Source organism: Balaenoptera musculus, chromosome 11 (assembly GCF_009873245.2).
Source record: "Balaenoptera musculus isolate JJ_BM4_2016_0621 chromosome 11, mBalMus1.pri.v3, whole genome shotgun sequence".
In the NCBI taxonomy this organism is placed as follows: Eukaryota; Metazoa; Chordata; class Mammalia; order Artiodactyla; family Balaenopteridae; genus Balaenoptera; species Balaenoptera musculus.
Window position 1 is genome coordinate 95909202 of NC_045795.1, and position 71666 is coordinate 95980867.

General features: G+C 50.0%; 1 protein-coding gene across 2 annotated transcripts; it reads right to left on the reverse strand.

The window, feature by feature from the left end:
- Positions 1 to 378: 378 nt before the first annotated feature.
- Positions 379 to 33098, reverse strand: SSUH2 (ssu-2 homolog). 2 transcript variants are annotated; one of them, XM_036869770.1, is made up of 12 exons: positions 33020 to 33098; positions 16566 to 16664; positions 16131 to 16212; positions 14460 to 14589; positions 13223 to 13283; positions 12039 to 12163; positions 10919 to 10981; positions 9236 to 9321; positions 7819 to 7911; positions 7321 to 7426; positions 5449 to 5556; positions 379 to 881 (listed from the first exon to the last, which is right to left on the reverse strand). In XM_036869770.1, exons 2-12 carry the CDS (start codon positions 16657 to 16659, stop codon positions 735 to 737), a joined length of 1095 nt encoding a protein of 364 aa, XP_036725665.1. In that variant the 5' UTR covers positions 16660 to 16664; positions 33020 to 33098; the 3' UTR covers positions 379 to 734. The 2 variants fall into 2 exon arrangements, with proteins under 2 accessions (XP_036725665.1, XP_036725664.1); XM_036869769.1 differs by lacking the exon at positions 33020 to 33098 and adding an exon at positions 24312 to 24366.
- Positions 33099 to 71666: the final 38568 nt, after the last annotated feature.

Consider the following 71666-nt stretch of genomic DNA (forward strand, 5'->3'; position numbering starts at 1 on the left):
TAATTGGGGCACACGTGTGGGGTGCTTACCCTGAGAGCCGCCATGCTGTGAGGAAGCCCACGCCACACAGGGAGGCCACATGTAGGTGTTCCAGCCGAAAGCCGCCATCGACCACCAGGTATCTGGGTGAACCGGCCTTCAGATGATCTCAGCGCCCCTGCCCTCGAGCCACCCCAGCCTTTGATACTTCCGGGTGAGGCACCAGACGTCGTGGAACAGGGATAAGCCATCCCGCCATGGCTATGTCTGAATTCCTGACCCACAGAATGAGGAGTGAAATTGTGTACGCTTTTTGCCTAAGTGCACTATTTGGTGTGCAGAAGAGGCAGCTAATTTCTGTCTTATCTTTCAACATTTCAGAATCACTCAGCTCCACAAAAGGCCCAAACTAGCAGAGACACACCAGAACTGAGACTGACCCAGGGAAAAGTAAAATCAACCCCACGCTCCATCAGGGCTTTAGTTCACAGGCCAGAGGCAAAGCCCCCACCGCTTAAGTTATTCCTCCTAAAGCAGTGGGTGTAGATGAATTTTTGTAGGTTAGACACAGGATAGATTCCGCCAGACGGGCTCCAGAAGGACTTGTAGCTTGACAGAGGAGCTGAAGTCTCTGGAAGGACACACCAGGGTTTGCATGCAATTGTCCAGAGGAGCCAACAGTGAGCCATCTCGGAGACCTCGGCCAATCTCCTGGGCAGATGTGAGTGGCGGGCTCTGGGGGCAGATGTGCAGTGTCAGATGATGGTGCAGCCACGGCAGTACCTCTCGGGGTAATCCACCACGTACACTTTGTGGTCGGTGCCGTAGATGTAGTAGACATAAGTCTTTCCTCGGTACCAGTAACGAACTTCCGTGAGGGGGATCAGCTCAATGGTCTGGCGCTGAGGAAACAATTGGCCAAGAAAAACCTCAGGGTTCTGTTCAAGTCACTCGCCTGCTCAAGAACCTTCAGTAGCTCCCTACTACCTGTGGAATGAAGTTCATGCTCTGGAGTTGGCGTTCTGGCTCCAACCTGCCTCCTAGATGTATCTCTTACTACGCTCCTTCACATACCCTAAGCTCTGGCCCAAACCGACTTCTCATCTTTAACCACCACCTCATTCTAAGTTTCATGAAGTGGGGGGGGGGGGGGGCGGGGGGGCAGCACAGGCAATCCCCAGGGGAGTTTCAGGATGTATGGAAATCCACCAGCCGAACAGGACATCTTCCAGAAGCGTTAATTTTTAGATGGGGGGGCGTGGATAGAGTGGAGTGGAGGATAAAGTCATTTTACACATTTTTATATTAAAACAACTATGGAGGTATTAGGGAATGTATTATGCAATTTGAATTAAATTTTAAGATAAAATGTTGACACCAAAGAAATTCCAAAGTTTGGTGGGCTGCTTCAGGCTATTTTCTCAGACCCTTCCCTCCCTGCACCAGGGTTTTGCATCGACCCTCCTTTGAGAAAAGTCTTTCTCAAGTTTTCCCCTCCTTTTACACATGGGGAAACTGAGGCCCATGGAATTTCAAGCTTGCAAGATCACCCAGGTCAAGCCCCACCTCCTGGCTGGACCTATTTCAGGCTCAAATCTCCTCCCTCGCATCCCTGTCTACTTGAGAGCCCGGGGCACTCACTGCCCCCTGCAGAGGGGTCCTAAATCCCACGTTCTCTGGCCCCTTCTCTGAGCAGTTACTCCACAATCTTCCAAAATCGCGGGGCAGTGAACAGAATGCCCTGCCGCCTCGGAGCCGACACTGACTCCTGCTGAGACACCCAGGTCTTTGGCTTTGGCGCTGATTTGTTACAGAAAACTACGGGTGTAACCCACAGAGCAAAGTGACTCCTCAGCCCCAGCAAAGCTTTCTCGGGACGTACCGTCAGCCAGGCTCTGTGCCCAAACCCTAAGTTCTTGTGCACAAGCTGCTCCCCTGTCCCAGACTCGGATGTGGGGTCCCCAACCCCAGAGGGAGGTGGTGTGGTTGGCCCAGGGTCAGACCCTCCTACTTGCAGGAAGATCCCCTCCTTGGGAAAAGAGCCCAAGTCCTCTCGCGGGAGGTGATGGTCCAGAGACCCCCGGGGAAAGTGGGGAACAGGCCGGGAGAGGATGTTGAGCAGCGGGCTCCCTACGCGGGGAGGCGCGGGTTGGAGGGGCGGCAGAGTGAGTGACACTGTAGCAGGAGGCGGGGGGGGGGGGACTCAGGGTCAGGGCGTGCACTTCCCATGAAGCTGTCTGCGTGACCTCCCACTTCCTCTCTCTGGGCCTCCGTTTCCTCATCTGTGAAATGGGTATAAAAACTTCTATGTCATGGAGTTGTTGAGAAAACCAAATGAGATCGTGAGACTGAGTTTTCTCCGTGTGCCGGAAAGCGGCCTCCAAGGGGGATAACTGTGGAAAGAAAAGGGAGACGATCCCTCTTGCCATGTTGGTACAGGAGACCCAAAATGGGAACCATGGGGCAAGAGGGGAGGGGAGCCAACATCTGCTCAGAAAGCCTGGGCCGCGGGTCAGACCACTCTTGTTTCCAAACTCTTCTACTATCCAACAGAGAGCAAAACCACAGCAGCCCCACCCCACGTGCCTCCATTTTGATTCTAAAGGTCTACAGGTTGGAGACCACAGGTTGGCCAGGACATCAACTGCCATCCAGCGGTCATCTCGTAATAGGACATGTATCTGCTGGTACACCTTGGTGGTGCCCCTGGGATGAACAGATTCCCGGTCTGAGAGGAGTGGCCGGGGCCCCGCGTGTGACAGCTGTCCCCTCACTGGATTCTACTCGCTAACTTCCCAACCCTGAACAAAATATCAGCATGAATCTTTGTCTATAGATCCTGGGCCAAAGGACAATTTAGGACAAAGAGTCACAGAAGTGGCCTCTTCTCCCTTTATGCTCCCTTTTAAAGGAACATGCATGTCTGCCCCTGGTGCACCCCTCCCTGCTCCAGGTCTGGTTCACAGCTGGCTTGTGTCACCTGAGACGGGGCTGTGCCATCAGGGAAAGCCCAGGAGCCCCAGGGTCTAGACGGAGGTCTGCCGCCAACACGCTGTGTGATCTTGGGCAGTCACTGCCCCTCTGCCAAATGAAGGGTCCAAAAAGGACTCAAAATTGTCAGCCTCAGCAGCAAAAACGTCCCAGGAGAAGCACCTGTGTCCGCAAGCTGCTGCAATCATGCCTCGTCCTCCTACCAGCCCTACAGTACACAGCTCACTACTGGGGGGTCTTCACTGTAATGCCCACCAGACTGTACCAGGGCTGCAGGAGCAAGGCCCCTTAGAGACCGGGCTGGGGTCCTCCATGGATGGGGCTGAAGAACAAACGTCAGCTCCAGGCGAACAGCCGCTGAGGTATGGCTGACACTCAGAGGGCCCCTACCTTCACCGCCCCCTTGTCTGACCCTCTTCCTGCTCCGGCTCCCCCACCCGTTTACCCATTTCCCCTGGGAGCCCTTTCTTAACAAATGTCTTGGGCTTCCCTGGTGGCGCAGTGGTTAGGAAGCCGCCTGCCAACGCAGGGGACACAGCTTCGAGCACTGGTCCAGGAAGATCCCACATACCGCGGAGCAACTAAGCCCGTGTGCCACAACTACTGAGCCTGCACTCTAGAGCCTGAGAGCCACAACTACTGAGCCCACATGCCACAACTACTGAAGCCCGCATACCTAGAGCCCATGCTCCACAACAAGAGAAGCCACCACAATGAGAAGCTCGCTCACCGCAAAGACCCAACGCAGCCAAAAATAAAACAAATTGATAAAAAACAAAACAAACAAACAAACAAAAAATGACTTGCACACGGATCCTCGTCTCAGAGCTGCTTCTGTGGAGCCCAACCTAAGGCAAGGTCCAACCGTGCCCATTTTACAGATGAGGACATCGAGGCCCATGAATGGAAGAGAAGGGCCAGGAGCCAAGACTATGTGCCAGAACTGGGAAGCAGACCCTAACCTGGGAAGTGACTCGCCCCTGCAGTGTCTGCCAGGCGAAAAGGGCGCTGCCTCCTCCGGCTGATAGCCCTGCAAACCTACGCTGGCTTTCAGAGTCGCTTGCGTGCCTTGAATGCGGCAGATAATAACATTTCCCTTGGAGTTGGGAAATCTGAGTTCTACTCCTGGGCTCTTCCACTGAGAAGCTCTGTGACCTTGCCTAAATTACTTCCACTGTCTGGGCTTCCTCTGACTTATTGGCAAAGTCATGGGTTTGGACTAGACCAGGGGTAGCCGAGGATGCCCACAGGCCAAAGCTGGCCCAGCAGTCCATACAGTGCTCTTAGCATTTTTAAAATTTTGTTTTCAATATTGAAAAACTGGAAGATTTCATGTAAAAATGTGGATTTCAGAAGGTCTGAAATCTCTGCCCCTGTGCTGCACAGAGCTGAGGGGAGGCGGGGCCCTTTGGATAAGGGGGCCTCCTACCCACAGCACCGCCCCCCCCCCGAGGCCTTTCAGTTTGCAGTGCCCCCATTTCATCCTCTCTGAGGTGCATTCCAGCTCCAAGACGGTCATTATTAATTTTAAATTAAATGCATCCTTTTCTCTCCTGCAAACAGGGTAAACGTGCAGAAAGAGAAGGGGAATACTCATTGCAAAGGGAACGGAAGGCACAGGGACATTTTGAGCACCGGGTTCCACGCACTTAAAGCAAATGATCTCATCCCTACCAAGCCCTCTGAGGCGGTAGTAATATCTCTTTTTCACGGGTGAGAAACTGAACTTCAAGAAGGCGTTTGTAGCTGGCCCGGGACCACTCTGGGACGTGGAAGAGCCAGGATCTGAGCCCAGTTTGTAAGACTCGGACCCCTGACAGAGCCCTCACGGAGCTCAGGCGCTGGGCTTTCCCTTGCCAACCCCCCATCTCCCATCCCCGTTTCCTTTACCCCCGTCCCCTGACGCACACGCCCCGCCTCCCGCGGCTCCTGGGGACGCGACGGGCACCACCGCCACCTAGTGGCCAGCAGGATAACAGCCGCACAGCAGCGCGCGCCTTCAGCCCTGCCCTTGGGGGCCTGGGATTTGGGAAGTGCCCCGGGGGGCCGGACGATGGTTTCCAAACCTGCCTTGGACCCTAGATCTCGAGCTTTCCCTCCCCTTCTCTGAATACCAGGGGGGTGAGAATCAAAACCACACTGAGCCACGTTCCTGCGTGAAACCCTGTAAGCTCCCTGTCGCTCGCAGGATAAATCAATCCAAACTTCTTCCCGTGGCCTTACGTCTGACCGGCCCTGCTCTCTGACCTCCGGCCACTCTGGCCCCAAGTCAGTCCCTAGTACCTCTGTGCTCCTCCGACTGGGGCCCCGCCCCTCCCCCCCTTCCTTCTGCCCTGCCACTCTCAAGAAGGAACCTCCCCACAAAGGGAGGGGCCCGCTCCCTCCTTTACGTCCGCGGGGACAGTGTCCTGGAGCCCCAGCAGACCCGGCACCTCACCTCCCACCAGCCCTGGTCCCCACCCCACCCCCTCAGCTCACCTGCTGCAGGACGCGAGCTCGGGAGGCCAGCGTAGCGCTGTGCTCGGCGATACCCCGCTGGGAGGCCAGAGAGATCTCCCGTAGTGGGAAGTCCACGATGGGGTACACCTGTGGGGAGACGCAAACCACCTGACCCGGAGCCTCAGCACCTGGAGCCCTGGAGGGCTGATGGGAGCACGAGCCCAGAAAGGGGCAGGCCCGGGCCAGGGGCGAGCGGGGTGGGTGGGGCTTGTTAAACCCACGCGGACCGTTGATCATCCACCTTATAGCGTTGTCGGGAACGCCAGCCAATAAACGAGGGCTGTAGACAGACTACACGCCCACCCGCGGGCCTTCGCTGCTGCCTAACTCAGGCTAGGATTGGGCGCAGGGCTTCCTAGAGGGGTGATGCCTGAAGTGAGCCTTTAGAAAGCCTAGTGATTGGGGCAAAGAGAGGAAGCTGAGGACTATTATGAAGCCATAAAGAAGGAATTCCTGCCATTTTCAACAACATGGATGGAAGAGGGCATTATGTTAAGTGAGATTAAGTCAGAGAAAGATACACACCCTATGATCTCACTTACATGTGGAATTAAAACAAACACAAACTCCTAGATACAGAGAACAGATTGGTGGTTTCCAGAGATGGGGATTGGAGGGGCGGGCAAAAGGGGTGAAAGGGGGTCAATTGGTACAAACTCCCAATTATGAGATAAATAAGTCTTGGGGGTGTGAAGTACAGAAAGGTAACTACAGTTGGTAATACTGGATTGGATTTGAAAGTTGCTGAGAGTAGCTCATAAAAAGGTCTCATCACAAGAAAAATCATTTTAACTGTGTGGTGACGGATGTGAACTGGATTTATTGTGATGATCATTTCACAGTAATATACAAATATCAAATCATGATATACACCTGAAGCTAATAAGCCAATCTGAAACAGCTACATAGTGTTAAAAAAATAAAAAGAAGAAGGAAGGAAGGAAGGGAGGGAGGGAGGGAGGAAGGGTGGGAAGAAGAAAAGGAAGGAAACAAAACCAAAATAAACTGAGGTTGTCCCATAAAGGCCAAATTCCCTTCCCAGGCCGACAGCAGGGAGCCACAAATCTTTTCTGTAAAGGGCCAGAGTAAATACTCAGGTTTGAAGGCCATGGGGTCTCTGTCTCGACTACTCAACTCTGCCCTCGAAGCACGATAGCAGCCACAGACAGTACATAAACAAGTGGGCTGTGCTCCAATAAAACCTTACTTATAAAAGCAGGCCAAGGGCCGGAATTTGCCAACTGCTGGTGTACAAGACCCTCCCCGATCTGGCTGCTGGCACCTGTCACGTCTTAGCTCCTTGCTCTGCCCAGCTCGCTGCCCTCCAGCCCCCTGCCCTCTGCTGCTCCTCAAGGCCTGTGTCGTGCTGCTTCCTCTGCTGGACACCCTGACTCCCGCACTGTCACACCATCCACTCCCCCACTGCACCGCTCTCCACCCCCGACACGCTGCCCCTTCCTGTCTCTCTACCTCGCTTGTGTATTTCTCAATGACCCTTTAGCACCAGCTGACAGTGTGGTGAAAATGCTATTATTACCCTCTCCCTCACCGACTGTGAGATCCGAGAGCAGAGATTCTGTTTTATGGTATCCCCATGGCCTAGAATGGTGCCTGGTATAGGAGGAGGGTCTCAAGATTTGTCCAAGGGAAGGAGGGAGAGAAAAGGAACAGGGGAAGAAAGGAGGGTTGAATATGTAAAATTCAAGACAGAAACGGCCCCATGGGGTCCCAGCAGCCTGTCCCCGCCCAGCCTCTCTGAATGAATGCATCGCCTGCAGAACCAGAAGACCTGGACTCACAGGGGGAGGAGGGACCCAGCTCCCTTTAGGGCGGTAGCAAAGCCCTCCTTACCATCGTGTTTTCATCCTTAAAGAGGGTCTCTCCTCTGGCTTTAGCAAGCAGCTCCCCAGGGCAGTCCAGCTGGTGCTCAGACACAAACTCAAACAGGCTGTTCTTCCTGGAAGTGAAGAGGATGAGGGACAGAGCCCGGGGGTCGGGTTAAGAACCTGGGTTTGAAATCAGGCAGATCGGGGCTGGAGGGCTTGCCATGCTACCGGTGGGACCTTGGGAAAGTGCTTTAGCCTCTCTGGGCCTCAGCATCCTCACGGGTAAGATGGAAAACTAGTAAAGTACGGACAGTTCTGTTCTAGCAAGGTACCCGATAGGAGAAACCCTTAATGCGTGGGAGCTTCCCTGACGTGGGGCCTTAGGACCCTGGGACTCCTCCTCTCCCAGCAGGTCCCTGCACTGTGAAAGCCCCAACCAAGTGGAGCTTCTCTGCAGAAACCAATCCAGGCCATGTCCCCCCGGCCACCCCGCCAGGCCATGGCATTGAGAGGTGCCACGTACCACACGATGACCAGCTGGAGGAAGTGCAGCAGTTTCTTCTCGCCCTTGCAGGTGGCACAGGTCTTGTTCCCCCTCCCTGAGCATGTGCTGCATCTGAGAGGGGCCCCATGAGTACCACTCAGATGGTCGTGGTGTCCCAGTGGCTCCAGAGGCCCCTGCCTCACGTCCTTCCTCACAGAGGTGGGCTGTAGTGGGCACGGATTGCTTCCACGTGCCCACCACCTAGACCTCCTGCTTCTCGTAGCAGTGCCCCAATCTCCCTCTGGAGACCACCCTTCTCCCCACCAGCCCACATGGTTTGTGGGCTTGCCCCCATCCCTTCTACGACCAGCTTGGGACCTCAGCCTGGCCAATCAGCTCATTCCATCTCTCTGGCCATAGTGGCTGATACAGAGATTGACACATGACCCAGGTGAGTGCATTGAGATCCACCCCAGGACTTTTGCTGGAACTATCAGGAAAGGGCCATCCTTTTCCACTGAGGTCACCAAGCTTGGAGCTGCTGGTGGCCTCCTCTGCCACCACAGGAGACAGCCTGCCTGAGGATGAAGCCAACATGAAGGAAAGCAGAGTGAGGGACAGAGACAGATTCCTGGTGACACTGTTTAAGCACCTGGATCCAGCTGTACCTGAAGTCATCCCAGAAATCTATTCCTCGACTTTTGCATTACATGGGCCTATAAATCTACTCTTTTGCTAAAGCCAGTTTGAACTGGAGTTCTTTTACTTGTAAGTGAAAGAAATCTAAGTTTCTTTCCAAATCAGAGAGCTCCATTACCAACCACAGGTGGCAGGTCCACCAAAGCTTCGCCATCTGGCTTGTTAGAAGGATGGCCTGGGCCTGGATGAGCCACAGGTATCATGAACCCAACACAACTTTGAAGAGTTTCACTCCTCATGGTTTCTTGTTTCCCTTTAAAGATTTATAAATACATGAAAGGACATCAAGTCCAAAAGGCAGCAACCCACTGTTTGCAAAGCCCTGTGAACAGGCACTTTGTTTAGTCAATCAACCAACCTTCCTTCACTCTTCCTCCATTTAGTCCCTGCAATGGGTTATAAATAAGGGTTTGCCCAGGCCCAGATCCTCAGAGAGATAAGAATCTCACCTTGGGTGCGTTTCTGTATTCACTCCCCTCCACGTGAGCAGGAAGAGGTCTCCTCTCTTAACCCACGGCCTCCCTTCCTCCCTGCAGACTCTCGTACCTCCCACCGCCCCCAACCCACAGATTGCTTGATGGGCTCCACTTGGTCTCGAGAAACACTCACCGAGGTGACAGGGCACCTACAATGCACAGAGGTCTGGGGACACAGGGGTGACAAGACAGCGCGCCCGCTTGCCTTCCCGAGGGCAGGCAGTGAAAAGCAAGAACGCCAGTGAGAGCACTCAGCTCGGGGCCGGGGAGCCCCATCTTACCTCTGCCTGCCGGACCCCGAGCACATCTGACACCGCCGGGCGGGCCTGGCTTTGCGCTTGGCCCCGCTGCACGAGGGGCACCGCACCTGCGGACACACGTGGCCTCAGCCCTCACCCGCCTCCCGGGGAGCAGGCAAAGGGCATCCTGAGACCTGGCTCCAAGCCAGCCTGTGACCTTCCCCAAGCTGTCACTTCCCTACTTGCTCTCCCTGGGCCTCGCCCCTTGTCTGTAAAATGCAGTGTATCTTCGGACCCCTCCAGTTGTAGCTTCAGAGACTCTGCATCTTCACATCTCTGTTTCTCCTGAGACCTCAGCCTCTCCTGCTCTTCTCTGATCCCCAGGACCCTTGGGACCGTCCCCTGACCAAACAGCCATGGCCGGGGCGGGGGGAGAGGGGCAGGCTGGCCCTCTCTGGTGCTGGAAAAGCCCCCAGAGATGGACCAGGCTGTGCCCTCACAGTGGGCTTGGGGTGCGCTCCAGAGACATTCCAGGGAAAGCCTGAGGGACAAGGGGGGAGGAGGAGGAGGAGGAGCAGGGGAGGGAGGAGGGAGCAGCAAAGGCCACCGCTGAGCCCCACGGCGGGTGCGGAGCGGGTAGAGGGACGAGCACGCAGCAGGCGGAAGGCGGGTGGAAGGGCACGTGGGCAGGCAGAGGACGGAGGAGGCCCGCTTTAGAGCAGCAAGTGGTCGGTGTGTGTCCAAGGGATTAGGCACAAACGGGGCGGTGCGGAGAGCTGAGAACACGCGAGGGGCGTGGACTTACTGCTGGGAAGGCTAGTAGCCTAGAGGATTGTGCAAAGAACGCTGAGGCCACGAGGGCCTGGCTGGTGCTGAGGGGCCCGCGCGGGGCTGAAGAGTATACGTGGTCGTCCCCGCCCGGATTTACATCTACCAGAACCTCAGAATGTGACCTTATTTGGAAATCATCTTTGCAGATGTAATTAGTAAGGGTGAGGTCATACTGCGGAAGGGTGGGCCCTACATCCAATGACTCGTGTCCCTATGGGAAGCCCGTGAGGAGACAGAGACACACACAGAGAAGCCAGGAAGCAACACGGAGGCAGAGATGGGGGTGAGGCAGCTATAAGCCAAGGACTGCGAGACGCTGCCAGAAGCCGGGAGGAAGGCATGAGACGGCTCTTAACCCTGCCGACACCTTGATATTGGACATCCAGCCTCCAGAACTCCTAAGGGAATAAATTTGTTGCTTTAAGCCACCCAGTTTGTGGTCATTTATTACGGCAGCCCCAGGAAGCTAATCCAAGGCCCGAGTCTCTTGTGTCCCTCAAAGGCCCTGAACTTCACTTCTCGGCCGGCACTTGCCCCTGCACTACAAGTGCTGGTCACTTGCCAGTCTGCCCCTCGGACAGAGGGTCCCTGTGAGAAGGACCCCAGGTCTCAGTCCTCCTGCACCCAGCAGGTACTCAATAAATGTTTGTAGGTGGAGGAGAAAAGGAGAGAAGAATGAAAATCATAAACCATCAAAGTGAAATAAGGTCAATAGAGACCACCCACTCCAACATTCCCATTTTACAGGTAGGAAGATGGAGGCCCGGAAAGGGAGGATGACTTGTCAGAGGCCCCACTGTTGGCGCAGGGAGCCCCAGGCTGCCAGCCCAGCCCTCCATCCCCACACGGCCCTGCTCCACATCACGTACTCACCAACGGCCACATGTGACTCACCGTGCCGGCCCCGTGGCAGCTGCTGCACTTGTAGCGCCCATGCCCGTGGCATTTGTGGCATTCCTGAGAGTGAACGCTCTCCTTGATCTGGTTTTCCAAGTACCAGCAGCTCCTGATTTCACCAACCCCACCCCCATGATGTCAGCATCCCACGCGGAGGTATAACAGTTCAGGCCATGGTGGGAAGATGACCACTGGTGACTAGGCTTCCAAAGGGCCTTGAACACCAAGCCAAGGAGATCACGTTACCACCTCCTCGGAGCCTCAGCCCAGTCGGTCCTGGATGCTAAGACGGGGAGACCAGGTCTCCGACTCCCATGTCCTAACTCACACTCCCAGGCTAAACCACAAAAGCCAGTATCCTTAGCCCATTAGGTGGCTAAAGTGGTCTTTGGGAATAGAAGCCATAAAAAAACAGAGGGTGTTTTTGCAAAAGGCAGCAAACTAGCTACTGGAATTCAACGGCTGAATCAAAATAGCTTTTCCACCCTGGAGAACAGGATGAAACACTTTCTTGATCTCTCAAAGTCCTCTTCGTCTTATGATGCTATGAAAACTCAGAGGGTAAAATGACACGCTTGAATCAAGTTCTAAAGTGAAAACAAGGCAGGTAATTAGATGAGAACATAACATAAAACATCTCAGCTGGGGTTTTGTAACACAGTAGGTTACCCTCACTACCTGTCCTGATTATATTTCTGTAAAACAGAGTGGATGTCAAATTCTACTCCCCTAATGACTTCCATAAAAAAATCCCAGTGATGCTTTAATTTTATTTTATATGTTTCATTCAGCTGTTTCCCAACAGGTCAAAAAAATAAAAATAAAAAAGATAAAAACACTCAGATGGTCTAGGAATGTGAATGCTCACTATTTAAAGCTGGTGACAATTTCGTACCATCCTGTTGCTATGTGAACGCTCCCTAATTTTCGCGGAATTTCGTATGGGACTACAGCCCATACGCTGGGTTTTCTTAGAATTCTGCTTATTTGATGGGCAAGGAATAAACCACCAGCCTGGACTTTGGGTTTCCTTTTTAAAAGGATAAAGTTTGAAGAAACTATGGTGCCCGGAAAACCAGCTCCGAGAGAAGGGCAGAGACTCCAATAAACACATTACCTTGACCAATGATGAGTGAGGGACTTGGAACTTCCTGGTATCTTCCTGAAACATCGGGGGAACCTGGACCTTGATGTCCCAAAGCCTGGGGGAGGTCCCTCTTTGTGGCCCATCCACGGAGTGGTCTGACAGAGAAAGGGGCTGTTCAAAGAGCAGCAAACGGCTGCAAGGACCAGCTTTCATTTATTCACCAAATAGTACAGAGCCTTCACCTGGTGCCAGGCGTTAGGCTAGACCCTGGGGCCGAGGGACTGGTAGGTAAGGGTCCCCTTAGAGCCTGTGCTTCAGCAGCCAAGCATCGGAGTTGAACAGACCCGGCTGACTCCTGCCTCTTGTACTTCCTGGCTGCGGAACTCGAGACCATCTCCTCCACCTACCCCTCTGCCCTGCAATCCTCTCCTCTCTACCCAGGGATAACGGTGGCACCTACCATGGAGAACGGTAGTAAAACTGAACAGTAGAAGGCATACCAGTGCTTAGCCCAGGGCTGGTACAGGCCGAGGGATCAATACACAAGGATTGCCACCACTACTGTCACCAGCCCCACCATCTTCTTTCTCCTCCTCCTCCGTTCAAGGAGATGGACTACATCGCAATACAACAGAACATGACACGGTGAGTGCTTTGGACAAGAGCTGCAGAAGGCGTTCTGAGAACTCAGAAGACTGACTCATTCTGCTGGGGAGGGGACAGCAGGGGAGAAACCCTCAGAGGCTTCGTAAAAGAGGGGACCCTCCAGCTAAGTCTCGGAGGATGAACCAGAGAACAGGTAGGGCACAGAGCTTCCCAGAAAGAGAGCCTTAAGCCTCTAGGGGGTCGAGCAGAGGTGGCATAGCACACTGAACGGGGTGGGGATCCAGAGGCTCGGGGAGGCGCCGGGGGTGGCCCAGGAGGCAGGCAGACGCCCGAGCACACTGGCTGCCTTTGCAGTCTGGCCCCGTGCGGCAGCACCAGCCTGTGGCCAAACGCAAACACTAGACCTTTGCAGGACCTCCTGCAAACCACTTCCCTGGAAGGTCTCCCGGGGGAAAGGCCACCCTCCCTTTTTATGGGGGACGGGAAGCTGAGGCTGCGAGCAGCGGAGCATCTTCCTCGGGGTCAGTGGCTAAGCCAAGTCCTGACGTTCTCCACCAGCCCCTGCCGTCTTCGCTCCTCATTAAACTCATTTCAGACAACTCACTTACTGGTATAGGGCTGAAAAGTCCATTCACTTATCCTGGATTCACTGAAGGTTTCTAGTCGATACTACAAAGGAAAAATAGTGTGTTCACACTCGTGCCCTCAGGAAGACAGAGCCTTATGCAAAAGATGAAGCTCCCCAGCCCTGGGCTCAGCGGGGGGAACAGAAGTTCCCAAGCACGGCCAGCGCCCGAGGGCTGCTCAGAACAGGCTGGCAGCAGCGACTCGTGTCGCAGATGCCCTGGGACACATCTGCAGGGGGTCACTCAGCCCCAGGAAATCTCCCCTGACAGACACACCACTGGGCACCTGCAGTATAATGTGTATAATTTCTTTATACACAGAAATGGTCTATGAGGCAAGTTTTGAAGCAAAAACTGCCCTTTGACAGATGGAGGCTGCTGGAATCAGCCGCTCCGAGCGCCCCCTGGGGGAATTTATCTGCCTGAGGTCGAGATCCTCCTTCTTGATCCTCATCCACGGGATCCTGGACATCGCCTGGCTCCTCCTTTTCCATGTGAGGAAAGGGATGCTCAGAGAGGTCAGGTGACTTGCCCAAGGTCACACAGCTACACAGAGACCTTGTATCTCAAATCCCTGCTCTGACCACTCCCTGCGAGGCTGATTTCTGTGACTGTGTGCCCTCCAGGGGATGGCTATGCCGGTGACACTAGGAAACGTGAACTTAAACTTGTCCCTGTCAAGGCAGAAGGTGACAAAGGTGGGGTCACCTTGTGTGGTCTTGGTACCAAGCACAGAACCTCCCTGGAGCCTCAGGCCTGGGGGGTGATGAATAAATGAATACCCTTGGCACAGATGAAACTTGGGGGAGGCAGAGGGAGCTGGGATCAGGGGAGGAGACGGCCCTTTCTAGCCCACCCCTCCAGGAAGCAGGTAAGTTGTCTTTAAAAACAGGGCTTTGGTGCCAGCCAACCTGTGTTTGAATCCCAGCTCGATCACTTCTAGCTGCATGTTTGGGGGCAAGTAACTCCACCTCTCTAAATGTCCAATTCCTCCTAACTGGTGATGATACCTACCATGCAGGGTAGCTATGAGGATTCGCTAAGACATATAGGTAACGCGCTGTCCGTGATGCCTAGGGCATTCGAGCTGTTCGCTGGTGATTGACAACCACGATTCCTTGTATTATAACTCACTACAATGTCACCGCTATTCACACGCACTGTTCCCCCAGACTCCTTTCTCCCGGGCCTCGCCAGGCGCCCACCGGCCAGCCCTCACCCTGTGCAGGGCCTGCTGCTTCAGCTCCAGGATGACGAGGTCGCCGGCGGCCGCGCTGCCGTAGCAGCACTTGGAGTCCACGAAGCTGAGGAGGGCTTCCCGGGCCACCTCCTCTGTCACCACGGGGACTCTGGTGGGGACCGAGCAGAGGGGCGGTGGGTCTGGGGAGAGCCTGCAGGCTCACCCAGGCCAGTCAGCCCCCTCACTGTGCAGATGGAAACTAAGGCCCGGAGACAGGGGTCCCCCGGCCGTGTCCACAGCAGTGTAGAGCCCTCGGGCATCCAGCCGGTGAGGGCATCTCCGGCATCAGGAACTGTGTGAACAGATGCCCGGTGGGAAAGTGGCAGGTCCTTCGAGAGGACAGCAAAACCACTTTAGCTGAGGTGTGGAGTGGCGGAGAAGGGCTGATGGGATCTTAGAACTCAAATGAAAAAACAAAAACAGAAACAAAAAACTGAAAGATGAATTATGCCACTTTACAGATAAGGAAAACTGAGGTCCAGAGAAGATGTCACACAGCTAGAAGGAGGCAGAGTTAGGCTAGACGAGGTTCCTGCCCTCTGAGAACTTGACTTCAGCCAGAGGAGCTGTGAGTAACGCTCAGGGGAAGACCCCAGCCGAGAACCTTCTGACAGTGGTGCCCACAGAGACCCGCCGTGAGCCCGCTGGACGGCAGCAGTGCAGGCTGGGAGGGCAGACTACGAAGGACCCTTTTTCGGCCCCCTCTCGGGACACCTCTCCTCCTCCTGGAAGACTCCCCTGAGGCCCAACTGCCCTGTCCCTCCTCAGCAAAGCCCTCCCGCCACCGCCATGAGCAGAGGCCCCTTCCTCCTCCCCGCCCCCCATCTTCACATTCTTCTCCACGGCAGCCTGCCTCCAAATGCAAGCCCTCACCGACGCACGCTGTGTCGCCGACACCCCCGGCCCTGCACACAGAGGGCCCGCGTGCCCACAGACTGTGCACAGCAGGTGGAGAGCGTGGGGCAGCAGTGGCCGGGACGACTCCACGGAAGGAGGGGCGTCTGCATGCACGCAGGGCGGGCGGCCAGGGAGGAGAAGGGAGGTGGTCCAGGCAGCAGCGGGGCCAGGAGCACCAGGAAGACACCCTCGACGGCAGGACACGGCCACCCGGGACCCAGAATGGGCACGGCTCCTCCTCCCGTCCACACAAAGCTGGCTGGACAGCCGGAGCTCTGCCCCGAGTCCTCCAAGCAAGCAGACTTTCGGTAAAGGGCGAGATAGGAAATACTTTAGGCTTTGTGGGCCACGTGGCCTCTGTGTCACCACTCAGCTCCTCTGTCACAGTGTAAAAGCAGCCACAGACAGTAAGGAAACAAAAACACATGGCCGTGTGCCAATAAAACCTGATAGACAAAAGTAGGCAGTGAGCTGGATCTGGCCCGGGGGCCGTAGTTTGCAACCCGTGATCTAGACTAGAGTTTTCAACCCTGGCTTGGTAGCCAAACAACATGAAGAGCTTGGAAAAATACACACTCCCAGCCTCCATCCCTGGAGACTCTGATCCACTGGGTCTGGAGTCCTGATGCACTGTCTGGGTTGAAATCTGTGGCCCCTGAGATCCCCGAGGAGGGCTGTCGGAGGACAAAGGTGACCTGAGGATCATCACGCGTGATCCCGTGCGATGGCTCCATGGGGGTTGCCAGGGCTCACCTGTGTTCCAGGAACGAAGACCAGCACCTTTGTTCCTGGGGTCTCCCTGGGGCCTCCGAAGGTGGGAAGAATATCTGGCATCCTGGAGGAGAGCGAGGGAGTGAGGGCTCGACAGCCCGGCTCCAAGGCACAGGTATTTGTGGGACAAAAGGAGGAAAGATGGGCCGAATGTGAGAGAGAAAAGACGAAGAATGAGGGTTCCAAGACCAGCAGCATCCTGGTTATAAGTGGAGATGGACGTGGTCACGGAATGTCCATGGACACAGGGCCTACGCCCCGTCCTCCCGTTCCCTCCCAATGGCGACAAGGGGCTTCCCAGGGCCCCCAGGGGACAGGGGAGCTCTCCCAGCCCGGCCTGTTCCAGAGATGCCCGCACAACAGCATAAGCCCCGGGAAGAGGCTGCGGGACCCAAGCCCCCAGGGACACAGACTCACTGTCCCCTTGAAGAAGCCAGTCACAGCTGGGCAGCCTCTCCAGGAGTTCAGCCGGGGGCGCCAGAGGACTCTCGGCCTCGAAGCTGAGGTCCATCACACCTGGGGAAGAACGGGCAGTGCTGAGCCTCGGGAAGGAGGGGGTCGAAGGCGACTCCTGTCAGCTACCTGACAGGTGAGGGCAGGTGCATCGTCAAGAGGCTCACGGTTTCAGTCAGTCTCACTCTGGCCCCCTCGGAACACACAACATATTTGCAGGGCGGCCAGCAATGGGGTTGGGGGTATGACAGTAGCAGTGGTAATAATAATGATGAGACAAACATTCGGAAGGGCGGCTCCTATTTGCTGGGCACCTGCTCTGTGCCAGTCAGCAGGACAGGTGCTGTATACACAGTATCATATTCCCCAGCCCTAGGAGACAGACACTGAATAACAGATGGGCACACTTCTTTGCTGCTCCTCTCATCAACAGACAGGTCTCCGTTTCCTCCCCTTGAACCTGGGCAGGCTTGTGACCGCTTCACCAAGTGAACACAGCAAGCAAAGAAGAGACTGCAGCTCCTACTTCTGGCCTCCTGAAGCCGTCCCTCTTGATGCCTGAGCTGCCAGGTAAGAAATTAGACTATCCCACTGGAGAGGCCACGTGCAAGTGCCCTGAGACTACGTGGGGAGGGGCCCAGTGGAGCCTGGCCTTCCGGCCACCCTGCCAAGCCACCAGGAATATGAGCAAAGCCGTCTTGGACCCTCCAGTCCAGAGCAGCTGCCTGCTGAATACACTGAGGGACCCTTTTATGGACTGCATGTCTGCATCCCCCCAAATTCATATGTTGAAACCCACAGCCCCAGTAGAGCTGGGGTTTTTGGGTTTTTTTTAACACATTAAAAAAAATTATTTATTTATTTGTTTGTTTGTTTCTGGCTGTGTTGGGTCTTCGTTGCTGCACTTGGGCTTTCTCTAGTTGCGGCGAGTGGGGGGCTACTCTTTGTTGTGGTGCGCGGGCTTCTCATTGCGGTGGCTTGTCTTGTTGCAGAGCACAGGCTCTAGGTGCGTGGGTTTCAGTAGTTGTGGCACACGGGCTCAGTGGTTGTGGCTCGTGGGCTCTAGAGCGCAGGCTCAGTAGTTGTGGCGCACGGGCTTAGTTGCTCCACAGCATGTGGGATCTTCCCAGACCAGGGCTCGAACCCATGTCCCCTGCAATGGCAGGTGGATTCTTAACCACTGCACCATCAGGGAAGCCCTTGGGAGGCGATTAGGTTTAAATGAGGTCTTAAGGATGGAGCCCATGATGGGATCAAGGTCCTTATAAGAAGAGAAAGAGGCTAGGGCTCTCGCCCTCTCTATTACGTGAGCACCCAGTGAGAAGGAGGCTGTCTACAAGCCAGAAGCGGGCCCTCACCAGATGCCGGGTCTGCTGATGCCTTGACCTTGGACTTCCCAGCCTCCAGAACTGTAAGAAATAAATGCTTGTTGTTTAAGCCATCCAGTCTATGGTATTTTTGTTACAGAAGCTTGAACCAACACAGACCCTAATCAGTTACACATGGAGCACCCACCTGAGCCCTGCTGAAATTTCTGACCCACAAAATCATGAAACGTATTAAAGCGGTTGTTGTTTTAAGGCAACCTGGGATGTGGGACAGTAGGTCATGCAGCTTCCTCCATCAGGCAGTCTTTACTCTGAGGCTCTCCACAGACCCAGACAAGACCTTCTTGGAGCTGCACCAGGGTCTCAGGCTCCCCCTGCTGCCCTCTCTCCTCTCACAGGTGTCTGACCTGCACTGGGGTCCAAAGACGGTCCCTGCCTACGCCTGCCCCTTCTCCCCCTTTCCCTTCACAGGTCTCCAAGGGACATCTGGCATGTCTCAGGCCATCTTGGTGTCTGCTTCTTGGATGACCCAAACTGACACACCAGCACAACCACATTCTACCAATGAGGAGACTGAGGCTCACAGAGATTGTGAGTCGCCCAAGATCACCCAGCCAGTGAGTGACAGAGTTGGATTCAAACCAAGGTTCTTCTCTCTCCAAAGCTGGTATTCTTTTCCAAGTACTTTTTACAAGGCACACCCTATGGAAGAAGCACTGATTATAGAACTGTTTTTAAAACCTCATCTTGATCTGTTAGGCTGTGACATCTATACATAGGGACTGAGACCCCAAGGAGGAAAGCATAATACTAGAACTGGCTCCTGGAAACTCAGGACAACTCATGAAGCACCTCCCACACCTGATGCCTCACCCCACCATCCCACCTAGAGGTGTGGAAGGCAGGGCGTCTAACTCCGCTTGACACGAGGAGTCTGACCCTCAGAGAGGTTACTCCAGTACTCCTAGGGTGCACAGCGCTGGAGTTGGAGCAGGCCAGAGGCTCCTTGCTCCAGTTCCAGCCCAGTGGGCCACCTGTCAAACCTGTTCCGGGAAGTCCCCAGGCTGGAGGACAAGGATCCCTCAACTGTGTCTTTCTAGTGGCCAGTTGACCATAGGAAGTTGACTTTAAAGGGCGAGCTGATAAACGGTCAGTGGAAGCGGATTCTCTCTGCATTAAGTCACTGAAGGCCACTTGGGTCAAACCTCCAGCTGACCCACCTCATCTCCGAGATCTCCTCTTTTCTGCAGCTCTCTAAAACCTATAGCTCTTTATCACTACGAAAATAAAAATATTATGTCCTGTTTTTTAGAGTTTAATAAAAGCAGAGGCCAGAAGAATAAGTAGATCTTGTTCAAAACTGGAACAGCTTAGGTTATCTGGAAGTAGAGACAAGACGTCGGATGGTGAAGAAGCCTGAAATTCTGGCATTCATGGCCAAGAACAGTGAGGGAAGAGGCGGTGTCATTAAAACAAATAAACAACCCTGCTCTACCACCCCTCCCCCATTAGGGGTGCACTTGTCCTCTGATAATAAGCAATACATATGCGTCTCTAAGGTTCTGTCTCCTTGCAGGAAACTTCCAAAAGAAGCTGAAATAGAAGAACGTTTGTGGATATAGAGAGTACCTTTCTTAGCAGGAAAGCTTATCTTTGTAAGCAAATGATTCTGCCAAGAAGCAGGTGAGAGCCCTGGGACACATGCGGGTGCAATGTAAAGTGACATCATCCCAAAGCTGCTAACGCCTGCCAATGTGTCCTGAAATCCCCAGGATGAGATTTCCCCTGGAATTATTATTCTTCGAACCTTGGTTCTCAATATTGTTTCGCTTCTAATAAGGTTATTAGCATTCTCAGCTACTCCAGCCACCAGGGACCCAGGGATCAGCAAACATTTTCTACAAATAGCCAGGTGGTAAATAGTTCAGACTATGGGCTGTACAGTCTGTCTTAGTTACTCACCTCGGCCGTAGTGCCCTGAAAGCAGCTATAGACAACAGACAACTGAATAAGTGTGGCTGGTTCCAATGAAACTACAAAACAGGCGGTGGGTCAGCTTTGGTCCATGAGCCGTATTTTGCCCACCCTGACCTGACACCCACCTGTGCGGGGGGGTTCTGAGGGGGATCAGGAAGGTGGCGGCTGGAATTTGAACCTTTCTGGGGCAGTGTCCACGCAGTGTCTGTGGGCGCAGTTAAAAGAATTAAAGGTGAGGGGCAGGGTTGGACTGTAGCCAGGGTGGGGATGGGGGTGACCGCACTCAGAACCCCTGGGCACGGTGCTTAGGAACCCAGGCTCTGATACGCTGCCGTCTGAGCCAGGTAACACATGACACTGCGCCAGACACATCCTCCCAGCACTCAACTCCTCCAGCTGGGAGAGAGAGTGGGTGGTATTAGGGCCCACCTAACGAGACAATGCGTATACAGCTCTCAGCCCCGAGCCTGGCATGTAATAAATGCTTGGTCAGTGCCTTGGACCGAGGAGGGCGGGTCTTCCTCTTTCTTGGTGCTCCTTTAAGCCAGCACACAAGAGTGAAAATGTCAAGCGTGGAAAGAAAGGCAAGGCCATCACAGCCCCCTCCCCTGGGAGGGCCCCCGCCTGCCCGGAAGTCTTGGCTCCGCTGGGGCATCAGTACTCCCCCGGACAAGAAGACAAGGAAACGCCACGTGGCCGCTCTGTCCTGCTGGAAACCAAACAACAGGGCAGGAAGACGGGAAGAATGAGAGGTGGGGAACTCAGAGCTCCATCCATCAACTGGGAGCCACAATGACCTCTGGCAACTCGTCAGAGCTAAATTAACCTCCCCATTATGTTGTGGACGAAAATAAAGGCCTCCAGGCTGAAGCACGGGCAGACACGTCATTTCCTGGGCAGACCTCATCGGGCACAACAGGAATGCGGACGTCACGGGACATTGTGTGGCGCCCAGCGTGGGGTGCTCCGACGGGGGCCACCAGCCGCATCACCGTTTCCACGGTGTTGGGCTGAGTCCCAGGGTGGCCGTCCAGCTGGACCACCGCCCCCTGATTCACGCACTGCCTGGGTGAGGGACGCTCCATGATCTCGCTTGCCCCTCATGACAACCACTATTTTCCCCGTTTAGTACAAGGACGAGATGAGGCTCAGAGATGTGATTGGAGACAGCAAGCCCACAGGCTCGTGGCAGAGACAGAAACAGTACTTAGAACGCAGAGCCTGACTCCAAGCCCCAAGGCCTTTCTGCTCGGGTGAACACCCCAGTGCTCCAGGCACACACGTCAAGTGGTTGCCGAGAGAGCTTCGCAAAGTGCCACCCACGTCGTGTTTCTGCTCGCCAGACGCCAGCTATTTTTCTTTTGTATAGGAAGGAATTTTTCTGGTGGAGAAAGGCACAATTCGTGGATAACCCCCTTATCTTTCTCTTTTTAAAATGCCATTCCCTTGATTTCAGATGATCAAAGGAGTCCACGTCTCCTGCCCCTGATTAATCATTGTTAAAGCACTGAAATCTGACAGAGGTGGTGCTGAAAGTGACTTCCATGTGGATGCAACACCCAGAATGTCCCTATCCATGCCTACTTTGGTACCAACTTACGTCACCGGAGGAAAATATTCTCTCTCCGAAGCTTCCCCACATTGTAGACTCAAAAACTAAGGAGAGGACTTCCCTGGTGGCGCAGTGGTTAAGAATCTGCCTGCCAATGCAGGGGATACAGGTTCGAGCCCTGGTCCAGGAAGATCCCACATGCCGCGGAGCAACTAAGCCCGTGCGCCACAACTACTCAGCCTGTGCTCTAGAGCCTGCGAGCCACAACTACTGAGCCCACGTGCTGCAACTACTGAAGCCCGGGCTCCTAGAGCCCATGCTCCCCAACAAGAGAAGCCAGTGCAATGAGAAGCCCGCGCACCACAACGGAGAGTAGCCCCTGCTCACCACAACTAGAGAAAGCCCGCACACAGCAACGAAGACGCAACACAGCCAATAAATAAATAAATATAAATAGATAAATAAATTAAAAAAAAAAAAAACTAAGGAGACAACACTTTAGTGACTGGGAAGGGTAACTCAACTGGCTAAAGTGGAAAGCCAACTCTCACCTAAGAAGGGACATTTAAATTACAGAAGTCAGGCTTCCCTGGTGGCGCAGTGGTTAAGAATCCACTTACCAATTCAGGTGACACGGGTTCAAGCCCTGGTCCGGGAAGATCCCACATGCCGTGGAACAACAAAGCCCGTGCGCCACAACTACTGAGCCTGTGCCCTAGAGCCTGTGAGCCACAACTACCGACCCTTTGTGCCACAACTACTGAAGCCCGCACACCGCAACTACTGAAGCCCGTACGCCACAACTACCGAAGCCTGTGAGCCTAGAGCCCGAGCTCTACAACAGGAGAAGCCACCGCAATGAGAAGCCCGCTCACCGCAACGAAGAGTAACCCCTACTCACCGCAACTAGAGAAGGCCTGTGCACAGCAACGAAGACCCAAAGCAGCCAAAAATAAACAATAAATAAAATAAATTTATTTTAGAAAGAAAAGAAAGAAAAAGCTTTAAAAATAAATAAATAAATAAATAAATTACAGAAGTCCCATAGCAGGCTCCCTTTCTGAAACCAGGAGAAAACTTTACCTAGTTTCAGATTTCGTCAACCTTGTTTCTAAAAACTTTCTGGACAATCTCACACCTTGCAGTAGACCCTAAATGCCGGCCTGAGGTTTGATTATGTTGGAAACCAGCACATAGGGTGACCCTATGGCAGGATCAGAGTTTTTAGAATTTTAAGGGAACTAAAAAGAGTTCACCTTCCTCTCACCTTGCTCACCAAAAAGCTTGATGCCAAAACAGAAACACCACGGTGGTAATATTTTCCATTAATAGCAGCTTAATTTTAAAGCTCTCAGGGACATAATCTGATAATTCTCTAGAGTCAACATTTACTCCATGCCTACTCTGGGCTGAGTGATATATTAGGCACTTTACATCCAATTAATCTTTTACCAATTCTGCAAGATGACACCATCTCTATTTTTATTGGAGGAAATAAAGCTCAGAGAGGTCAAGTGACTTAGGCAAAGTCACCCAGCAATTAGGAGGCAGAGCTTGGATTTGAATCCAGATCTGACATAACCTATGTCTACTACAACAAACTCCAAGAATAAACTGAAAGAATGCTAATGAGCAGTATTTTTTAAGAGGAAAGATTGCATTCGACTGTTAGTAGAAGCTTCTTAGAATAAGACTATGGATACACAATTTCCAATATATCAGAGATCAGAGTCGCTCCTCCTCAAATACATGCTAAAATATCTAGGTACAGTCTCTCACTTCAATATGAAAAAGGACTCCAACAAAATTTAAACTGAGCTCTCTCAGATTAGCATGGGTTCATTTTATATCCCACTGCAGCTCTGAGGCTTAAAGCTCGGAGACACTAACACTAAAGGCAGGAAGGAGTGTTGGGCCTGCAAAGGACCTTCAGAGTCACCAAGTTCGGTAACTCTGAAAAAGTACTAGTGTCACAGGCCTCTCTGGGATTCCAGTGAAAGCTGTGGATGCCTACCCCTCCCGCTCCCCACACACACACACAAAGCCCATACACACAGTGTTTTGCCTTCACCTTCATGGTCCTCAAATTAAGAACTCCTGACCAATCTCCTTTTACAGATGGGGAAACTGAAGCTCAGAGAGGTTAAGTGGCTTGACCAACATCACAGAGCCAACTCACAGCAGGGCTAGGACTTGAACCCTAGCCTGCCAATTCCCAACCTGATACTCCCCATGTTGTCCGTTCCAAACTCACTATCCAACTTTCTTGTTTTAAAACATAGCACATTTCTTCTTAAAATACCACTTCCTTCTTCATCTCTTTAATTAGTTCTTAGATTCCGTTGTATTTCTGTCCCACTAATGACAAGATGGGGTCACCTGGACTATGTTTCCTGAGCAGTAATGAACAAGCGAGCTTTTTGCTAGAGGGAGATCGTGCGTAAAGACCTTTCACTGACATTGCTTTAAAATTAACCTCATCTAAGAACTGATGCACCTCCGACTGAAATGAGAATCCTGATATTCAGGCTCACATTTGGCTTGGGCGGGGGAGGGGAGACTATCAATCAGAGAAAGGAAGGATAGAGAATCTAAGATTTGGACAGTGTTACGCGGTTAGGGAGGAAAGTCCTCACCTTGGTTTTCTACCTTCCTTCTCCGCTGCCCCGAGGCACCTAATGGAAGAACAGCCCGCAGGCTGCACACGGGCTTTACGTGTGAAAGGGAGGAAGGAAGGAAGGGATGCTCTAGCCACACAGACGCAGAACCAAGACAGCGCTGAGGGCAGCGGGGAGACTTCAGCTCAGCGACCCACGGAGGCGGGCGCCCCTCGCCCTGACAGCCTGTACTTACTGTCATCGTCACTGAGATCCCTGTCCATCGTCGAGACGTCCAGCCAGGCAAGTGTCTGCCCTCCCAGTGGGCTCAGGCTGCTGGGATCTGAGGGACCACCCTAGGCCCCTCCCAGAACAGCGGGCCCATTGTTACCTGATCTGCATACAACAGAGGGAAACATCTGTGGGGAAGCACCGAGTCCATCAGGGCGGCTGCTCTGGACCCAGTCTAAGGGTTCTTGGGGTTCCTCCTCACAAGACCCTCTACTTGCCGGGCTCGTGCTGGTGCTCCTGACCACCTGCATCCTCACGCAGCCCTACGAGATGGGCACCTTCATGGAACCCATTTTCCTGAGCTGGGATTCAGACTCTCGTCTGCTTGACTCTCAGGTCAGAGCTCTTGACCCCTGTGCCACATGGCTCATCTATAGGGAGGCAGGTTTCTGAGCGCTGGGCAGGCAGGGTGGAGGAGGCGGGTAGAGAACAATGTAAAATGTAATAACCGCAAGGAGGTTACCTCCCCAACGGCAACGGGAGATGCAGGGGGGAGCTCCCAAGTCGTGAGTGTCAACCTCCTGGGCTCAGTGGGGAAGAGTCGAGGCTGGGATTAAGAGGTGATGCTCCAAAGCCGCTCAGCACAGCATGGGCAGAGCCGGCTCCCAACCCAGGCTGCGTGGCCCGCTGATGTCACCACACCAGCCCAGCTCTCTGGGAGACATCTGTGGGTTTTTAAAGGCCTCTTCCTGAGCCTCCTGCATCAGGGCTCGAAACACCTGCAACCCCGACCCTTGCAAGATGACGCAAGACCACCCCTCTCCTCTAGAGGAGTCTAAACCATGAACACCTGGACCTGGGTCACCTGCTGGTGGAAGCAGAGGGCTCGTGAGCTGGCACCACCTGCACTGCATCCTTGGCAATGACGCCTCACAGCTGGGCCTGGAGTTCTCTAGCCAGGACAGCCTCGCTCTGTAGGGCAAAGCATGTACCCTATGCCCTGCCTGCCCAGCCCAGCAATGCCCATGGGATGTGTCACGATGCCCACAATGAAGACTGGCTGTCGCCTTCACCTGGGAAGTGCTGTGACTGATGTGTCCATGGCCTGGCTTCAGTGGCCGCGCTGCGCACAGAGATGGCTCCAAGGCGACCAGAAAGTGCCCTCAGTCTCCCTCTGCTGCGTTCACCCTCATCATTCACTGCCCGCCCTCAACAGAATGCTGGTGACAATCATGAAAGCAGTAGCAATAATCTGACAAACGCTTCTTAAATACAGTCAGATGCTTCAACGCCCACAAATAGGTTTTTATGGTTGATCGGAGCACTAAATTCCTTAAACTTGAGAGTTATATAAGTTTCATTACTGCATGTTCATGAGAAAGACCGAGATCCTAATACAGCCTTTTAATACCTTTAGACATTAAGCAATGATTTGAAGCCCTTGTAGAACTGTCCCCAGGGTAACAGGATTACCAGGGATGTGTATGCCTGGGTGTGTATTTTACTCCAAACATAAATGTGTGTGTGTCTATGTCTGTGTCTGTGTCTGTGTGTATGTATATTTGAACCTAAACATGGTAGATGATAGATAGATAGATAGATAGATAGATAGATAGATAGATAGATAGATAGATAGATAGACAAACTACCTGTGGCTTAACTAAAACAATATACCACTATTAAATGTTGAGTACTTTTTAAGCAACCATATATGCATGCCAAAAACCCTCCTCAGCATTTGAAAGAAACAATCATAGGAAATTATTAAATGGCAAACAGAAGCACAGAAGGTTAAACAGAGCTGAGTACTAAGGGGTCCAGAAGTCTTGAGGCTGCAAAAATGCAGACAACCATGAGGTGTATCTTAGGAACCAGGGAGTGTTGATGAAAGGCAGTGAAAGTCCCTTGCTGCACACTAGTTAGATCACATAGTAATGGGTTAATAAATATCTCTTAAAATACATGGAAAATGAACAAACCAACTGCTAGACCTTTCTAATCTTGCTTAGGCATCAAGACAGGAATGCTGTCTGCAACTACAATGGCATGCGTGGGTGACTCGGGCCAAACAATGTAACCATCACCACCTAGTATTCAGGTGTCAGGAGAAACAAGCATCATTGATTCTAGGCTCCAGGCCAGTATGAAGCTAATACTGGTTCCCACTTCCTGCTAGTATCAGAGGGGCTTCGGGTAGGGAAGGAGAGGCATCAAATGCGTTCCAGACATTTTACATTCAGTCTGCATCACTGCTATTGATGTCAAGAAGGGGGCGCTTAGAGCTCTTCTTCCTGAACTGGTCCACGTCAGTCCATGGATATGATCCGTCATCACACTCTTCAGGTCTTACACATGGTGAAATACCCATGAAACATTTGTTGAATGAACGTAACTGTCTAAGAGCTAACTCTATCCATTTATTGCTGCCTGAGAATCTTGTCTGTTCTTGGAAATAAAGGCTATTTGATCTCATAGTTCGGTCTCTGAGTCCTGAGGGTACCTCAGGGCTGTGGGAATCATGTTAGGGCAGTATAGGGCTTTAGAAGAGAAACTAGAAATCGCAGTGCCTGGCTGCAGCTGAATATGATGCTGAGAGAAATTCCTAGAGGTAGGGCTCAGCCGATACCTGCAAGTATTTAAAGGGTTGTCATGAGGAGCTGGGTCTCAGGACACTCATCCTACGAGCAGGCATGCTGAGAGCTGATCCAGGATGGGGGACCATTTCAACTTATCAGAGAGAAGATCTGTCTAGTGACAGATCCTTCCACTGGGTTGGGCCCCTCCGAAGAATATTAAAGCAGAAGCTTGCCGATAAAACAAAGTGGGCAGTAGTAGAACCCAACAGTTTGTGACTTCAGAATCAATGTAAACTGGGTTCAAAATTCAAAGGTGGATGCTGCAGCACTGCAGTCCCTTTTTGGAGCATCTCCAGAGGACAGTGGAAGGAAATCCTCCTGGTGAGGAAAATTCTGAACAGTGCACCTGCTTGTGCATTTTGCCTGAAGGAAGAAATGGCCACAGATAAGAGTCTATACCCCTGTTGTATAGCACAGGGAACTCTGCTTCACTTCGCTATACAGTAGAAACTAACACAACACTGTAAAACAACTATACCCCAATTAAAAAAAAAAAAGAGTCTATACCAATTTATAGGCTATGGAAAATGGTTTTGCTGGATGGTCAGGAACTTTGGAAGGAACATCACTGGAACACTGGTGACAAGGAGGTCTGGGAAAGAGGTATATTGATAGATTTCTCTGAATGGGCAAAGAATATGAAAACATTTGTATCTCATGTTAATGCTCATCAAAGGGTGACTTCAGCAGAGGAGGATTTCAATCATCCTTTAAAGTCGAGGTGTGACCCATCCCGTGGGGACCAGTCCGGCTCCTTCTGCAGCCACTTCTGCCTTTGCCTAGTGGGTCACAGTGGAAGGGATGGAGGTCATGCATGGGCTCAGCAACATGGGCTTCCACTCACCAAGGCTGGCCTGGCTACTGCTGAGTGCCCAGTCAGCCAGGAGCAGAGACCAACACGGAGTCCCAATATGGTGACCAACCAGTTACCTGGTGGCAGGTTGATTACACTGAACGGTTTCCATCATGGAAGAGGTAGTGCTTTGTTCTTCTGAAACAGACACTCTGAATATACCTGTGCCTTCCCTACACACCATACTTCTACCATCTCCAGACTCTAGCAAAAAGAGCACAGGCTGCATCCTCTAAGATGAAAGAAATCATCAGACCAGTCTGGATGAGAGACAGAGGTTTCTGGCAAGTAGATCTCATGTTTAAGCCACCAGGAAGTTCACCAGATGCTCCTGCAACAGTTCAGGAAGTGTTTACCGTGTGCCCAGCCCTGAGAGGTAAACCAGGTAATTCCTGCCCTTGAGGAACTCACTCCTGGTATTAAGTGGGAGACAAATTCATAAGCAGGTACTTAAAATTCAGAGGCGCAAAGGCGGCAGCAGAGCAGCAGACAAGACGCCCTGGAATATCGAGGATCAGGTGTTACGTGGGATACACACACTGGCGTGGTAGTGGCAGAAAGTGCACCGCCCACTAGGCACTGGTAACACATCAACTGTCGCATGAGTACTGGGTGAACTTCCCGGTTACTTAAACATCAGACCTCCTTGTGGGGGACCCTTGCCCCTCAGCCGGTCTGGGCTGTTGATCGTTTTGTATCAGAGGAGGCCGCTTCTGACAAGCACTGGCCCCTCCTTGCCTCCCCCTGTGACTACACCTCAGACCCCCGGAGGCCGTTGCTGGTTTTTCTCCCATCAAAACGGCGGCTACCCCAAAAGGCAGCCACCCAACCAGGTGTTTGTCCCTGGCTTCCCAATTAATCTGCTGGGGCTGGTCCCAGGCTCTTGTTTCTCAGTCAGTCAACAGGAATCACCAAGGGGCTTGTCAATATTATAAATTCCCAGGCTCTGTCCCCAGGAATCCTGATTAAGTAGGTCTGAGGTGGAAGCCTGGACTGTGTCTCTTTTTATAAGATCTCTTGATGATTCCAACTCAGGTGGTCTACACTTTAAAAACCGCTGACTTAAGCAACAGCACAATTCAGCATCTTAACTTCTTTCTCACGAGTGTCATTTCAAGATAAAATCAGGAGCGGATTAATGAGGTTACCCACCATCTACCTGTCTAAGATATTTTTCCTTTTTATGGGAGGCAGTTTCTTGGCCTCAAGATGAAGACATAATATTGGGTTAAGTTCTTTAGTGAGATCATTCTCCTATCAACCCACAGGTTTTCATTTTCCTCCCTCAAGGGCACAAATCTTGGGGCTTCCCTGGTGGTGCAGTGGTTAAGAATCCGCCTGCTAATGCAGGGGACACGGGTTTGATCCTTGGTCCCAGAAGATCCCACATGCCGCGGAGCAACTAAGCCCGTGCGCCACAACTACTGACCCTGCGCTCTAGGGCCCGCGAGCCACAACTACTGAAGCCCGCGTGCCTAGAGCCCGTGCTCCGCAACAAGAGAAGCCACCGCAATGAGAAGCCCGCGCACTGCAACAAAGACCCAACACAGCCAAAAAAAATTAATTAATTAATTTTTTTAAAAAGGCACAGATCTTACAGGGGTAACAGCAAGCACCACAGTGAGAACTGGTGAAGCTTTTTAGAATCACCGAGCGTTTTCAGATGTTCTCTCATTTGGTGGCAGCCTCAACCTGAGCCATCCTAGGACATTCCAGTACAGAAGCCCTATCTATTTCATGTCTCCTCTCCTCTTCTGAGCCCAGAGAGCCCCCATAACCACCTGGTGAGTTGATGGCATCAAGAATTCACCCAGAAATTCAAATTATTCAGGATTCAGCCATTCTACACGTAGATAAGTAGAAAGGCTCAATTCCAGTCAAAGCAAATTGTTTTCATGAAGGTGGTGGTGGTTATACAGCACTTTAAATTTTTTTATTGTGCACGTAACATAAAATTTACCATCTGAACCATTTTTTTAAGTGTACAGTTCAGAGGTATGAAGTACATTCACATTGTACAACCATGACCACCATCCAGCCACAGAATCTTTTCTTCATCCCCAGCTGGAACTTTGTACCCATTAAGCAGTAACTCCCCAATCCCTGTTCCCCACAGGACCTGGTAATCACCATTCAGCTTTCCATCTCTATGAATTTGACTACTCTAGGTGTCTCATATAAGTGGAATCGTACAGAATTTGTCATTTTGTGACTGGCTTATGTTGCTTATCACGTAGGGCCTTTTTTATTAAAATTTATTTATTTATTTATTTTTGGCTGCATTGGGTCTTCATTGCTGTGCATGCGCTTTCTCTAGTTGCGGTGAGCGGGGGCTACTCTTCATTGCGGTACGCGGGCTTCTCACTGCGGTGGCTTCTCTCACTGCGGAGCACGGGCTCAGGTGCGCGGGCTTCAGTAGTTGCAGCATGTGGGCTCATTAGTAGTGGCGCAAAGGCTTAGTTGCTCCGCGGCATGTGGGATCTTCCCAGACCAGGGCTCAAACCCATGTCCCCTGCATTGGCAGGCGGATTCTTAACCACTGCGCCACCAGGGAAGCCCCTCATATAGGGTCTTTAAGGTTCACCTATATTGTAGCATGTATTAGAATTTCCTTCCTTTTTAAGGCTGAACAGTATTCCTTTGTATGTTTACACCACAATAATGTTCCTCTGTATGTTTATATCACCCATCCATGGACACCTGGGCTGCTTCTGCCTTTCGGCTTTTGGCTACAGCAAATCATGCTGTTAGGAACACGGGTGGACAAATATCTCTTCAAGACCCCACTTTCAATTCTTTTGGGTATATACCAAGCAGTGGAATTGCTGGATTGTACGGTAATACTATGCTTAATGCTTTAAGGAACTGCCATGTGATTTTCCACAGCAACTGTAACATTCCTACCAACAGTGCACAAGGGTTCCAATTTCTCCACATCCTCACCAACACTTGCTTTCTGTTTTTTTTGTTTTTTTTTTTTAATTTATTTATTTATTTTTCAGCTGTGTTGGGTCTTCATTTCTGTGCAAGGGCTTTCTCCAGTTGTAGCAAGCGGGGGCCACTCTTCATCGCGGTGCGCGGGCCTCTCACTATCGCGGCCTCTCTTGTTGCGGAGCACAGGCTCCAGACGCTCAGGCTCAGTAGTTGTGGCTCACGGGCCCAGTTGCTCCGCGGCATGTGGGATCCTCCCAGACCAGGGCTCGAGCCCGTGTCCCCTGCATTGGCAGGTGGATTCTCAACCACTGCGCCACCAGGGAAGCCCTTGCTTTCTGTTTATACAGTACTTTACAGTTTACAAATTATTATTAGCTCCACTTGACAGATATTTTTAAAAGGCTCAGAGATGTGACGTGACCCGCCCAGGATCACACAGTAAGAAGCCAGGCCGGAGCCTCCTAACTCCTGGTGCTACATTGTCCCCCTGCCACACAGCTACATGTGAGCACTGGTTCCAAATCCAGTCTCACTCTTTCCAGATGTGGGTCTTGCCCCACCATCTATAGAGCTCTCACCACTCACTCACTTGTCCATCCAGTGAATACTCACTGAGCATCTACTAGGAGCCAGGCCCTGCCCCAGGCTTTCTCATCAGCCCATGTAAATAAACCTGGATCCACCCAGAACCCCCAAGGGAGCCAAGACTGCCCAACAAAGGAATTCTACCCCACAGGGCCTGGCAGCTGCGATAACATTGTTCCTGGCTTATCGGCAGGCTGGGTGGATGGAGACCAGTGGTGCCCATGGCAGGAATCGAGGATGGAGGGGAAGAGAATGGTCTTGACACAAATAAGAAACTTGCCCAAGTGGGAGGTTCCTGGAACACTGCACCCAAGCACCCTCCTCTCCCTGGGAGCCAGGGAAATTGGCACATCCCTTCAGGGTCAAATCATGAGCTCCTAACTGCAGTGACAGAAAAGGGACTGAGATCTTTTGAAGCCTCCCAAATGCCAAGGATGAAGGGAGATGCTTTCATAGGTGTCTTCCCACCTAAACCCTTACAGAAACATGTAAGGTAGATATTGTTCTCTTTATAGGTGAAGAAGCAGGGGCTCAGAGAGGGTGAGTGACTTACCCAAGGTCACACAGCTCATGTATGGCAGAGGCAGGATTTGAACAAGATCTGTTGGCACCAAGGCCCTAATGTAGACTACCAACAATTCCATGCGTTACTACCTGTCATTGTAAGAATCTGGGGGAAGAGAGAATGATGTGGTTTTCACTGACCTGGCTAGAAAATGGCTCCATCCTTGTAAGCCTGGCTACCCAATCAACCAAACAAGTAAACCACAGAGGAAAGTTTTCACGGAAGAAAGTGCAACTCTGATGCTGTCAATTCCCTGGCCTTCAGAAGGTCACTCTTCCACCTTCCCTTTTCTCACTGAGTGATGATAATCTGAACCTCTGTCTCCTTGACAACAGAAGAGCCATACTTCAACAAGTGTCCCTCCCTGGTCTTTCTGGAAGTTCCCGAGGATCACCCACGTTGCACTAATCCACGCTGTGTGTGCTGCCACTTGGCACCTTGGCCGGATGCCCTTGGGTTCTCCCTTCCACCTCCTCCGGGTCTGTGCTCCCCATCCCTTACCATCTTGACTTAAGTGAGGCCCCTCCTTCAAGTCTCTAGAAACGGGCTGTCTCACTTTACAAAATTCAGCTGCCGAAACTATGGAACACAAAGGAAAACTTAACCTGGAAGTCGGACGCATCACAGCTGCTGGGTTCCATCAACCTTGACTCTCCAGGGAACCCCAAACTCGCCAACTCTTGTAACAGACCCTGGCGTGCCACTGTCTTACAAGGGCCTGGCCACGTCCCCCGGTGGATGGGGGTGGTGGGCGCTGGGCCGCACCCCCAGGTCCCTCAGGACTTACTCCCCAGCCTGGGGGCATCCCCGCTCAAGGCCCAGAGGGGGCCCTTCTGGAATGGCCCCGGGCAGAAGGGAGCTGCCCGGCCCCAGGGCATGCCCCACCCTCCGGAGGGGCCCACGTCCAAGGACCGGTCCATGCAAGGCCGGCTTGCCCGAATTCGGGGCAACTCTGAAGGGCCCCACGACCGCGGCCCGAGGGAATCAGCTGAGGCCTTCGCTGCGACTGCCCTGCAGCTCCAAGCCCCCTCCCCACGGGCCTGCCGCCTCTGCTTCCTCCCAGGACGGACGGGATCCCCAGAGCGCCGCCATCCGTCCGCACACCACCACCCCCTGCCCCCCTCCCGCACCCGGCTCTAAATCTGGGGGCCTGGACTCACCTTGTGTCCGTCAGCACTCACTCCTGGGTGACCTCATGTTGCTTCTTGACCACAACCGACTTCCAACTTTGCACCCGCCTCTGAGCTCCAGGCCCCTCTCCAGCTGGGACATGTCCGATCAATGTAACAGACTCTCCAACTGAACTCCTGACCTCTGTCCCCCCCGCCCCCACCCGCGCCCACAACTCCCCTCTGCCCCCCACGCAGCACGTCACGTCTACTGTCTGGGTCACGTCACAGCGTGGCCACTTGCTCCCACTGCGCACACGGAGCCCCACCCCCTCTTCCCGGGGTCACTGCGGGAGCTCCCTCCTGGTCCTCCTGCTGCCCTCCTCGCCTCCCCGCACCTCTCCGAGCCTCTGCCAGACACAGCGCTCAGACTGATCCTTCTATAACTGCAAGTCACGTGACGGCCCTCCTCTGTTCAGCACGCCCCTGGCTGCCATCTCACAGGTCCTGAAAGCCGAGCCCTTGCCGTGGCCTGCGAGGGGCACCCTGCACCCCTCCATCGCCCCTGCCCTGGTCCCCACTATTCAGTCTCCTCGTTGCTCCAAAGCCACACCAAGCACACTCCCACCTCAGGGCCTTTGCACTGGCTGTGCCCTCTGGCTGGAATTCCAGATCCCATAACTCGCTCCCTCACCTCTTTTAGGCCTTGGCTCAAATGTCACTTTCCCAATGAGGCCATCCCTGGCCTGCTACTTAAAACTGGACACCCCTTGGGGCTTCCCTGGTGGCACAGCAGTTAAGAATCCGCCTGCCAAGGCAGGGGACACGGGTTCGAGCCCTGGTCTGGGAAGATCCCACATGCCGCGGAGCAACTAAGCCCGTGCACCACAACTACTGAGCCTGCGAGCCACAACTACTGAAGCCCGTGAGCCTAGAGCCTGTGCTCCGCAATAAGAGAAGCCACCGCAATGAGAAGCTCACGCATCACAATGAAGAGTAGCCCCCGCTCACCACAACTTGAGAAAGCCCACACGCAGCAATGAAGGTCCAACGCAGCCAAAAATAAATAAATAAATAAATAAATAAATTTATTAAAAAAAAAACTGGACACCCTGACACCACCCTCACCAACTCGTCAGCTCCCCAGTCCTACTTCCTGCTTTTGTGTTTCTTCACAGCACCTATTACTATCCAACACTTTAAATATCTTACTGTTTTGTTAAATATCTGTCTCACCACCCTATAATCAGGATATAGGATCCACGAGGACAGATTTTTGTCTGTTTTGCTCCCTGCTGCATGCTTAGCACCCTGAACAGAGCCTGGCGAATACCAGATGCTCCACGAATGAATGAATGCATAAAGGAATGAATGAATGAATACACAGTCAATATTATTATGCAGTGACTTCATCATCCCATTGTTCTGGACTCTGAGAAGATTTCTCAGATGAGTTTGCTTCATCTATGGAGCAACAGCAAGGGAAGGAAAGGAAAGGAAAGACTACCAGTAATTTAAATATCAGTTTGTATGACGTTCTAGACTATCACACTTTGAAAAACAGAGGACCCTGGTCTCACAATGCCTCGTTACAAGGACAGCAGGAGGAAATTCACTGTGACCCTGAGGCTTAAATGCTCAACTAAGGATGTTTCCCCAGAAGCTGGGAATAAGGAAAGCTCTGTCCCCACGGGGTCAGACAGGTGACAGCTCGAGATCCACCCCACGGCTACGACTCCAAAGGACATTTCTCACGGAGCTCTTTAGCAGATACGCCACCTGGGTGCTTCATATTCCACCAGCCAGAACCAGCTTCTGTGGCCTGGTTGCCATATGCTCTCTGGACTAGAAGCTGGGGGAGGTTTTCACCCCTGGCTCCTGGCACGCAAGGAGGACAGAGTGGGGTGTTCCCAGCAGAAGTCCCAGAATCTAATCTCACAGCACAAGGCGGCTGCTGCCAGCAGTTCCCTCCCTTCCTCCTTCCTTCCTACCTATCCAATCCATCTGTCTCCACGACCGATTTGGAATTTTCAAAGGCCAATCTATTTGGCCACTTACATTTTCAAACACAAATTCAATGTGCCCTGTGAGGCGCCGCCAGCTTCCCAGGCCTCAGGACAGCTCCTGCCCCAGCCCGTGTGACCACAGAAGGGGCTTCCACCATCAAGGCTCCGGCTCCCGCCTGCACCTCCCTGCACGGCCCCAGCCAGGGCTGGGTAACAGCTGGCGGGGCGGGGGTCGTCATTGTTGGGGGTGAACACGTGTTGGCATCTCAGAAATCCTCTGGTCCTACCTCCCCACCGTACACGTGGGAAAACTGAGACCACGAGAAGGGAAGGGACTTGCCCAGGGTCACGTGGCAGGGAGAAGCGAGCCAGCGACCAGGATTTCTTCCATGACAGATACGCCTCGCGATTCGCCCTGCGGTCCCCCAGACGTGAAGTGGCTTCTGCGGGCCACGCGGGGAGCTGGGAGCAGGGTGAGGCGCAGGAATCAGGTAGGTACCTTTCACTCATCATCAGTAACAAGCTCCGACCCTTGCAGACACCTTGGCAGGTGCTGGAGCCATTAAGTAACAGCAGACACATCCAGGTGCCTCCCGCAAAGCCGAAAGTGGCAGAAATGATTTCTCCTCCACCCACGATGTTGGGCTCCCATCTTACGTCAGCTGGAGACACAGTCCTGAGGAAGGACAGACGTGCGGCCACGACTCTAACTGCCTTCCTCCCCAGGCCAGCCCCTCCCTCCTCGGCCTCTTCTGGCCCCACTGCTCCACCATCCCCCCCACCCCACGCCCACCCCCCGGCCACACACACTGCAAACCTCTAGTTTTCCTCATCTCCTGCCTCTCTTCGCCCCCGACGCCTCCTGCCCATCTCTCCTGCCCCATCTCGGCCATGCCTTCCTCATCCTGGCCCCCACCACCCCTCCTCCCTGGGGCCTGGGCCCCCGCTCACCTGCTCCGCAGCGCCAGCTCGGGAGCCGTCTAAACCATGTGCATGCGCTCCGCGGTGACCCCAAAGGTAGAGGTAACCGGTCCACCGCCAGATCCTGGAAGGGAAACCGAGTGATCAGACGACCCTGAGTAGTTTAGGGTCTGGAGAATGTGGCACAAGACTCTTCCCTTTTCCTACTAAGTCACCCATCCAGCCCACCTCAGCCCCTTCTCCCTGGTCTCCCCCCACCGCCCTGCACCACTACCTCCCTGACACCCCGCGGTCTCAGGTGCTCTGGGAAGGGCTCAGCAACCTTCTGGATCTGGAATGTAAATGGCTTCACCGGCTCTAGATTCCTCCAAATAGAACAACCACAAGGCCAGCAAACCTTTGTGTCACTAATAGCGGCCGCACTCCATAGCATAAGCTCCACGCTTGTAACATCTACCAAGACTCTGTCTTTTTCTCCTACTGATGGGAGTCCCTCTCCCCGGAAGAAAGGATGGGAGAAAGGGGGAAAAGAGGGGGAAGGATTGGAAGTTCCTTTCTGCCACACTTCAGTCTGAATAAGTTTCCTGCTTCAAAGCTTCTATGGCTCCATATCACCCACTGAATAGAGTCCAAATTTTCAATCTGTCTCCCAAGAGCTTTCCCAGCTTTATCCTTCACACTTTGCCCTGACCCACTCACGCCCTGAGTTCTCGGCCACGCTACACTCCTACGTGCCCCCAACAGCCAAGCTCAGTCACAACACCAAGACTTTGTGCATGCAGATCCTTCCATTCCTAACATTCTCCTCCTCCACTCTCTGCCTGTCAAACTCCTGCTCATCCTCCAAGGACCATCTCAGATGCCCCCTCCTCCAGGAAGTCACCCTGATTTCCCTGGGCAGAACCAACTGTTCTATCCTCTGTGTCTCCACAGGGCCATTATTTATGGATATGAGCATGTGACTGCCTCCCTGACACCTCGAAACATCTCCCTGAGGTGTGAGGGGGGGTGCCAAACTGGGTATCACTTCCAGAATGGCCATCCTGAGGCTCGTCCATGGCGCCTTGCTTCCAAACATCAAACCTGACTTAGAGAAAGAATCCACAAAGAAAATTCAGGACAACAGCCACAGGAATGGACAAGGCTGAACACATTTGTGGGTCTAAATTAAGAAACACAAATGGAGATTTAGGGCCATACAATTCAAAACCTGGACCCCTGGACGGGTTCAGCCTTAATCACAGACCCCAGATCAGGAAGGGGGGACTTCAGATATCATCTGCTCCAAACTTCTCACTTATTTGCCCCTTTTATTTACCTTCTCTATCTATCTATCTATCTATCTATCTATCTATCTATCTATCTATCTATCTATCTATCTATCTATCTATCTATCAAGGAAATACCCTGATGCTGTGGAAAAAAATCAAACCTACAAAAGATTAAAAGTTAAAAATTAATGGGCCCGCCCCACACATGAAAAAATGCTCAACACCACTAATCATCAGGGAAAAGCAAACCAAAACCACAAAGAGATATCACTTTACACCTGTCAGAATGGCCATTATTAAAAAGACAATAAATAACAAGCATTGGCGAGGATGTGGAGAAAAAGAAACCCTTGTGCACTGTTGGTAGGAATGGAAATAGGTGCAGCCACTGTGGAAAATGGTATGGAGATTGCTCAAAATATTAAAAATAGAACTACCATATGATCCAGCAATTCCATTCCTGGGCATTTATCCAAAGAAAATGAAAATATTAATTAGTAAAGATATATGCACTCTACGTTCATGTCAGCATTATATACAATAGCTAAGATATGGAAGCAACCTAAGTGTCCACTGATAGATGAATGGATAAGAAGATGTGGTAAACATATACAATGGAATATTACTCAGCCATAAAAGAGAATAAAATCTTGCCATTTGCAGCAACATGGATTGACCTAGAGGGTATTACGCTCAGTGAAATAAGTCAGACAGAGAAAGACAAATACTGTATTCTTTCACTTATATGTAGAATCTAAAAAACAAAAGAAATGAGCAAACATAACAAAACAGGAACAGTTATAGATACAGAGAACAAACAGGTGGTTGCCAGAGGAGAGGTGGTTGAAATAGGTGAAGAAGATTAAGAGGTACAAACTTCCGGCTGCAAAATAAATGAGTCACATGAGTCACGGTATGAAATGTACAGTGAGGGGAACATAGTCAATTACTAAGTAATGTCTTTGTAATATCCTAACTAGACTTATGGTGGTGATCATTTTGAAATGTATAAGAAAAAAATCACTATGTTGTGTAACAGGAACTAACATAGTGTTTTAAGTCAATTATACCTGAAAAACAAACAAGCAAACTCACAGAAAAAGAGATCAGATTTGTGGTTTACCACAGGCAGGGGATGGGGGGAGGGGGAACTGGATGAAGGTGATCAAAAGATACGAACTCCCAGTGATAAGATAAGTACTAGGGATGTAATGTACAACACGATAAATACAATTACCACTGCTGTAGTTTAAATATGAAAGCTGTTAAGAGAGTGTTAAGAATCCCATGAGTTCTCATCAAAAAACCTTTTTTTTTCTTTAATTCTGTATTTGTATGAGATGATGGAGGTTCACTACGCTTATTGTAATAATCATTTCATGGTGTACGTAAGTCAAATCATTATCCTGTACACCTTAAACTTATATACAGTGCTGTATGTCAATTGTATCTCAACGAAACTGGAAGAAAAACAAAGAAAAAATTAATGGTCCCCACCTCCAATGTCCATATATAATTTATATATAGATCTGCATATAAATGTACGTGACCTTAGAGCTTTTATTATATTTTTACTAAATGAGATACTATAAATATTGCTCAGCACCTTTTTTTTTTTTTTTAAGCACCTTTTATTAAAAACAAAATATACCATGGATCGCCTTCTGTGTCAGCACACATAGTTTTACCCTGTTCATTTTTTTTTACTGTTGTAGCAAATTTTACATTTATGTACACTTACCAGGGTTAAGTCCAGGTACTGGGCTTGATACCAATAACAGAGAAATGACTGAAATATTGTTCATGAGTCTTTTGCTTTTATTGTTAATCATTCTTAGTTGGGCAGGTTTTTTTCTTGCTGTAAATTTAATTGAAATAGAACACACACCATAATAATGCACAAATTTAAAACACACAGCTCAGTGAATTTTCACAAAGTAAAGGCACCCATGTGACCAACCGTCTGTTCAAGGACAGAACATGACCAGATCCCAAAGCCTTCTCGTGCCTCTTTTTGGTAACCACTCCCCTGACTTGTAACACCAAAGCTCAGTTTGCCTGTTATTGAACTTTATACACTTGAATTTATACGATAGGGACTTAACATTGGTCATCTCAGGCTGCCGTCACACTAGTCTGGTGGCTTTCACAACAGACATTTATTTCCCCCAGTTCTGGAGGCTGGCAGTCCGAGATGTGGGTGCCAGAATGGTGGGCTCTGGCGAGGACCCTCTCCCTGGTGTGCACACATCTCCGCTGTATATTCACGTGGTGGAGAGAGAAGGGGGGCCAGCTCTCTGGTCTCATCCTTCAAGGGCACTAATCCCATCATGGGAGCTCTAACCTCATGACCTCATTGAATACTAATCACCTCCTCAAGGCCCCACCTCCAAATACCATCACATGAGCATGGCTGGGGCTTCCATGAATGGATCTGGGCTTCTTTTGTGTCTGGCTTTTTTAAAAATTATTTATTTTATTTATTTATTTGGCTGCATCCGGTCTTAGTTGTGGCGCTCGGTATCTTCGTTGCGGTGCAGGGGCTTCTCTCTAGCTGTGCTGCGCGGGCTCTAGAGCACCCGAGCTTAGTTACCCTGCGGCATGTGGGATCTTAGTTCCCTGACCAGGACCCGTGTCCCCTGCATTGGAAAGCGGATTCTCAACCACTGGACCACCAGGGAAGTCCGTGTCTGGCTTCTTTCACACAACATTACACTTGTAAGAATTATCCCTGGCATCTCAGCCCCATCCATTTTTAACATTTCATTGCATCCCGTTGTAGGAATGTACTGTGATGTATTCAACCATTCTCCTCTTGATGGACTCCCAAATTGTTTCCTGTTTTTTGCAATTACGAAAAGCATTGTGATTTTTTAAAAATCCTTATACATATGCCTGCATTGGCGTGCTTCCACACGGTAAGTGATTAGAAATAGAACTGTTGTAACTACCTCATTTCACACACAGATGCCGGGGCTCAGGGGGAAAACGTGAACACCTCAATGTTTCAGTGGGTCACCCCCCAAGTTCACCGTGGGTGACCTCTCCAAGGTCACACTGAGTGAGTAGTCTGTCCAAGGCCACAGTGAGTGGTCTGCCCAAGGTCACAGTGAGTGGTCTGCCCAAGGTCACAGTGAGGCAACGGCAGAGGCAGAGCTAGCAGCACACTTCCCTGACCTCCCATGCCTGCCCCATGAGTCCACACAGTCTCTATGGACTTCATTTCATTGAAAATATTCACTTGGAATTAGTTATGCACACAAACTTCTTGGAATCCCAAACATGCCTCAGGCCAGTTTTCTGACTGACACTAGAGCTGACAGCTCAGAGAGAAAACACTGCTGTTCCTTTGTTAAAAGCAAATCAGGCAGCCAAACAGTACAACTTCTTAACCATTTTGCATTTGTCGGACTTAATGCTTGACAGGTTCTAAAGCAAAAGACTTGGATCTCTGGTTAATGGTAGGGGTTGAGGAGACAAACAGACATAGACAGAGATTCTGAAAGTTCACTGTGTTCCTTTTCAAGGTCAGGACACTGGGGGATTTTTCAGATTTTTCCTTCCCCTCGCACCACTGTGGAGCAGGGGAAATTGAATTTCCAAAGGATATTTTTCTAACTAAACATAAACCTGTGCCACTATAAAAACAGGGTTGTTGGTTTTTGTTTCTTATTTTAATAATAATTTATGTCTCATTTCAGCAATGGTCAAGGGAATAAAACTTTAAGAGAGAGAGAGAGAGAGAAAGACTGGATTAGTGCAAATCTCAAACCAAGTGCACAACTCAAAAGGCTTCATATTCAGACTCAGAACTGAGAAGTTCACATCTCCGGCAACACACACCCTCACCCTTTCTCGTCTCCTACAGCTCATTTCCCATCCACAAGTCTAATGGGAAAGGGAACAAAAGGTCCGGCCCAGGACAGATGTTAGTATTTATTCCAACACCACCTGGGAAAGCTCCTGGAACTCACTGCCGCCATCCCTGTCCTGAGTCCCAGGGTCCCTCTGTTCGGGCAGCAGGGCTCTGCTGCTCAAGAGGGGGAAGACATCTTCCCTCCATTCACTGGGAAGACACCATTCCAAAGCTTCCGAGGAAAACGAACTGGTTCCGGGAGCTGTGGAATGGTGCATGCAGACCAAGGCGGTAAGGAGTCTCCTCTGGAAAATACGGGGAATCAGGGGATGCAAAGAGCCGGCCCCCTGGTGATCCTGCCATCCTCCGCCTCCTCGCAAGAGCAAAAGCAAGTAGACGAACCAAAGTTTGGATGTGAACTTTAAACATGACCCCAGCAGGTTCTGTCCTCCTGCTCTGGGCTTCAGTTTCTCTGCTTGTGAGGTGAGGCTTGGCTAGTCCAGGGAAAGGGGACCTCTAGAAACTGCCCCCTCTCTCCCTAAAAATGTATTATACAGACCAGAGGTAGGAGAGAAATAAAAAAGACTGATCAAGCTGAAGTTTGATGCAGAGTGTCTTTGGGACCATACTGGCACAAAGCCTGCTTGTTGATGGATCATTTCAACTCCCAGGCTCTCAGCTCCCCTGGACCAGCAACAGGCAGCCACTGCCCGGGACTCAGGGATGGAGAAACAGCTTCTCCACAAACAGTGATCATGCCCCCACCATGTCCCTGCCTGTGAGGAACTAATGTGATAGAAAGGAGCGGGGGCCAGGTGCCTCACATGCATCAGCTCATTGAGTCCTCACTACACTCTAGTGAGGTGCGAACTACCATTATCCCCATTTTAGAGATAAGGAAACTGAGGCACAGGGAGAGAACTGACTTGATCAAGTCCTGCAGGTGGGAAGTGGCAGAGTATGACTCGAATATGGGTTTCTCTGACTCTCACAACCTTCTCATTCATAGGATTTACCATCCTGTTTTATTTTTTTATAAATTTATTTATTTATTTTTGGCTGCGTTAGGTCTTCATTGCTGAGCGGGCTTTCTCTAGTTGCAGCGAGCGGGGGCTACTCTTCATTGTGTTGCGTGGGCTTCTCGTTGCAGCGGCTTCCCTTGTTGCGGAGCATGGGCTCTAGGCACGCGGGCTCAGTAGTTGCGGCTCGCAGGCTCTAGAGCACAGGCTCAGTAGGTGTGGCACACGGGCTTAGTTGCTCCGCGGCATGTGGGATCTTCCCGGACCAGGGCTCGAACCCATGTCCCCTGCATTGGCAGGCAGATTCTTAACCACTGCACCACCAGGGAAGTCCCACCATCCTGTTTTACAATTGCTTCCCTCCTTATCAAGATTCTTTGGTACAGGCTAATGTATCTCCACATCTCTAACACTGCACTCAGTAAGTATTTATTGAATGGGTGCATGGATAGATGGGTGGATGAGTGGGTGGATGATGGGTGAGTGGGGTACATGGGTGGACAGATGGATGGATGGGTGGATGGGTGGGTACATGGATGGATAGATGGGTGGCCGGCTAGGTGGACGGATGGATGGATGGATGGATGGATGGATGGATAGGTGGGTAGGGTGGATGGATGGGTGGATGGGTGGGTAGATGGGTGGATGATGGGTGGATGGATAAATGGATGGATGGGTGGGTGGATGGATGGATCTGCAGATGGATGGATCTGCAGATGGATGATGGTTGGATGGGTGGATCGATGATGCTTGGATGGATGGACTGATGATGGATGGATGGATTGATGATGGATGGACGGGTGGGTGGACAGATGAATACTTGACCCTGGTGCAGTAAGAAATCATTGAAGGTTTGAGGGCAGTGGAGTGATGTAAAGCGACATAAAGAAACACAAGATTCAGCTTCTACCCTCAAGCAGCCTTTAATCGAGTTGGGAAGACATGGCATGGACACTTGAAATGTCTCTTAACACTGAGAGGCCACTTTCACTGAGGTGCTCTATACTTACAGACAGTGGATGTGACAGGAGATCAGATGGGAGGGACCCCATGCTGCTCTGAGTAGGGATGAAATCAGAGAAGGCTGCCTGGAGGAGGAGGGGCTGAAGCTGGGCACTGAAGGATGAGAAGAATTAGATGCATGGGGAAGAGGAGGGAACAAGGGAAGACTCCAAAGACCACACTGCTACATCTGCTCCAGATGTCTGTGTGCTGGCAGACCATCCAGCTACGTCCTGCCAGGAGGTGGGTCCAGAAGGGAGGGGGGGGGGGAAGGGAAAGAGGGAGGGAAGAAAAGAAAAAGAGAGGGGGAGAGAGAGAGGGAGAGAGAAAAGGTTATGAGGAAGGAAAAAAGAGAAGAGGGAGGGAGAAAGAAAGGCAAGACTTCTCTAGGGTAACCCAGAGGATTCAGCTGTGCAGGTTTCTGACCCCAGGCCACCCCCCGCCCCCACCCGAGCTCATTGGAGATTCAGGCATGGTGACTTGCTCACCCTTGGGTGTGCAGGGGTTCTGGGCTGACATCAACATGCTGCTGGCACTAGCTAAATCTCTTTCCATCCACCCTGCTTTCACGGCCCTCCGTGGCCAGGAGCACAAGCATTAGTTTCTGTGTAAGAACTCCCAGGCACGAAGGAGCCACTAATGCGAGGTCTGGGTCAGGGGAAGACCAGGACAAAGGTCAGCTCCCCGGCTCTTCCCCATCCTCGTCCCCTGAAGTGTGGACAGGCAGTGAGGGAGGCAAGAGGGGCACCCACCATGCAGACAGCTGCCTGGGGCCAAACAGCTTCCTAGCTGATTAACCCTGGGCAAGTGACTTAATCTCTCTGAGCCTTGGTTTCCACATCTGAAAAATGGGGCTATTCCTCATAGAAGTATGACAGGATACCTCTGTGATATTACAAGATAAGACATGCCGCATGTAAAGCAGTCAGCACAGTGCCTGAGACCCAGAAGAATCTAAGTGGAAGACATTGCTATTTGCAGTAGTATTGCTTTTATTCATATTAGATTAGGGGATGAAACTAAAGCCTACTGCTTCTTGCCTGATGCCTTCAGAAACCCTCTGAGTGAGAATCCTGGTCTCCTAGTTCCGGCTGAGAGAAGGTGGGGGTGGGCCACTCTGGGACTTTCTGGGACACCTGGCCTCCCTGCCAGGGAAACTGGTCCCCAAGGGGCCCAGCGGTTTGCTTCCCACTGACGCTTACAGGAGACCAGCCAGCCTGCGCTGGCGACTGGCTCGGGCTGCCAGGCCCGGTGGGGCTGGCTCAAGGACTTTGTGATGCATTCTTGGGCCCCCCAAGGTAAAAATAGTTTTGCTTTGTTAGGCTGGGTGGTTACACACTCTTTGGCCTGACGGCCTGGCAGCCTGCCCGCTGGAAAGGCAAATGCCAGACTATTTCAGGCTGTAAAAACAAGCCCCCGCCAGGCCCCAGTGTCAAGGCCCCAGTGTCAAGCCCCCAGAGAACAGTAATAATAGCCCACTAGCTCATTCTTTCAGGCCAGAAAAAAAAAGGAAAAGAAAGCTCTATGGCTGCATGATTCCTCCTTCCTGTTACCCACAATCACAGCAGCCAAAACCACTACAGACAATGCACATGACCTTCAAAGCCATGTTCCCCAAACAAAATGAAACACAAAAAGATAGCAGCAGGAATCATCATCTTCATCATCTTCCAGCAATTTGTACACACAAAGCACTACAATAGGAATGTTGCTTTCATTCCATCATCCTTTCACGGAAGCCCTAGGGGGTACCTATTACAAGCCCCATTTTCTAGAAAAGGAAAAGGAGGCTCAGAGAGGTGAAGCAACTTGTGGAAGGTCACACAGTGAATAATCAGCGAGGCTGGATTCAGGTCTGCCTGACTTGGAAATCTATGCTCCTTCCTTCAGCCTGACTTTCATTGGTTTTCTTTGTTTTAAGTAAGAAACTCCACTGCAACATTTTCAAAGGCTTTCTGGTGCCTTCGAGATAAATTTCAAACTCCTTAGTGCGGGCTTCAAGGCCCCATGAAGTCTGGCCCCTCCTACTTAGCAGCATTTGTGTTCCCCCCAAATTCATATATTGAAATCCGAAGCCCCAATGTGATAGTGATAGGAGGTGGAGCCTTCGGAAAATGATTAGGTCATGAAGGTGGAGCCCCCCCTGATGGGATCAGCGTCCCATAAGGAGACACCAGACAGTATCCTATTCATAGTGAGGACACAGCCAGGAAGAGGGTCTCACCAGACACCAGATCTGCCAGTGCCTTGATCTTGGACTTCCCAGCTTCCAGAACTGTGAGAAATAAATGTTAGTTGTTTAAGCCACCCAGTCTGTGGTATTCTGTCACAGCAGGCTGAGCTAAGACACCATCCTTCGCTGCCCAGCTCCAGCACCACCTCCTCCAGGCAGCCCTCTCTGATTTCTCCCAGCCCAGAGCAGGGTGAGCCTCTTCCCGTCTGACCGCCTATCACAGCTGCTGTGTGTGTACTGGGCACCTCTACAGAGGTGGTCTTTGGGGGTTAGAGATGTCACATGTCCAAGTCCTGTCCTCCCAGGTGGACTGGGAGCTGTTGGAAGGCAGAGGTTGCATCTGTGCTTCTGTCCCCATCACTCCCCTGTCCCCAGAACTTCAATGGCATAGGGTTATATTCACCCCCTCTGTCCATGCATCATCCAGCCATACATTTATCCATTCACTCAACAAATATCCATTGTGTGCAGTGTGAGAGAAATGGAAATCAACTAGACACCTACAGTCAGAGGGGAGAGTGGGGGGAAGGAGGTAAGGGAAACGCAGCCGATCAAGGCCACGGAAGGGGAAGCACAGGGGTCCTGGGAGTCTTTCCAGGGATGGGTTACCTGAGTGGACTTTACAGGAAGAATGGAGATTAACTAGGTGAGACTAGGAGACCATTCTCGGGCAGGCCTCACGACAGTCGCTCCAGGGTATGACCTGAAGTCCTCATCCCTGTCAGCCACTATATCAGTCACGTCCCGACAGGGAAGACAGGCTCACTCGAGTAAGATCATAGGAGAAGTGTGTGTTCTCGTGGGGACAATTAACCACAAAGGGGCAGATGGGGGAACCACGTGGTCGGTGTGGTCACCTGGCTAGTTGTCATGGAGCAGTTACCACCCGCTAGGCCTGAAAGGGTGAAGACAAGGAGAGTCCAGAGAAATCCAGGAGCAGAGAGGTGGACAGAAGCCCCAGGAGAGGAACAGTGACTTATGCCAAGCAGAGCCATACCAACCTCACTGTCCTTTCACCTCCTGATCTCCCACTGGTTCCTCACATCGGCCAACCCGGCTAGGGCACGGGGACTGGCCAGCCTCCCAAGGCAGACAGCAGGGTGGAGAAGGGCAGAGGGTGACTCGAGAAGGGCAGAGGGTGACTCGAGAAGGGCAGAGGGTGACTCGAGAAGGGCAGAGGGTGACTCGAGAAGGGCACAGGAAGCTGTCCAGCCCAGCCGGCCGAGCATCCCTGAACAATAAGCGTTTTTGCCCCAGTTTCCTGAGCCCCAATTCCCACAGCACCACATAAAGAGAACCATGTAACACCTGTACACGTGGTGGGTTACATCACAGGAGAACAACGCTGAGCTAAGGGAACCCAAATATTTTAGAGTGGGCAGTAAGCTCTCTGTTCCAGAGGAAGACTCTCTCTCTTCTCGCAAGGATGTCTGCTACACAAACATCCTGGTAGAGGTAGTCCAGAATAAAGAACAGACAGGGAAGCACCAGACATGGGGAAACACCAGAGTCCATTGGAGAATCATCTCCCAACAGAACCTGAGAGGTACCTACTGACTGTGATAGGCCTGCCCTTGGTCTCACTCTGCCTTCCTGAGAGCAAACATCAGGACTGAGTATTCATCAGCGCCCTGACCTGGTCCCTCCTAGAGATCCCTTCCAGTGGATGCCAGGACTCGCAGTGATATTACCAAGAGAAACTGGGAAGGAGTTGGTGGGTAATAAGGAACCTTACTGGTTCCCCCAAACCCATGGGACCCTCAGGCATGCATGGGGGTGGGGAAGGGAGGCAGGATCAAGGAGAAGCAAGAGAGCAGGCTGGGTCCAGTCCTGCCTCTTACCAGCTGGTGCCTATGCAAGTCCCAGAATTCCCTTCTGGGCCTCATCTTTCCCATCTGTAAGAGGGGTACAATAATAGGAACTAGTTCACAGCGTGGTTAGAAGGATGAAACGACTTCATTCCTGTGAAGTACTTAGGCCGGCACATAGTAAGTACCATATGTCTCAGCAAAACAGAAAGAAGGAAAGAAGCCCAGAAAAGCAGAAGGAGGAGAAGGCTGGCCACAGGGACCAGACTGCCTGGCTCTGCTCTGGAACGGGAAGCAGAATCACAGCTGTGACGTGAAAGGTAAAGAACACGATTACTCACCCACCCTCTTCCCCAGGCTCCAACCGGCACTCAAGTGGATGTAATTTCCAACATCACTGAGTCTGGTCTCCATCCGCCTCTTCATTCACAGACGGGACGTGACGTGACAACATCCATGTGGCTGAGGATGGATGGCTCCAGGCTCCATTGCTTGGGACAAATTATTACCCACTAGAAAACAGAAATGAATAAATCATGTTGGAATCTTCAGACACAAAATAAGTACTGTGCTACTATTCTTAGTCTCATTTAGAAATTGATTTGCTCTCTTCAGCAGCCAAGCTATGGACCAAATCATTGGAAGATCATAATGGCATGAAGGAAAACAGCCACTACCACAGACACAGTATGCTAACGAACACGCCAGGCCCTGAGCCGGGGCTTTGCAGTGCGTCTCCTATCTGATATTTACCAATGACCCCAGGGACAGCCATGATCATCATTATCCTCATTTGACAGATCAGAAAGCTAAAGCTCACGGAGGTGAAATAACTTGAACTCAAGTTCTAAGCTCAGATGTAAACCCAGGCCTCCCGACAGGGCCACACTGTTACACTGCTACAAGGAGCCATGGGAAGCACCGCTCCCCGCACTTTTGACGTACAGAGGAGCAGCGGTCTGCAGAATAGCAATGCCATGTGCTGAGTCCGAGAAAGTGCCTGCAACCAAAACTCATAACTCTGGGTCAAAACTTCTGTCCACCTCCCCCTGCTCCCATTCTTTGCTCTCTGATAGCTTCATCGGTAATTTATGAGAAAGAAACACAAAACAACATAAAATGTAGAGAAAATTACCAAGGTGGGGATGGAGCAGGAAAACCACAGCAGTGTGGCCGCAAGGGCCGTTTCCAATTCAGCCAAGTCCAAGAATTCCGTGGTCAATTAGAGCAGTGATGTCCACCAGGGGGCGCTATGAATCTGAACTGATTAGAGCCTCAATCCAAATTCACCGGGATGCCCTCGCCTTAACAAGGGTTTCCCAAGGAGTACCGCTGGACATAACACGACGTAACTGTAAAAGGCACAAAGATGAACTCGCGAACATTTTTAATAATTATGCATCTTCTAAGAACATTTCGTTTTCTTCTAAACGCACTTGGCAAAGGAGGGATTTGCTTTCTGCCTGGGTATCAATATTTTTCTTGATTAGAAAGTGAGGGATCCTTTGGCTCTTTAACTTGCAAAATATAGCTTCTAAAGGAAGGAAGTGAAGAATCAGATTATTTCATAAGCTCTTCTGGCCCTGTTAACGCAAGTATCTGCTGATCAGGGTGTCCTGCTGGAGGTTCCTGGTAGGTCATGGAGCCCCTTGGCTGCTGCTACCTCAGAAAGCACTCACAGGTCTGCATTTCTATAAGGTGAGAGAGATGGAGAGCCCGTGGGGGTTGTTTTGCAGCTCCTGAAAAATGAAACTAGGCAGAGGGGCATGAGGGATGTTACATCTTCTAAGAGCCTCACATTTTTCTCGGCAATTTTGGGTCATGGAATGCTTGTCCATTGGGAGCAGGCCACCATGTTGCACAATTCCAGGGCCACGATTCCCATCACAGTCTTCATGAACTAAGTGTCCCCCTTCCCCTGCAGTTGTGGATAGCACAGCCATACTTGGGGGCCCTGATTGTAAGTATTCATTCATCCAACCACTCATTCATTAAACAATATTTCTGAGCAACTACTTTTTGCCAGATGCTATGGTCAGCCCTGCTTTTAAAACAACATAGAGCCAAAAGTGCCACGTGCCAGGGGCAGGAGCGTGGGGAAGGGGGGAAACAGTTTTGAATGGGGTTAATGCATCCCATTTTGAGAAACCGAACATTCCCATTTCATGGATGAGGAAACTGTGATCTTCAGAAGCGATTTGCACACTAAGGATGACACACCTAGAAAACAGCAGAACTGGACTATAGCCCATGTGTCCCAGCTCCTCCCCATGCTGTGGCCTCCATCCCAGGTTGCCCCCCAGTTGGCCACTGACTCTCACAATGTCTCTAACCTGCAGGAAGGAGCCAAGATCATCGCTCCCATTTCACAGAAGAGCAAATTAAGTCATCCAGAAGACAACCTAGACAGGTTATCAAGATCAACATCCATCCAACTCTGAAACATTTCTCAAGAAAGACAGTTCCACCACTCCTCTCCCCACTCCTTCTCCATCGGGTTTTCTGCTCCATGTTCAACTGTGGGAATTCTTCTGCGTCAATGCTCTGGACCATTTATTGTCAAAAAGGTGAGACGCTGACTGCAAGCACTTCAGTTTGGGTGCATTTCAGTTGCCACAACAGGAAGAGGAAAAAAAGAAGAAGAAAGAAAGAAAGATGAACAAGAAAAAGGCATTGGAGGGGAGGGAAGATGATGAAGATGAAGGAAAGGGGGTGAAGGGGGGGAGAAGAAAGGAGAAGGAAGGGAGGGGGAGGAAGCGGGAGGGAGGGTGTCCTGCTAACAAGGACCACGGTCGTCTATCAATTTCCCGTCCTAAGGATCCAGAACAGCCAGAGACGCTGTGTCCATCAGCACTGTCTGTTCAAACAGGAGCGTTTTCACTCTGCAGTTTCCATCCTTCAAGCCTTGGCCTGAAATCGAAGTTCAATGCAACTTTCACAACATTCCCCAGTTAAGGGAAAAGCCATTCTGACTTAGAGACAAATCTTAGCTAAGAAAACAAAAAAAGAATCTTACTATCAAAGCATGTCAGAGTAGGGCAAGATCACAGAGATCCCTACGGGAGCCCTCTCAGCTTCCAACCCATATGCCCTTTCCATTAAACAACCCCCAAAAAACAAACCAAAAAACACCTGGTTCCTTTAATGTCACTTGAAATCTCTAAACAGATTAAATATCATTACTAAAACAAAACAAGGCTATGGCAATTTTAGATCAAAACTATTTTTCCCTGCAAAGGAAACAGAATCTTTATTTTATTCACATGCTATCAATCTGCTTGCCTGTTCCAGCTTTTCTCTCTTGGGTCAAAGTGGCAACTAAAACTCCACCAAGATCCTTTTCAACATCCAGGCTGTTGCATGCCATTTTTTATGTTGACAAAAATGGGAAACAACATACACCAATTGCTGACTTGTTTCCAGAAAATGAGAGAGAAAATTTCCTCCACCCCACAAAATCTTTAAAGTCAATTTGATGTCCGTTGTCTTGGCCACTAAGTCAAGCCTGAGTTCCAATAACACCTCTGGGAGACCTGGCAAAGACTGAATGCTGTTGAGAATGGGGCTCCTTATAGAGTTTCGAATGTGCTCTTCAGCCACAGTATCAGAAAAAAAGTGTACAGTTGGCCATTCATATCTGCAAGTTTTGCATCCACAGATTCAAACAACCACGGATCAAAAAAAATTTTTTTATTTCCAGAAAGTTCCAAAGAGCAAAACTTGAATAAGTCACACACTGGCAACTAAATTGTAGCATTTAAATTGTATTCGGTATTATAACTAATCTAGAGATGATTTAAAAGATGATTTATGGGAGGATGTGCATAGGTTATATGCAAATACTATGCCATTTTATATAAGGGACTTGAGCATCAGTAGATTTTGGTATCAGCCAGGGATCCTGGAACAAGTGCCTTGTAGATATCGAGGGACAACTGTATAAACTGAATTCACCCTGCAGACACATTCAATGAAATGTTTTCTTTTTCCTTAAAAGCAAGAACATCACCAAATCTAAACACTAAGAAGAAAATTTTACCACCAATATAATATACCTGCAGACAAATTTTGGCTATAATTTCTTGACATATGAAATACTAAGAAATGAGGTAGATGTTTATTTCTTAAAGTTTCACAAATCAAAGTATTCAGAGCTTCAAGTACGCCAAGTATCCTAGGTGGGGCTCCCAAGAAGCAGACCCTCAGTGAGGAGGCAGGGCCAAGGGGTTTATTAAGGAGAAGCTGTAATGGGGTGAGGAAATCAGGACAGGAAAAGGGGCTATTTAATCAGGACCTGACCTTGGTCTGGTCCCTTAGGGCCCTCTAGAAGATAATACACTTCAGAATTTGTCCCCCCGGCCACCTCCCACAATGAGAGAGCTGGACTTTTATACCCAGCCCTGCAGTCACCCAGCCGCTACGGCCACCCCAGGGGCTATAAATCCCTAGGAGGCACTTCTGCTCTGTGCCTGCGGGCAGAGGGCCCCAGCAGCCTGAGGGTGGTTCTGGAGGAAAACAGCAGGTGTGCGCGAAAGAAGGAAGCATGCAAAAGCTGTGAACACGTGAATGTTGCAAACCCCTAAAAGAGACCTGGGGCCCCAGGCGAAGCACTGAGAGTGTCCGCTCTACCAAGCTATGTGGCAAGTGAACACTTTGGAAAGTTTGAAGATGTTTCCTTGGGTATTCCAAAAACAGAGCGACTGTGACCATTCATTCCAACCAGGTTAATTTCCCTTTGGCAATAAACGAACCTCAGTGTTCTGGGATCAGAGCTCAAATCTTCACACAAAAAGGTAGGTGATGACCTGATGTTCTAACACATTATTTTTTACCAACTGGCTACCTGGACATCCAGATGGAGCTGCCCTCACAGAGTTTTCCACTCCCATGCTGGGCTGTATTTAGACATCCTAAAATACGACTCTTCCCTTGGATTTTTGTCCCAAATGCTGATCTTGAACCTAGCATTGCTGAAAAAGCATCAGCAGGCGCCCAATTTTATTTATTTTTTTTAGCTAAGCTCATTACCTCAAAGAATTCTGTCAGTGCTTCAGAGAGATCATCAATTTAAGGGGTTGTCTCCAGGGCTAAGGACCACAGAACTGCATGTGTAAGCAAGCAACGAGCACAGTTTCCCTTTATTGGTGATGAATTAACCTGAAATTTGATTTTCTCAGCAAAGTCCTCTTTTCAGCCTTTGACTGTAAATTCAGACACAACAATACTCTGGAATTTATTCATAACTTTCTCTCCAAATTAAGTTTTGGCAACACTCAGGATTCATGGTTTTCATGATTCTCTTCAACAACATGAAGTTCTTGTCATTCTCTGTTTAGATTGAAAAAAAAACCTATTTCAGATGTTCATAAGCTAGGTAGATTCCTGATTCTATATTCCAGTACAATGCAGCCTCATACGCTGAAGAGAATTGTGCCATATAAAAAAAAAGAAAGAAAAAAATCCTTCACCCGTTAAAGGTTTGTCTGGGTAACTCAAATAAAGCTGAGATGCCTCATGGCTGGTCTCAGCATGATCTCCCATTCGAATGAAACAGCAGTTCAACATAACAGAAAGCGGTTGAAAAGCAATTTTAATTACTTGTACTTTGTTGTAGTGTTTAAATTATAAAAATAATATATCACATCAAGAGGACATAAGAGCCAGCCTGAAAGAGCTCCCACTAGCCAAAGCTGGAACAATTGGAGCAATAAAAGAAATAGCTGTAGGGGCTTCCCTGGTGGCGCAGTGGTTGAGAATCTGCCTGCCAATGCAGGGGACATGGGTTCGAGCCCTGGTCTGGGAAGATCCCACATGCCGCGGAGCAACTAGGCCCGTGAGCCACAATTACTGAGCCTGCACTTCTGGAGCCTGTGCTCCGCAACAAGAGAGGCCGCGATAGTGAGAGGCCCGCGCATCGCGATGAAGAGTGGCCCCCGCTTGCCACAACTAGGGAAAGCCCTTGCACAGAAATGAAGACCCAACACATCCATAAATAAATTAATTAAAAAAAAAAGTAGCTGTAATATTTTATTATAACCCAATTAATTAGTTAATTAAAAATGTCCACGAGACCAAACTCATTATAAAAGACTGAATAAATAAATAAATGGGAGAGGAGTTATGACTCTTCCTTACAGAAGAATTCCAATTAACAAATGGAGAATGAATGAGGGAAATAGAGGACCACCATCAGAGCACTACAGCTGTAAGGGCTGCAAGGTACACCAATGAATACTAAGATTAGAGGGTGAAAGTTGAAGAAGGAACAGGATATTTGATAACCTCAAAGAATCCCCCCCCCAACTATTTATTGTTTATTAAGAGAGACATAGCTACTTGGCAGTGGCGGAGTGGCAGACACCACGAATCAAGGTGAACTTCACCAGGAATAAACACACCCGTATCACATACCCCAATACTAGGCTCTGAGAAAGGCAGCTCAGCAATGTGGCATTCTCCCCCCAAATCCATCACCGCCATCTATCTAATCATGAGAAAACATCAAACCCAAATTGAGAGATATTCTACAAAATACCTGACCAGTACACTTCAACACTGTTAAGGTCATAAAAGACCAGTAAAGACTGAGGGATGGTCACCCGCTGGAGACCAAGGAGAGGTGAAAAGCAGATGTCATGTGGAATCCTGGATGGAGTCCCGGATCAGAACAACGACGTTAGTGGGAAAACGGGGGAAATCTGAGTCACGTCTGTATTCTCCTCAGTAGCCTTGCACCAGTATTCTTAGTTTTCATAAATGTGCCATGTTAACATCAAGGGAGGCTGAGTGGTGGGTGTATGAGAACTCTCTTTGCAACTCTCCCGTAAGTCTACAATTATTGCACCATTAAAAAATTTAAAAAGAAGAAAAAAGTAGAACATGGTATTGTAACAAGTCAAACCAAATAAGAGATAGAAAGAAAAACTTCGCCCTCCCCTCCCCACTTAGCCCACCCCTTGAAGTAACCAGTTTGCTATTAACTTTATGGTTACTTTTGCTCATAAAAATATATACATACACACACACACACACGTATATCTATAATGTATATCCATATACACATTTATTGAGGTTTTCCCTTTGCTTTTTATTTGATTGTTTTGAAAAGTGGGTTGCTGGGGAATTCCCTGGCGGTGCAGTGTTTAGGACCTGGCGCTTTCACTGCCAGGGGCCTGGGGTTCAATCCCTGGTCAGGGAACTATGATCCTGCAAGCCGCATGGTACAGCCAAAAAAAAAAAAAGTGGGTTGTTATGAAAAGGTTAATACTTACTGATTTAACTTTTACAGAAATCTCTTTAAAAAGCTCCAAAGGGACTTTCTGTTGTAGGATGTCCATGAAAGCACGAGGGAAACCCTCTTCACCCTGATTTATTTCGGGAGCTCTTACAGTCCCTGTTCAAAAACCTTCCCTCTATCTCTCCACTGTATGCTCACCTCCAAGTTCCTAACCCGCGGTGATTTCCTTCCCTGTTTACTCATCTCAACTCACCACCATTGCTCCCTCCCCCAGCCCGATAAACTACTTAATTTACGCCAGTCTTCCATGGCTATTCCCCTCTCTTCCCAAAGGATCCAATTCCTGGCTCCTGCAAATGCCCCAGTACACTCAGTGGCATGAGCTCCATCACCAGAGCCCAGAGCAAGCAGCAAAGGATCCTTCGAGGTGGCGGGGAAGCTGTGACTTTATCAGTATCTTGGTCCTGCCACGCTATATTTGACTCAAATGTTTTTCAAGTCAAGAGGGCTATATGGTGACATTGCTCAGTATTCTTAGACATAATCCAACCTGAAGAAATTATATCCCATTCTTTGCGATAAACATGGATCCGTACTTGATACAAGCCTTAGAAATTTAGGGGAAAAGGGGCATTTGCTGCGGTAGTCTGCAGGCAGCACCCCGAAGAGAAGAAGGGAGGGAGGTAACAATGAGGAGAGGGCTGGTTGCACTTTGGGGGTGAAGAGTGGTGTCGGTGATGACCTGTGGGGGGCAGAGCGGTCCCAGGAATCCAGCTATCCTTGGGACCAATTCCTGTCAGCCTCCCTGTACACAGAGAACCGCAGCCTGCGTCCCCGTCCCGCTGTTTAATGGAACCTAAAGGCAGGTCCGTGCGCCCTTGTTCTGATTTCTTTTGAGGTAGAAGTAGGGGGGATTCTAACTCCTGAGAGGATGTCATCAAAATAATCGTTTTTGATACTCTATTGTAGCAGCCACACACACACCAAAAAAATTAACTTTATTTGGCACCAATCAGTCCTGGCACTGAATCTCAATCTTCCCACTTACTTGCTGAGCCTATTGTCCTCATACGTAAAAAGATGGATAATAATATTATCCACCTAACACGGTTGCTGTGAGGGTTACAGAGCTAATGTAGCTAAAGTACCTACACTAGAGCGTGGCATTTAAAAAGCCTCCATCTTAAAAGGATAAATTACACAAACTATTTACTGAAATTAAATGGATAGATAGACAGAAAGAAATAGGTAGATGTATACGTATGTATTTGGCATTTAGAGATATTTTGGTGATCTGACAAGGTCATATATGTGAAAGTGCTTACCCACCCAGTTTTGCTAGAAAAACAAGCAGATACTACTGCACCGCAAAGCTTCCGCAGGTGCTAAGCAGCGGCTGTAGAAAGTGGCGGGTGGCCTGGGCTTTTCTCAGGGGACACCTGGAGCAATTCTCCAAAGACAGAATATCGAATGGATGTCACTTCCCGTTTGTAAACGACCCCAGGGAGAGGAATGAGCGTCTTTTCTTTAAGAAACAGAGACAGGAAAAAAATACATATTTTGAATAAATATTAGGGGGAATTGCATATTTTGAATAAGTAATCTATTGCACTCGTACTCATCCATTCAGTCTCCTTGAATTAGTGGGAACAGGTGAAGTTAAATAGATTCTACCAATGGTGAAACCCAGCCCAGGACTAAAAGGGAATTGCTGTGTATTTAGTTCTGTCTTCCACCTGCTACTTGGATTATCTGAATTAATCCTCACAAGGACACTTTGAAGTAAGGACTATGATTATCCCCCTTTTTTAATGAGAAATGAGGCTCAGAAAGGTACAATGCATAGAAATTGCCCAACAAAGAGTGTTAGCACATAGTTAATAGATATAATGACGACTGTTTACCAAGGAGTCACCGCTAGTTAGTGGCAGAGCCAAGCTATGTCGAACACACACGTTTGACTCCTCAGGGCACGTGCTTCCCAAGACTTCGCAGAGATTACCAGACCCCCTCCTTCCCTTCCCCCTACATTCATGTGACAAATCTTTCCTGAGCACCTACTGCATCGTGTCCCCTACATGCCTGATTATTTGCAGGGTCTTCTCAATTTGGCACCTCCTTTGAGTCTCAATCTTGGAGGGTTAGCAGAGCAGAAACTGCTCTCCTCATTATACATGTGAGGAAACTGAAGCTTGGGAAGGTTCTGGGAGGTGCCCAGAATTCTTAGGTACTCACGTGCACCCACACACACATCCCAACCCCCTGCACCAAGGGTCAGTGATTTTTTTCTTTAATTTTAGAAATACTATGTATTGATTTACAAAATTGGAAAATCACCAAAGCTCTGATAAAGAAAAATTAAATTTCCAATAAACGTGCTCCTCAGAGAGAGCAGGTGTTGGCATTTTGGTGACTTCAAAAGTGGCAGGTTGGTGGATCAAAGGCCAGAGCTAAACGACCAACATTTTCATTTGGCCAAAACAGTATTTTACAAAGCGTAAATTAGTTGCTAACATTGAAAAATTAAAGGATTTCACATAAATACCACGATTTCCAGCTTCTTTTTAAACATTTGAAGAGCTAGTAATCGTCAGCTAGGAGCCTCTTGTCCAGAGGACATGTTCTACACAATTTGCCTCAGTCCCCACCACTCCCTATTGTTTTACACCTGCTCTGAGCCACTAGTTTCGGGTTTTTTTTGGCTGCGCAACACGGCATGCAGGATCTTAGTTCCCCAACCAGGGATCAAACCCATGGCCCCTGCAGTGGAAGCATGGAGTCTTAACCACTGGGCCGCCAGGGAATTCCCAAGCCACCAGTTTCTATTAACCACAGGCTCCTGTAGTCATCAAAGTTATAATTACTGAGCACACCTTTCCTGTCCTTCATCTATGCAAATAATATTTTATATTTGAGATCACCCTATATTAACAATTTTTCACTTGCCTTTTTTCAGTTGATCAGCAGTTTCCCACATCATTAGAAATTCTCTAAATATTACCATGTTGTACAGTATTCCATTATAAATATATGTGTCCCTTAATTTTTTGTCCTTATAAATGTGATGATTTTTCAGAAGATATAAATTTGGATTTATTTTTAAACGTGTGTGAGCATTGGATGACTGGACTATCTCCCGTTTCAAGTCTCCAATTCTGGGATTCATCATTTTGGTCCCCTTTCAACGCCATCCATGACCTATGACCTTGGAGACAGTGGTTACTGCTTCTAAATAACCCACCACCAAGTGTCAGGACTCAGTTCATGGCCTGAAGAGGTTCTCCATGGAGTGAAGGTATTTACTCGCCGGTGGATGTGAAAGGGGGAATCAGCCGGGCCCAGGGCTGCGGGGAAGGCAGGGAGCCATCGTGGGCCTCCAGGGCTGCCCAGTCCCCGCGCACCAGGCCGCCAGGAACACGGGCAGCCCTGCGAGGGCCCATCTCAGCTGCTGTTCCTTCCCCCCCCTTGGAGCCACACTTTTACACTTACCCCCTATGGTGAAGTGTCACTTAATCTGAGAATTTCACCTTTCAGAACATGACTCCGAATATAGAAAGAGCCAAAAGGGCCTTGGCAAAGTCAAAGCCATTGCCATCACCCAGCATGTGCACCAAAGCCGCACCCACCGCCATGACTCATACTTGAGACAGAATTTTAATAAGGTTAGTTATCTGATAGCCCAGATCCCAGAGGACTAGAAACAGTGACTTCAGAGGGGGCAGAAACTAGAGGCAGCTGACAGTAACAAGAAGTGGCAGTTGAAAGTGAGGAAAGCAATGGAAAAGCTATTAAAAGCAGCCAAAAGCTTCAAACACCACAGCAATCTGGGGTCCTGGGATATTAGAGGCATCATCTGGAGGGAGCCAGGGCAGAAAGGAATGTGGAAAGGGGTGAGGGCCACCGGCAAGAACAATGCAGAGCACAAGTTCACTCAGCACAGGTCTGAGCAGGAGCTCACTGCCCACGGCCTGAGGAGACACCATCAGCAGGACAGACAGAAGACCAGGGGCGGACCCCTGGCCCCCAGCCACTGGCTATAGCACCCTGACCCTCTCCCCACACTCAGGGTCCTGTGGGAGGTGCAAATGGCCTGGGGCAGCCCGAGAGGGAGGAGCATGTGGAAGAGAGAGATGACACCCTAACCAGATGACCCTGTGGTCTGGGGGTCAGAACTTCCGCAGAGTCTGAACATGTCTCGGCCACGCTGAGCCAGCCACAACCCCTGGCTCTTCCCCACAGAAGTGGGCTTCACCCACAGCCTGATTTGGAGGAATTTCTTAACCCTCTAAACCCCCATTCAGCTGTCAAGTGAAGATTTTCGTCCCTGTCCTACCTGCCCTGTGGGCAATCTCAACGGTTGAATTTGTTAAGATGCGAGAGAGCATTAGAAGCTGTTACTGCGGTGTGTCCACCACACAAGGGTGTGGACAGGACTGGCCCCTGCTGGCTCCGGAAAGCGAGATCACGTTCCACACGGCACTCAGTCACCCAGCCAGCCTGTGGATTAGCCGGAAAGTTAGCACAGTGACAAACGGATGTGAGAGAAGCTTGTTCTAGAACAGACCAAAAGGAAAACTACAAAATACACAGTAGCCATTTCCTCGATCAAATAGGAAGCCTGGAGTCATCATTTTTGCCAGGCACTTTTATGATAAAATATATTTCTTTTGCACTTACGCACCTCTTCTGAGAGTTGTAATCTTTATCAACGTTGCAATGTGATTTTAACTTAGTTTATGTTCAACCCAGTGGATCCCAGTGGAGTTACTTTTGCTTTAACACTAATGAGGGCTGCCCATGAATACCATCCCCTCTCTGTTACGACGGGTCAACTGAGGACTGGATATGAAAACTGAGGTCCAGAAAGGTGAAGGGACTTGCCCACCAGGTGACTGAGTGACAAAGATGAGACTCAGACCCAAACACTCTTTACTTCAAAGACTTTGTAAGCATGATGGAGGCCAGGGTCCTGAAGACTTGGGCAGTTTAACTGATACTGTCCAGCTACAGGGAGGTGAAAATTGTACCTTCTTAATGAAGACCTAACTTTATTTGGGAAAATACCCCGATGAGACACTTGGGGAGAAGAGGAGTCACATGAGGCCATGAGGGTAGAAGAAAGGGAGAACCAAACGCCATTCCTTGGAACTACCCACGAACGTGCAGACAAGGAAGAAGGGGAAAGAGAAATGGAGATGAGATGGCTGAAAGTGGGGCTCTAGAAATGTAGGGCATGCTCTGTGCAGTGCTGCAGGGGGCCGCCCAGGGGCTCGCACAGAGATGCCCACCACCCACTTCAAAGTCAGGATACAGGAATCCAAGCCCTCCCCTCTCCTCACTCCTTCCACATATTCACAGGGGAAAGCCTACCACATTCCCAAACTGTCACGCGTGCATGGGACTTTGACTGGGAGAGAAATTTTAAAAGTTTTACTTCCAAGCCCATGAAGTACAAAATAGAGAAAGCAGGATGACCTATACATTAAAGTAGGAGCTCAGAACTGAAAGTCACCATAAGAAGGAATCCCTCCTGGGAACTCACGGAGACTGAGGAGTTTAGGCTTCCACAGAGAATGATGGAGGTGGGGCTCCAAGTTAATATCACCTCCACAACAAGGGACGGGGTCCCCACCTGACATCGGGGCACAAGGCATTCTACAAAGAATGTGCTCGTCAACTCCCTGGATGATTTCAACATGCCGTAGAGGAAGCAAACACGTAAACCATCAAGTGAAATTGTCTCCCTAAGCATCGCAAACCCACACCAGCCTCACCAGTCAACATGACTCCTTTCCAATTCAATCAACGACTAGAATGTCTATGCTCTATGAATCACTCTGAAAATACTGATGTAAAAGTCATTATGCAAAATGTAAGGCGGAGCCGACATTCAGCCAGTTTGCACTACACTCCCGTCCAGGTTGCTTTTCTTAACCTCTCTGAGGCCGAGTCACCTCCACTGTAAACTGGGGATCAGACATAGAAAGCCGCTTCCTAGGGTGATTGTGTGACTTCAGTGGGATAGTGCATGGGACATCCTTTCAGCCGGAACACCTGATGACTTTGCTATCATCCACACTCTTGAGATGAGGGGCAGGGGACCAGAGAAGTCGTCAGTGGCCCTCTCAGGATGCACAGCTAGTCAACACGGGTAGGAGTCGCAGCCAGGCTACAGACTCCAAGTGCAGCTTTCTTTCTGCTCCAGCACAAGGTCAAAGAAGGAGGGAGACGCCCAGATGCTCTGGCACCCGTGGAAGAAGAAACTGACGAATTGCCAAGAGGCACAAGTCAGAGAGTGATCATTCTGAAAGCTACCCGCTGAGGGTTGTTGTTTGCCTGACTCCCCACGTTCCTTGACCAAACAGATAATGGTGAGTAGGCAGAGCCGGCCTTGCCTGGGGCCCTGGAAACCGGGAAGGACGCCTTGCGGAGGTGTGGAAGTGTCCCAACAGGTGGTGAAGGGGATCGGGTCCCCAGGGTCATTTCTTTTGCAGTGGCCGATGGCGGCAGCGAAGCTCACTGTCAACTCGAGGGTGTGCTTGTTTGGCTCCTCTTCAGCTAAAGAGTTAGAAGAGCTGAGAGGCAAAGGGGAAAACAGGGCAAGGGCGACAGAAAGCCCAACTGCACAGGTGGCACCAGCCCTGAGACGTCAGGCGCCCAGAAACCCATTCTTGCCTAGACTGAACCTTAAGCCAACTCATTTCACTGCAAATTAAACTTGCAGTATTCCAAGTCTCAGTCTCTGGCAACACCATGAATTTACCAAGCATCCTAAGTTAGAGGTACCCAGAGGTACATGATTATAGGTCGAGCCGGGGGGGAAATGTGAACCATCAATAAACAGACAGACCCATCAGAGGGTTAATATCTACATAAACAGCCGACACAAATCATTAAAATGTGAAGATGAATGTGAAAAAAGGCATGAGGAGGAAATTTCCCAAGGAAAGAACAGAAATAATAAAATACCATAGAAAAAGTTGTTTGGTAACTGCATCACCAGTTACCAAAGAAATGTAAGTGCAAACCATGATGTGTCACATGACATCTATTAAATTAGCAAAAATAAATAACAGTAATGCCCAATGATGGCAAGGTTGCAGGAAAACTGGTAAGTTCAGATATTGCTAGTGGCAGAGTATCTTGGAAAGTAATTTGGACACATTTCTTGAGACAGAAAATTACTGATACCTTGTGACCGAATGATCATACTCCATGGAGTTTTTGCTAAAAGAATCCAGAAGTGCAAGGTCCAGAGATGCTAGTACAACAACGAAAAGTTTAAAAACAATCTAAATGTCCACCGTATGGAAACAGTACAACAAATAATAATGTGTTCTCCTAATGGAATATTTTGGAGCCATTTAAGATGACAATTGTGAGGATTGTGTAACAACTTAGAACATACTTTTAATATACCTAGTGGGCAAAAAGAAAAATGTACAGTTGACCCTTAAACAACATGGTTTGAACGGTGTGGGTCCACTTTTACACAGGTTTTTTTCAATAGCAAATATGATCCGAGGTTGGTTGAATCCCATACAGAGGAATTGCATATACTGAGGGTCAATTATAAATTATACTCAGATTTTCAACTGCGCAGAGGGTTGGCTCCCCTGACCCCCGTGTTATTCAAGGGTCAACTGTATAGAGGTAGGGTTACAATTATGGAAAATTTCTATTTCTAGGGATACAAAAATAACGTAAGTTCAGAATAATGAAAAGTGCTGTTAACTCAGTAGGGTCGTGGGGAGTGGCTGATTTTCAGCGTCAGTTTCCTCATCTAGGAATTTCAGCAGCCTCTCTCTGCCTGCCCCTCCCCCCACCCCCTCCCCCAAATAAGGAGGGAGGCCTCTGGCCTGCACCGCTCACACCCCACGTGCTTCTGTCTTCAAGCCCAGTTTCCCAACACGCCCTGCATCCCTCTCCTCACACTGTTCTGGTCAATAAGGGACTCAGGCTTTCAGCACCCAGAGGTCTGTTCAAAAAAAAGAGAAACCACCAGAGCCCCCAGCAGGGAGGAAGCCTGGAAGTCATGAGGTGACCCACACTCCCTGAGTTTCCAGTTTAGAAAGCAGCTCTGAAGTTTTGATCTCCCCCAAGACTCACAAGGATCCCCTGGGAGGAGGTACAATCGGAGGATATCGTTTGAGTTAGAAACTGAGGCTCAGAGAGGTGAACCACCCTTTCCAGGGTTTCACAGCTTGTCAGTGGCACAGATGGCAGAACCCAGGCCTGCTGACTCCGAAGCCCACGTTCTGTTGGCTAAATAGGGAGGTTACTGGCAGAAGCTCAGCTGCCCTTGAAACCTTCATAACAAGAAGAAATTTTGATTCACCAGAAACCTCCCAAGAGAAAGAACACTGGCTGTCCAGAGGCTCCTGAACTTGAGCTTGTGTCAGGATCACGTGGAGGGCAGGCATCTAAATGTGGATCACTGGGCCCACCCTGGTCTGGGGCGAAGCCCAAGAATTCGCATGTCTGACAAGCTTCCAAGGGACGCTCGTGCTGCTGGTCCACAGACCACGCTCGGGGAACCACTGGTCTGCAAGTCTTGCTAAGGGCTTGAGATTAGAGGTGTACTTGGGGCAGCAGGGGAGAAACGGTCTCCATAAAAACCAAGGAGAAAAATGCATCCTTCTGCCCCCACGAGGGAAGTGAAATGAGAAAAGAAAAGATGGAGCGGATGGCAGGGAGGCTGCGGGTCTGAGACGTGACCTCGCTTGCAACTCCACCACCAACTTCCATTCAAGCCCCTGGAACCACGCGTGCTCAGAGTTAGTGGTTTAGTGGGTTGGAGGGTATGGAAATTGAGGGGGTGAGTGACTGAGTGTCGAGTGGGAATAGGGGTGAGACACACGGCCACAGACAGCCAGATGGACAGGCTAGCTGTCTGGATTCCAGCCACCTGGAAATTAGGGGAAGGGCTTTCAACATCCGAGGCTGTGGTATCAGGGGACAAAGCTCCTGTGGACAGAGCCAGCTGACATATAAATCTGATGAACTCATGATGGGGGTGGCCTATTGTGGCCTCTGCCACGCGCCGGCATGAGATTCCCGTCATGCATTTATGAATGTGATATGAATGCAATGGTCTCATTCAGTGGTTGCACCCCTCCAAGGTGGGGGAGGAGCCTGGGCACGGGGACATGAGGATGCAGAAACCGGGCGATCACCCTGAATCACAGCGGCTGGCATGACACCCAAGATGCTACCACCAGAGATTAATGCCTTCATGGAAGGCTCTGGCGTCTTCCAGAATACTCTGTTAACATGTCCTGGGAAAGTTGACTCACCCATTAGCTCAACAAATATTTACAGAGCTTCAGGCAGATGCCGGGGCGATATAAAAGATATAAAACCTTTAGACAGTCATGAGCTAATGCTTTAGTGGGTGTTAATTGGCAACCAGCCCGTCTCGTTTTCAGGTAAAATGGTCAGCAGAGTGGGGCGGGGGGCGGTGAGGAGCAACCTGGTGACTTGGGATTTACATTCCAGGTGTCAGCAGGCTGACGCTGTTATTATGATCGGGGCGCCTATCAGAGCAGCCAGCGTGGTCCAGAGCAGTCCATGGGCTCTTGACTCATGCCAAGTGTCAAGTCGGAGGACGGAGCGTATCAGTGGTGTGAATACGGCGGGGCTGGGGGAGGGCAGGCGGCAGGAGGCACAGGAAAGCTGGGGAATCAGGTGGCCCCAGTGCTCCTGGCCCCACTCTGACAAGAAAATGCAAATTTATGGTTACCAAAGGGGAAAGGGTGGGTGAGAGACAAACTGGGAGTTTGGGATTAGCATATACACACTACTATATTTAAAACAGATAACCAAGCAAGAGCTACTGTATAGCACAGGGAACTCTACTCAACACTCTGATAACCTATATGGGAAAAGAATCTGAAAACGAATGGATACATGTATATGTATAACTCACTTTGCTCTACACCTGAAACTAACACAACATCGTTAATCAACTATACTCCAATATAAAATAAAAATAAAAATAAAAAAAAAGAAAATGCTCACTCTGACAAGCGCTCCAGAGAAGTGCGTGTAGGACGAACTCCAAGGGGGTGGTGGCGAATTGGGGTGGGTTCTTCTGGAAGCCTACCCAAGACATCCCAGAGGCCTCCACTGTGAAGGAAAGCGTGTTTGCAGTCAGTTTGAGAGTAGTCTTGTATGTCTCACTGTGCTTGAAAGTATTCAAAAGCCAACCTATAACCCCGAGGGAAGAGCTCTAGGCTAGGAGTCACGAGCCCCAAGTTAGAATCTGGGCTCTGCCACCTATGCGCTGTGAAAACTCAGCTAAGTCATTTCCCCTTTTGAGCCTCATTTTCCTCACTCATGAGAGAAGCGCTAACACCTACATCCTAGCCTCTGAGACGCCACGGAGAACAGTGGTTAGAGGCCGTGACTCTAGAGCCCGGCTGCTGGGATTCAAACACTAGCTCTGACACGTACAAGCTGTGTGACTTTTGGCAGGTTACCTAACCTCTCTGTGCCTCCATTGCCTCCTCTGTAAAATGAGGCTAATTATCATTTCTAACAAGATTCCTTGTAAGAATTAAACAAGATAATATGTGTAAAGCACCTAGAACAACTTCTGGCATTTAGTGAGGGCTACGTAAGTGTTTGCTTCAAAAGTGGTCAAACAGGATATTTAATTGTCAAACCCATCACCTGCCACTACCTATGGAAGGGAAGGGTGGCGATTTTTGAAGGGAATTTGCTGCAGGTGCAGGTACCATGGGATCCTTTCCAAGCCAAGTGGGGGGAGCCTAGGAGAACCATTTGGGTACGCTCAGGAAGGCTAGCAGGATGAGCATAGGCAACCCCTCCCTGGCTGATCTCTGCTGAGCTGCAGAATCTCAAAGGCCACCCTGAGCATTAATGGAGTTCTTCGTGGCGCCTGAGGGGAGGTCCCAGGACTTTGGGGGGCATGCAAGGACAGGCCTGGTGCTGGCCCCTCAGAGAAGCCTAAGGTGTCAGCTGGCAGAAACAGCCTACAATAGCAAAGCAAGAACAGCCTGCATGCACGGTGGGCCCAGTGCTCTGGACTGAGTTGTGTCCCCCACCCCCAAATTCATATGTTGAAATTCTAAACCCCAATGTGACTATTTCAAGTAAGGATGCAATAAAGTTTAAATGAGGTCATAAGGGTAGGGCCCTGCTCTAAGAGGACCAGTGTCCTTTTAAGAGGAGACACCAGAGAGCGCACTCTCTCACTTCTCCATGTAAGGACACAGCAAGAAGGCGGCTGTCTACAAGCCAGGAAGAGAGCCCTCACCTGAAACCAAAACAGCCAGCACCTTGATCTTGGACTTCCAGTCTCCATAACTATGAGAAATAAATGTCTGTTGTTACACCACCCAGTCTATGGCATTGTGTTACAGCAGCCCAAGCGAAGGCACCCAGGATGCCTGCATGTCCCCAGGTACCCAGGGGACTCTGGAGGGCTGCCTCCAAAGTGCAGGAGCCCCAGGGGTGTGCATCAGGGCAGGACCAAAGACCAGGCAAGGAGTGCAGCTGGTGAGGCCAGGGCAGAGGCCCCTACCAAGCATTCTGCAGAGAAAGCGTAGGTTAGGGATCTGCCATTTGTCCACCCAGAGGGACAGCTATAGACAGCACTAGATGGGGCATGGGCATCACCTGGGCGCTTCCTCAGTGAAAGGAGCCACTAACATCTCCCAGGTGCCTCTGATACTGCCCGGTCTTGCTGGATGCCAGCCCACCTACCTCCATCCCCAAATTTCTGGGACTCACCTGAGGAAATCTGACCTATGTCCCAAAAAATGTTACCATCAACCAACACCCGGGCTCTGCAGGGCTGGTTGTTGTTATGGTTGTTTAAAGTTTAACTCCAGACACCCACTGGCCACTGCTGCTGCTCTATCCCATGTCTCTCCCCGGCCCCAGGCTCACCCACCAGAGTCTCCCTCCCCGGGGTTTGATACACACACAGCTCAGACAGTGTGCAGCCTCCCATGCTGCTGACCATGTTGGTGTCAGTTCCACCCACCAGGACCTCTCCGCAGCACCTCCCCTCCTGGCTGCAGCCCCAAGGCAACCCCCATGATCTCCCCACCCACAAGCGGGACTGACTCATTAAGGTGAAGGTCTAGAAGGAGCTCACACAATCAGACCCAGGATCTCCTATCTCACGCTCCAAGCCAGGACCCTGCAACCCACTTGCAGAAATAGTCCCAGAATCCGTGTGTAGCATCTCTGCAGAGGCGGCTCCCCACTCTCCACCAAAAGCCCATCTTCAATTGCAAACCATAGGTTATCCTGTTCTCTTTCAAAGCACCCTGTAACTAGAGGGAAAGCTTTGACATCACCGAGTTCAAATCAGCACCACCACTCAGCAGCTGTGTGACCTCAGGCACATTACTGCACCTCTCTGGACCTCAGTAGCTCCCACCTTCTGAGTTATGATGGAGATCCAATGAGAACTAACAAATGTTACCCCTCCCTCCGTTTGGAAAAACATTACTACTATTGATTAGCAGTAACAATAACTAATATATCAAGCTCTCTCCATGTACCAGGCACTACGGTGCTTTTCCATGCCTTAATTCATACGTTCACTCGCTTAATCCTAGGAGTTAGAAAACACAATTACCCCATTTTACAGAGGAGCCAACTGAGACATGGTGAGATTAAGTAACTTGCCTGAAGTCACTCTGGGTATGTAGCAAAGCCAGGATGAACCTGAATTTATACAGCCTAATTTATATCTCCTCTTCTCAAAAACACACATCTCAAGATTTTCTGTGTTTAATATTAAATGTCAATTCAAAACAACTCGGAATCCAGCTGAAAGCTGCTGGGATTTCTTGACTCAGCTGTGACATGAGTCATTCTGTGCGCATAACAATAGCCACTCCTAACAGCTTCCAGAACTATGTAAAGCCTTGATTTGCTGTCAGCTGCTTCCCTCCTGGTGGAGCAGACATTCAGCTTGACTGGAGCTGGACCCTCATTCACAATCCTCCCCTTCTGTCCACGGGAAGCCAGCCCAGAGATGCCAGGGTCCTAGACCTGTGTAGCTCACATGAACATTTTTAACAAAGCAAAGTTTTTTTCTATCATCTGTGAAAATTCATTCACAGAATTTTCTGGCTGAGCATTTCTGCTCTTCTTCTCTTCCCAGACATGAATCTGCGTGCTATTACTTCCATTTATTCCCTCAACAAATATCTATACAGCTCCTGCTGGGTGCCAGGCACTATGCTCCAAATACTTAAATTCAAAAGAACAACTTATTCCCAGTTCCTATTCATTTCCCATGAATCAATTTCTGTTAATGCCTCAGAATCTACGTTCAGAAACCTTGAAAGTCCTGTAGGCTCCGTAACTCCAGGTAACCTGACTTGATTAAAAGAAAGACTGTCCTGTTCCAACCCCTTTAGATAAATCCACCCCCCAACCCCCGGCCATCCCCAACACACCCGTCCCGGGCAGCGTACGTGCATACGTACCAGGCCACTGCTTCCCCTCCACACTTCTCTCCCTCTCTGGCTCCATCCTCCTCTCTGAGTTTGCAACTCTCTCCCCCCATCTCCCTGGGTCTCCATCCCCACCTCCAGAGCCGCTTTCTCCTCAGCACCGCTCCAGGGCGAGATGCCCAGGCCTTCCCTCCAATGTGCGCTTTGCCCCCAACACCAAGCAGTTCTGCGACCCCAGCTGGGTGTCCGACAATTCAACTGGGCTTCTGACCAACTGGCTATAGACCGGAGGTCCCCACGACCCCGTCCTCGCGTTTAAGATTAATCTGCTAGAGCGGCTCACAGAACTCAAAGAAACATTTTACTTACTAGATTACCAGTTTTTTGGTTTATTATAAAGAGAGAGAACTCAGGAACAGCCAGATGGAAGAGATGCATCGGGCGAGGCACGGGGGAAAGGGGGCACTTGGGTGCTTCCATGCCTTCTCTGGGGGCACCTGTCTCCTGGGACCTCCACGTGTTCACCAACCCGGAAGCTCTCCCAGCTCCACTCTTTGGGTTTTTACGGAGGCTTCATTACATAGGCACGACTGAGCATCACTGGCCACTGAAGACTGCTCTATGTCTGGCTCCCTCCCCTCCAGGGAGGTCGTCGGGCTGTGGGATTGTGCCAAGAAGGGGGACAAAGACCACATACGTATTTGTTATTATAAATCACAGCATCACACTGTGCTGTGTGCCCCTTTCCCACATCCCAGCCACCGCCTTCTTCCCCAACTTCGTTGGCTCCAGGGAACCAACCAAATGAACCACTCTTTGCCTGGTCCACTAAATGGGATAACACTGCGGTCTGTCGAAAGGATGTCCCATTTTCCCAAATAAGACTAGCTCTGCCTACGCTACGGTACACAAACTGTGGATGGAAATATGCATGTTGCCTCAAAGTTCTCCTTACAAGCCCATGCCAGCGCCATAGCACATGAAAATGAAACATTATAGGGCTATCCTCACATGACTGAGCGAAACAAAGCCCTTGTCTACCTGAACACAGTAAGGCCAGTCTCCAACCACAAAAGTTCTATTCCAGTAAGAATGGCTTTTATTTACCTGGCAGAAGTGCCAAGTTCATCAGATAAATGCAATCTAATGAATCCGTCTCCTCGGCTGCCTCAGTTTAATGATCCTATTAAATGTCCCGAAATGTTTTTTCCAGGGGTGATCAAGGACATTTTTTTTTTAACACTCCATTAAACATCTGACAGTCATTTCCCACACAGCCTATTATCTTTGTCTCCTTTGAGCCAGTCAAGGTTAAATTTTAAGCCAGAGTTTACCAAGCTCATAGCGGATGGGACATTTTATTTCACGTTGGATCCTCCCTCAGCAACTAACCCTGCGCTTCTAATGCTGACACGGGCCACTTGCTCCGTAACTCCTGAAGGCTGTCTTCCTAATTTCCAATCTGTCAAGATCCTTTCTCATTGTAAATATACATTGTGTCACTCTTCAGTCTGAGTTTTGAAAAAGTTTATACTGTTTCCCATAAAAGACCAGCCACAGCTAAGCAATTTCACAAGAATACTGGCCTTTCGTCCTTAGGCACCTGCCCTTCTTATCTGCAAGAGCCGTTTCAGCCCACATCATTTTAATACTGAACTTGGCCACTTCCTCCAAAGTCCACGATAACAGGCACGTTGGGACATGTGAAGCTTTATGAAGACAGTGAGGGGTCACAGGGGAAATCACACAGCCGATAGCACTCACCCTCAAATCCCCACCACAAACCCCTTCTCTCCCCCAGTCTCTCTCCCTGGCCCCAGTCACCAGGGGGCCCCATGGCCGTGTCCTCTCCCTCCCCACTGCCAGACTGCTGGCTCTGAAACTGGGAACCACTGACCCCAGTGTTCATAGCAGCACTATTTACAACAGCCAAGGTATGGAAGCCACCTAAGTGTCCATCAACAGATGAATGGATGAAGAAGACGTGATATATATATATATATATATATATACACACACACACACACACATATACACACATATACATACATACAATGGAATACTACTCAGCCATAAAAAAGAACAAAATTTTGCCATTTGCGGCAACATGGATAGACTTGGAGGGCATTATGCTAAGTGAAATAAGTCAGACAGAGAAAGACAAATACTGTATGATATCACTTGTTTGTGGAACCTAAAAAATACAACAAACTAGTGAATATAACAAAAAAGAAGCAGACCCACAGATACAGAGAACAAACTAGTGGTTATGAGTGGGGAGGGGGGAGGGGCAATATGGAGTGGGGGACTGAGAGGTACAAACTACTGGGTATAAGAGAGGCTCGAGGATGTACTGTACATGGGGAATAGAGTCAATGTTTTGTAATAACTGTAAATGGAAAGTAACCTTTAAAAATTGTATAAAAATTTAAAATAATAAAATAAAAATAAAGATTAAATGTATGTTAAAAAATAAAATAAAACTGGGAATCACTGAGAGAAGAGCTCTAAAAAATGACTGATGCCAGGTTCTAACCAAGAGATACTGACATAACTGGCCTGGGTGTGGTCTGGGCATTGATTCTTCAGAGCCCAGGAGGACTACAGCCCCGGACCGCGTCCACTCAGCCCCTCCTCACTTAGACTGAGCCATTCAGCTCCATCCTCAAGCTGGAACACCCCCCTCTTCTGTGAGGCAGTGGGGCCCGTGAGCTCCAGTTTTCACAGTCCCCACCACCCCCTATCAAAGCCCACACTGAAGCGGAGTTTCCCTTGGGTAATCATTAATGTTTGCCCCATTAGTTTCCCTACAGCTTAAAAAAAGAAAAGGGTGTGTCTCTTGTCCCCAGATCTTATCAAAAGAGAGATGACCACCAAAGCCCTGTGTTTCTTCCACCTGGCCTGCTTTGCTCACTTCTCTTGAGGGCATTTAAGTCTGTGACCCTGGTGTTGTCTTCATTTCATCCTATTATTACCATTCCTATGTTCTAGGGGAGAAAACTAAGGCTCAAAGTCATACAACTGGTAGATCCTCTCAGGTCAGCTTGACTCAGAAGTCTAAGATCTTAAGATCTACAGGCTTCTGCCATCTCTGGATGAGCTGGCTTGGTACACCACCTTACTCTATCCCCAGAGACCTCTGGCTGTTGGAAAGTCCCGCCTTATGTAGAGTCCCAAATCTGCTTTTCATCTGCAAATATTAGCATGCATATAAAAAAGAGGGAGGGCAGGAGAGTCTCATATATAAAAGAGGCAGGGAAGCAGAGTCTGGGAGCTAGATGCATTTTGGCTGACTGGTAGGTTCTGCTCAGCTCGGGGTCAGCTGAGCCTCTGCTGTCTGGAAAGACTGCCCTGGGCTGGGGGGCCCAGAATGCCCACAGAGCCAGATGCTGAGGGCTCAAAAGGAATCTAGGTGCTCATACGCCAACAGGCAAGAAGCAAAGGGTCCCAGGAGACCAGAAGTGTGGGGTTGGAGGGGGGCACGGGGTGGAGGCGGCACAGAGGGGAGGAGAGAGCCTGGCACACAGGCTCTGATTTGGAGCCGAGGTTGAAGGGATGCAGGGGCTCAAAATCAAGGAACACGTGGGGCTTCTAGAAGCTAGAAAAGGCAAAAAAAAGGACATTCTCCCCTGGGGCCTCCAAAAGGGACATTGGCCAGCTGAGCCCTTGATTTTAGGACTTCTGACCCCCAGAACTGTAAGAGAGAAATTTCTGTGTTATTTTAAAATAAGCTGTGGTCATTTGTTACAGCAGCAAAACGAAAGTAATACAGTTAAAGGTTCGGGTCCTTCCACCCCACTAGCTGCCTAGGGCTGCCGTAGCAAAGTACCACAAACAGAATGGCTTACACGACAGAAGTTTGTTGTCTCACAGTTCTGGAGGCTACAAGGCTGAGATCAACGT

Excerpts from the sequence above, each read along its gene's own strand:
- SSUH2 (XM_036869769.1), bottom strand. The coding sequence starts at position 24,339 with ATGGACAGGGATCTCAGTGACGATGACA. Across the intron at positions 7,912-9,235 it reads TCGGGGTCCGGCAGGCAGAG|ATGCAGCACATGCTCAGGGA; the intron begins GTAAGATGGGGC and ends GGCCCCTCTCAG. Across the intron at positions 882-5,448 it reads GAGCTCGCGTCCTGCAGCAG|CGCCAGACCATTGAGCTGAT; the intron begins GTGAGCTGAGGG and ends TTGTTTCCTCAG.